At 32.9% G+C, this 60948-nt stretch overlaps 3 protein-coding genes and 2 long non-coding RNA genes across 11 annotated transcripts; 3 read left to right on the forward strand and 2 right to left on the reverse strand.

Moving 5' to 3' along the window:
• The first annotated feature begins 18781 nt into the window (after window positions 1-18781).
• LOC112712190 (uncharacterized) lies at window positions 18782-21053 on the forward strand. Of its 2 annotated transcripts, none has more exons than XR_003157713.3 (4): window positions 18782-18933; window positions 19330-19413; window positions 19615-19718; window positions 20783-21053. It is a non-coding gene; the product is annotated as an uncharacterized lncRNA (long non-coding RNA). The 2 variants fall into 2 exon arrangements; XR_003157712.3 differs by having other exon boundaries at window positions 19330-19408.
• An 806-nt stretch (window positions 21054-21859) lies between these two features.
• LOC112712188 (NADH dehydrogenase [ubiquinone] 1 beta subcomplex subunit 7) lies at window positions 21860-24009 on the reverse strand. Its single transcript, XM_025765006.3, has 2 exons — window positions 23592-24009; window positions 21860-22222 (listed from the first exon to the last, which is right to left on the reverse strand). The coding sequence occupies exon 1, from the start codon at window positions 23905-23907 to the stop codon at window positions 23602-23604; it is 306 nt and encodes a 101-aa protein (XP_025620791.1). The 5' UTR covers window positions 23908-24009; the 3' UTR covers window positions 21860-22222; window positions 23592-23601.
• A 2393-nt stretch (window positions 24010-26402) lies between these two features.
• LOC140175382 (uncharacterized) lies at window positions 26403-34677 on the reverse strand. Of its 6 annotated transcripts, none has more exons than XR_011866111.1 (6): window positions 33984-34677; window positions 33756-33897; window positions 28847-28958; window positions 27713-27808; window positions 27011-27191; window positions 26403-26600 (listed from the first exon to the last, which is right to left on the reverse strand). It is a non-coding gene; the product is annotated as an uncharacterized lncRNA (long non-coding RNA). The 6 variants fall into 6 exon arrangements; XR_011866112.1 differs by having other exon boundaries at window positions 28915-28958; window positions 33753-33897; window positions 33984-34650; XR_011866114.1 differs by having other exon boundaries at window positions 28915-28958; window positions 33984-34594.
• Window positions 34678-35464: 787 nt separating this feature from the next.
• LOC112713099 (B3 domain-containing transcription factor VRN1-like) lies at window positions 35465-37116 on the forward strand. Its single transcript, XM_025765849.3, has 4 exons — window positions 35465-35756; window positions 35830-36256; window positions 36326-36480; window positions 36719-37116. The coding sequence occupies exons 1-4, from the start codon at window positions 35667-35669 to the stop codon at window positions 36965-36967; spliced, it is 921 nt and encodes a 306-aa protein (XP_025621634.1). The 5' UTR covers window positions 35465-35666; the 3' UTR covers window positions 36968-37116.
• Window positions 37117-57971: 20855 nt separating this feature from the next.
• On the forward strand, window positions 57972-59733 carry LOC112709557 (B3 domain-containing transcription factor VRN1-like). Its single transcript, XM_025761445.1, has 4 exons — window positions 57972-58055; window positions 58128-58473; window positions 58546-58685; window positions 59485-59733. The coding sequence occupies exons 1-4, from the start codon at window positions 57972-57974 to the stop codon at window positions 59731-59733; spliced, it is 819 nt and encodes a 272-aa protein (XP_025617230.1).
• Window positions 59734-60948: the final 1215 nt, after the last annotated feature.

Raw genomic sequence — 60948 nt, forward strand, 5'->3', positions numbered from 1 at the left:
AATCTCAGCTAATCAGAAGGAATTGTTCTAAAAGATGCCAGAAAACACTGCAGAGATATACATATAGAATAGAACAACATAAAAGAAGCCTTGTATCTTTTCTCTTTCTCTCTCTGTGGGGGTAGCCTATGCTACTATAGTATAAGAGAAGCACCAAATTAAATAACCATAAAAGGTCCCTATCCCTCCTTTTTCTTTTTAAATATTTTTATCAAAATTTTAAGATTATCAATTATATATTAAATTCATTTTTAATATATATTTTATACAAATAACTAATTTTAATATATACTTAATATGATTGAATTAAATTAAATTTAATTATTCTATCAATTTTTATACATTTATTAAATTTTTAGTTAGATTTTTATATTTTTTTAATTAGACTCGTATATATATCATATCATATTTTTGTATTTAAGTTTCTATTGTGAAAAAAAATGTTGAAATTAATAGTATAAAAACTTAAAATTTGATATAGTATAAAAATTTAATTAACTACTAAAATTATCTATTATATATTTATGTATAAATTATTTTTAATATATATTTTATATTAATAATTAATTTCGATATATACTTAATATGCTTGAATTTAATTTAATTTAATTATTTTATCAGTTTTTATAATTTTATTAAATTTTTAAATAAATTCCTACATCATATCATATTTTTGTATTTAAGTTTTTATTGTGAAAAGAATGTTGGAATTAATAGTATAGGGACTTAAAATTTAATATAGTATAAAATTTTAATTAAACAATATAAATTTAATTTAAAATTCAATAAAAATATAACGATTAACAGAAATAATTAAATTTTAAAATTTTTAATAAACTTATTGTATAATAACTTTAATATGTATGTGCTTTTAAAAAAAATATATTAAAATTAACTATGAAAATTAATTACTTATATGAAATACGTATAATATAAAATATATATTAAAAATAAAATAAATTATATATATAATTATATAGAAATACATAATTTTTTTAGATAGTAAATATTAATTTTGATAGAAAGTGATTATTGTTATTGTTGGGTTTGGGGTGCAGAATGGAAGTCTGGGGTGTGTCAGGGTGATAATGATGGAAATGGCAGAAGGTAAAGGCGAAGAGAATGCTGGAAATTCCTGCACAAATGGAATGATGGGATACGGAACAGTCCAACCAGCATTTAATTTAATACAACAACAATTACCACTCTTCCTCCCTTCTTTCCCATAGGCTGCATGGATTCCACTCTCTCTTCTTCTTCCTTTATCCCATTATATATTATGTCATTCTAAATCAAATTCATAATAGGATGGAATATATATAAATTTATATTCAAAATAACACTTATATATGATTTTGAAAATACTATTAAAATTAAATAATATTATTTTTAGTATTTGAAATATCTTTTTAATTTAAAAATACTACAAAACTACAAAAAAAATAATTTAAAATATGTTATCAAAATTATATAACTTAATTTTGATATACTAACTATATCAGCATAAATTATATCTAATTATATAACATTAACTTTTTTTATATAATTTATTTATTTTGTATCTTAAAAATACATATTAAATTTATAAATTAAATTTTTTATTAAAAATATAAAAAATTTAAGTTTTTAATGTATTTATTTTATATTTATTAAATAAAAAGATTTAAATTTTTTGAACCATGATAAATTTATTGCGTATCTTTAAGACACATATTTGCTCAACTCTTTTTAATATTGACTATATTAATAATTATTTAAAAAAATAAATATAATTAAAGTATAGTATAAAACACATTATCAAGTTATTAAAATTAAATTTATATATATACATACTAAAAAAATAAAAATATAATTAATTTTATGTAAAATTAATAAATAATTTAATAAATTTAATTAAATTATCGTGTAATAACTTTTTATTATTAATTTTAGATAAAGTTGGGCCTGAAATTTCACCATTAAAAGGAGTAAAGAAGAAATGATGAAGAAAGGAAGGGGGGAAGGGGGGGTAAAAACTGTGGAAGAGTGTTTTGAGGAAAAAACAAGAGAAGAGAGGCTTCGAGGCCGCCGGTACCTTTGGCGTGTGCAGGCAAACGGTAATCTTAACCCCCACTGCCTCGGCTTCTGTGCTCTTTGCTAACGTGCGCACCTTCCATTCCCACCCTTCTTCCTTTATTATTCCCTCTTTCAAACTACCTATTATATTCTTTCTTTTTATTTATTTTAAGAAGAATTTTAAGTTTAATAATTTTAATTATAAAAAATATATATATTAATTAAAATTAACCGTTAAAATTATTGAAATATTAATATTTTAAATATACTTATTTTTTTATTTTATTATTTTTATATTCAAAATTTGGAGCACAATTCTCTCTCAAACTATTTGTAAATGATCATTTTTTAGTGATAGGATATTTATATATTCATAACTTTAATCCCAAAAGATATAAATTATGAAATAAAATATACTCTAAAATTACTTATTTAAAATGTATATAAAATAGTTATATTCTAAATTTTAAACGTATTTTATATAAATCAGTAAATCACTACAAAGATAGAAATTTTATTAGATAACATTAACTAAAATAGATATATCAAGCTAAGAAGATAGCATTAAGTAAAATACAATTTATTAGATAATATTATTGTTGTTGGAATTTTTATTAAAATAATACGATACATTTATTTAAACATTTTAAATAAATTTATTCGTATTAAACTAAACTATTTATATTGAAAACTAAACTACGTATTTTTTATAATAATTTTTTAATTAGTAATTTTAATATATATTTTTAGAGCACGTGTTAATTAAATTTTTAAAATTATAAATGTTTACATTTTTATAGTTAATTTATTCTAATAATTTTCTATGTGCAATATATGTATACGCGGTTCGTCTGCTGAGTCTTGTCAACCGCCGAGCTAGCTAGAGGGGGCTGTGTGAATTTTCTGACATATTCATCAAATTTTTAATGGGATTTATGACTTTCTTTGACGAGTTTAATTAGTTAATTAATGTGGGTTCCCAATGAAACGGGCCCTGTAAATCATATTAAAAATTTGTTGTAAAAATAGTACTAGTATATCATAAGAAAAAAATTTCTTACTATTAGCTAGTTAATTTCAAAAAAGAAAAGAAACTTAATATTAATTTTTTTATGCAATTTCTAAGACAAACGACATAAACAAGACCTCTAATATTATTACATCAATATTATTCTAAAACAGATCAATTTATATGCATGTCCTAAAATAAATTTATATAAATTGAATTATCTGAATTTGATTTACTATACATAACATATATGTTATATCAATAATAAATTAAATTAACTTGATTCAATTTATTATATATACTATAATAATAATAAATTAAATTTAGTTGATTCGATTTGCATTAAAAAACATAAATTAAATTTAGTTGATTCGATTTATATAAATTTATTTTAAAATATATATTTATGTTGATCTATTTTAAAATATTAGTATAATATTAAAAATCATTTAATTTGTTTATGTCATTTACCCCAACTTTAGTAATTTTGATCATTCTCATTTATATAATCAAAATTTACTTAGTTATGTATAAGAGTTGAATGATAATAAAAAGTCAACACTCTTTTAAAGATAATATTATTTGATTCGAACAAGTTATGAATATAACCTCAAAAAATAAGTATTGATTTAAAAAAAAAATAAAAAATAAAAAACTCTCAAAATTAGCTAAAATTAACAAAACTATTTGCCGTGAATTTTCCAATTTATATTAATTTAAAGGTGACTGAATATCTTATAAGATGCATGGAAATTTATTAAACTATTCCATTTGCATGGCACTTTTAAATTTGGTTATTTCAGTGTTGGTTTTTTCAAACTCTACCCTCCGTTTGTGTTGCAATATTTCTCAAATTTTATACCTAATTGCCTTCTTGTTTAAGCTAGGAATGCCATAAGTCAATCATTATTTTTACTAATTTAATTTAGAATGCAAAACTAGTAGCTATGAATTGCACGTGTTATTCTTACCACGATTGTATATAATTCGTAACCTGCTACCCCAAAAATAAAATTTGACTAATAACATTAGCCCCCATTTTGTCAAAAGAGATGGTGAATAATATGTGTCCAAAAACAAAACCCCACGTTCTTTCTTATTATATATTCTTTCCCCACAAACACACACTATATATAATATATAATATATTAATTATTTATTAGTTTTCCTTCATTCAAGGAAACCTAACAAAACATGCAAAAATTTCCATAACAAAATCCCTAGAAGAAACATTTTAATCAAGGCATGATATATATGAAATTTCCCACCCTCAAACCCCAAATCCGTGGCTTTTACTTTTAGAGCATTGTTAAGGAGGAGTGTTTAAATATAAACCGATCTAAATTAAATGGTTTATTTATTCAATTTAAATTGAGAATTAATTAAAATTGTATTAATTCGAATTTAATTGGATTTTATTTTTTTACAAATTGTTGTATCGGATCGAATTTTGGATCTATTTTTTATAATCGATCCAATCCAATCTAATAAGCACAATGTGCTATAATATTATTATTTTATTATTATATTTACAATTATACTTATAACATGTTCAATTTTTTATAAATTTTTATATTATTCATGTATTATTATTATTTAATAAATATTTTATGTTCAAAAAATGTTATTTTTTTATTTATTTTAACTACTCTATAATTTTATTTTTATCGTTATGTTATTGTTGGCTTTTTAAGATATTATTGAGACTTGTTATGTCATTATTGATTATTTAAAATTTGATGTTGAGATTCGTTATATATATTTAATTTTTTTAATTTATAAACTGTAAATCCAATCAAATTCAAACTGCTTGAAATTAGATCGGATCAATTTTTTTTTAAAGCATCAAATTAATGCTTAGATCGGATTAGTTTTTGACTCAAAACCAATCCAAATCGTACCGCAAACACTCCTGTTAAGTATAAGTGAATTAATTAAATAATTACGGCAAATCAATCACAGGGTGCATCAACTTTTATTTGTTTGGTTCGGGAATTAGGGAAAAAGACAAAAGAAAAAAAAAGAAAAAAATTATGTTGACTATTTATACCTTTTGCCATCTTGTTTTGACAAAGTGTGAAAAGGAAAAAAAAGACAATTCATGTGCAGACGCAATTACAAGAGACAAAAATACTTTAAATTTTGTTTTGATCGTGCATTATTATTATTATTGTAGAGTAAAAATGACGATTGTTTTGGCACCATTTATTTACTGCCTAGCTACTATAATATATACTTACATTATTACATTACAAAATTAATATATTTTAATAAATAATTTTTTGCTTATTATAATATAATTATTAAGAGATTCGAGCTCCTTTCTGATCTTAATTTTTTTCTTATAAAAAATATTGTAAGTTGTTATATCGCTACATGATAAACGTATGTATTATTTTAATTAATAATTTATAATTAGGATTTAATTAGAATAATCCCATGATGTACAATATTTTAATTAAAAATTATTATCCAATATCATGTAATGCCACATTAATCAATAGTAAAAGTAGGGGTGAGTACGGGTAGCGGATGTTCAATTATCCGTTCGAATTCAAACTGAACTAATTAAATTGGTTCTGAAATCAACGAGTAATTGGATCCAACTCGAACTAAACTGATGGTCTTTGTTAGTAATTGATTCGGGTATCAGTTCTGGGGTACAGAATCCGAACCAACTTGCAAACTCAATCATATATTAATTAAATAAAAAATTAAAAATATATATAACTTTTTTATTAGACAATGATTATTTACTATTAATATGTTTGGATTTAAATGAATTTAGTTTTTTATGTATTTGGTGTTTAACATGTTTGAACTATTTCTATTGATGTTACATGTTTATTGTATTTATTAGATTCTTAAGATAAAAATTTGATTTTTTTTTATGAATTTTAAAGTTATCGGATATTCAATTACCCGAACCAAATTAATGCGTTTTTAATCAGTTTGATTTAATTTGGGTACATGTATAAAAAATCACAAATTTAAATAAAATTGAACCAATTTTAATTTTAATTTTACCATAAACTCGAATCAAATCAACCTGTATTCACTCATAGCTAAAAGCATTTGTTGCTATTATTAATTAATGGTACGTAGTGTTTTAGGTAACGTAAATGTATATAACTATGTATTTATGCACGAACCTTATTGTTTAGCTAGAAACTAGAAACTTGATAGAAAGGTCCCACGGGAAAAGAGAAAGAAAAACACAATATTATATAAAATAAAATATGAAAGAGACACGAAATCAGATCATCACAATATCTAATTATTATTGATAGGAATCCAAAGAGAACTTTACCGAGTTAAGCCTCAGAAATTAATGATATTAACTTCGAAATCGTTCTTGGGATTTTAATTAGGTGAATGTTATGGTATCTAAAATGTGATGTCTATTTATTAAAAAAGTTACAAATTAATATTTAATTTAAAAGATATAAAAATAAATAATTTTAAAAAATTCAAAATTTACTAAAAGAAGTTATACAAAATTTAGGCACCAAATTATAGGTACCATAAAATTGGCCTTTTAATTATACTAATGTTGTTTTTGAGATTAATAAAAGGAGTATTTCCATTAGTTTTTTCGATTTGGATCCTCTAAAATTTGAATTTTTATTTTAGAGAATAAAGTATAATCTTCTATCCTTAAATAGTTTCTTTCTCATATTTATTTTTGACCCCACTTATAAAATAAATGATGAGAGATCACACTCTACTCTTTAAAGTAAAATTCAAATTTTAAAAGATCCAAATCTTAGTTTTTTATTATTTTTTATTAATATATTAACATAACTTGATGATATAGACTGTTAATAATGACATAAATTATTTTATAATTTGGTCATATATAATAATATAATAATAAATTATTCAATAACACGTGATATATTAATATAAATAATTATACTACATGTCACGATATTATTTATAATTATGTCATTATCGTAAATGTATTAAATTAGTTTATAACTTTACATTAAATAAATTATTTATATTCTAAATTTTTAAATTAAATATCGCGTACTAAATTAATTTTTTTATCGATTATTTTCTATTGAGTAAATAATTTCTAAATGTGAGATAACCTTTCATTTCTTAAGTAAATTTTTAGAATTGAGTTAAATATTTGGAATTCTATTAAGAGCACTTAATTATATAATTGGATAGGCAAATGAAATCTACCATCTGCAGGGGTGTTATCATGATTAGGTGATCATGATGAATTATATGATTAGATCCTTCTAAATGGCGATCCAGTTACGTGCGTGAGAATTGCGATGGCCAAAGACAGACCCTAATAATAATTAAAACCAAATAAAACCTTTCCCGTACGTACAAATTTGTTGTAAAATAAAAGATATATAAAATAAAGATGTATAAATAGAAGACTCTATTATTAATATAATTAGTTTAATAATTTTTATATATATATATAATAATATTATATGTTGTATTGTGTATATATACACAAAGATAAGAAAAAGTATTAAAAATAAAGAGAGAGAGAATTACATTTGTTTATTGTTACTATCTTAATATAATAAAGATGGTTAATATTGCTATTAATATTATATGTAAAGAGTAATAGAAAATAGAATTTAAAATACTTATAAAATAAAAGAAGAGAAAGAATTGTAATAGTAATATAAGGAGAAGGGTATTTGATTGCAACATAAAAGGGAATCGATTTCTTATTATTTGGTTGTGTGTAGAAAGAGAAAAGAAAATAAATGCTTTATAGTAAGAAAGAGAGAGAGAGAATATATAGATATATTATTGCTGTGTGTAATATGGACAGAGGCTTAACCTCCTTTTATAGGCATAATAAAGGAAAATTTTCAACCTTCATCAATGTACATTCTTTCTTGGTAAAATGAGAACTGAGTCATCCATATCTATTGTGTTTATCATAACACTCCCCCTTGGATGACCATTTCGGATTATTGCCTCGTTAAAACCTTACTAAAGAAAAACCCAGTGGGAAAACTTTAGTGAAGGAAAAAGAGTACAATATCCTTTAATGATGGGGACTGCCTCATTAAAAACCTTGTCAAGAAAAATCCAATGGGAAAAAACCTGACCAAGGAAAAAAGAGTACAGTCTCCCCCTCTTGCCGACATCATTTAACGTCTCGAAATCGGCGCATCCCAATCTCATGTACCAATCTTTCAAAGGAGGATTTTGGGAGTGACTTTGTAAATAAATCTGACAGATTGTCACTTGAGCGGATCTGTTGGACATCAATTGTCCCTTGATTTTGAAGATCATGAGTGAAGAATAATTTGGGAGAAATATGCTTTGTTCTATCGCCTTTAATGTATCCGCCTTTAAGTTGAGCAATGCATGCTGTATTATCTTCAAACAGGACAGTTGGAGCTATCTTATGATCAATCAGTCCACATGATGACATAATATATTGAATCAGACTCCTCAGCCAAAAACACTCGCGACTAGCTTCATGAATCGCCAGTATTTCAGCATGATTAGAGGATGTTGCAGCAATTGTCTGTTTCGTGGACCTCCAAGATATAGCTGTGCCACCATATGTGAACATGTATCCTGTTTGAGATCTCCCTTTATGTGGATCAGACAAGTATCCGGCATCTGCATAGCCAACTAGTTGTGACTTGGATCCGTAGGGATAAAACAATCCCATATCAACCGTTCCATGAAGATATCGAAAAATTTGTTTGATTCCACTCCAATGTCTTCTGGTTGGAGAGGAACTATACCTTGCTAGTAAATTCACCGCGAATGATATGTCAGGTCGCGTATTATTAGCAAGATACATTAGTGCTCCAATGGCACTAAGATATGGTACTTCGGGACCAAGGATATCTTCATTTTCTTCTTTAGGACGGAATTGATCCTTTTTCACATCCAAAGATCTTATGATCATTGGGGTACTTAATGGATGTGACTTATCCATATAAAATCTCTTCAAGATCTTTTCTGTGTATGTTGTTTGATGAATAAAGATCCCGTCTTTTATATGCTCGAACTGCAGGCCGAGACAAAATTTAGTCTTTCCAAGATCTTTCATCTCAAACTCTTCTTTTAGAGTTTTTATAATTGTTGGAATCTCTTCAGGAGTCCCAATGATATTTAAATCATCAACGTACACAGCAATTATAATAAACCCAGATGTAGTTTTCTTTATGAAAATACATGGGCAGATGTCATCATTCTTGAAATCGTTTTTGGCCAGATACTCAGTAAGACGATTATACCACATTCGTCCAGATTGCTTTAGACCATATAAAGATCTTTGTAATTTGACTGAGTATAGCCCTTGTGAATATTCATTGGATGGTTTAGATATCTTTAATCCTTCAGGGACTTTCATATAGATATCCCGATCTAATGAGCCGTACAAATAGGCTGTTACCACATCCATTAAATGCATATGCAGTTTATGATATGCAGATAAACTGACCAAATAACGCAAAGTTATCGCATCCACTACAGGGGAATACGTTTCTTCATAATCTATACCGGGCCTTTGTGAAAAACCTTGTGCCACAAGTCGGGCTTTATAGCACACAACTTCATTTTTCTCATTTCGTTTTCTCACAAATACCCACTTATATCCAACAGGTTTTACATCTTCAGGTGTACGGATTACAGGTCCAAAGACTTCACGTTTTGCAAGTGAGTCTAATTCAGCCTTCATGGCTGCTTCCCATTTTGGCCAATCATTTCTTTGTCGACATTCTTCAACTGATCTTGGCTCAATATCCTTACTTTCATGCATGATATTTAATGCCACATTATATGCAAATATTTCATTGACAATTGTCTTATTTCGGTCCCATTTTTCTCCTGTAAAGACATAATTTATCGAGATCTCGTCATTTTCACAATTTTCAGGTACCTGAACGTCTTCTGACGTTATATCAGAATTTTGGACAACTGCAGGTGTCTTTACTATGTCTTTTTCAACAGGAATATTATTTACCTCTTTTCTCTTTCGAGGATTTTTGTCTTTGGAACCGACAGGCCTGCCACGCTTCTGGCGTGTATTTGCTTCCGTGGCTATTTGCCCTACTGGGACATCAATTCGAATTGTGGCATTTCCCGCCCTGCCACGCTTCTGGCGTGAATTTGCTTCAGTGGCTACTTGTCCTACTGGGACGTCAATTCGAATTGAGGCATTTTCCGCTGGTATGTAAGATTTGGTTATCCTCTTTGTATCGGAAAATGCATCACGCAATTCATTTGCTATTCTTTGCAAATGTATAATCTTTTGAACTTCTAGTTCACATTGCCCTGATCGAGGATCTAAATGCATTAATGATGATGCATTCCAATTAAGTTCCTTTTCAGGAAGCTTACTCTCTCCCCCTAATGTTAGAAATTTTGATTCATCAAAATGACAATCCGCAAACCGGGCTTTAAACACATCACCAGTTTGTATCTCAAGATAACTCACTATAGAGGGAGAATCATATCCAACATATATCCCAATTTTCTTTGGGGTCCCATTTTGGTGCGATTAGGTGGTGCAATGGGAACATATATTGCACACCCAAATATTCTTAAATGGAAAACATTTGGCTGCTGGCCAAAAGCTAATTGCATAGGAGAGAACTGATGATAACTCGTTGGCCTCAAACGAATAAGTGCTGCGGCATGTAAAATAGCATGCCCCCAAACCGTGGTTGGGAGATTTGTTCTCATAAGTAAGGGTCTAGCAATTAATTGGAGGCGTTTAATAAGTGATTCTGCTAACCCATTTTGTGTGTGAACATAAGCTACTGGATGTTCAACACTTATTCCATTAGCCATACAATAAGCATCAAAAGCTTGGGAAGTAAATTCACCAGCATTATCAAGACGAATTGCTTTAATTGGATTTTCTGGAAATTGTGCTTTTAATCGAATAATTTGAGCCAGTAATCCCGCAAACGCCAGGTTGCGAGAAGATAATAAGCACACATGTGACCATCTCGAAGATGCGTCTATCAGGACCATAAAATATCTAAAAGATCCACATGGTGGATGAATAGGTCCATATATATCACCTTGAATCCTTTCTAGGAATTCAGGGGACTCAAATCCAATCTTTACTGGTGATGGCTTTAAAATTAGCTTTCCCTGAGAACATGCAGCACAACAAAATTCACTAGTTTTAAGAATCTTCTGGTTCTTTAGTGAATGTCCATGAGAGTTTTCAATAATTCTCCTCATCATGGTTGTTCTCGGATGACCCAATCGGTCGTGCCAAGTTATGAATTCATTTGGGCTAGTAAACTTTTGGTTTACAGTGGCATGTGATTAGGGGTGGCAGTGGGGCGGGTAGGGGCGGGTTTTTGCCCTACCCGACCCGCCCCGCCGTCCTGTTATGCATATACTACCCGCCCCCATCACTACCCGCGGGTAGTAAATAACAGAACCCGAACCCGCCCCTGCGGGTACCCGCCCCACCTCGACCCGCCCCTGTAAAACATAAATATTTTAATTTTTACCTATTCATATATAAAATAAGACAAAAATTTAAAATTCATAGATAAATTAAAATACAAACATAAAATTCATACAATGTCATTAACTAAAATAACAATGATCTTCAACCCTTATTCTTGATCACTTTCAACATCTTCATCATCATTAAAAGTTTGCAAATCAAGATTTAAACCTGAAAATTAAAAGAGATAACAATTAACAAATTAATCGATACTATGAAACAAATTAACATAAATGAAGATTAATCAATATATCACCTTTACTTCCCAAAGGTGCCCACAAAATTAGAGAATACATAAGGGTATAAAATTAACATAAATCATATCATAAATGCATAATTACAAAATTAGAATAAACCAAATCATAAATGCACAAAATCATAAGCCTGCACCTAACAAGTTCACCTTTCGGTATTCACAACCCTTGACATTTAATTTATTTTGATTTGAATATTTGATAACACTCTATGCTACTTGTTTAGACTCCTAACCTGCTAAGTTCTAACAAAATTTATTGGATTAAACTTCTAAATGTAAAGAATCCATCCATGCTTGTCCATCAAATCAAAAACAAAAAGAATTCAAATTTTCAGTTAATGGCTTTTGAACTAATTTAAAAATTTCCGTAGCGAAAAGGGCAAAGGTTCCAAAATGATGCATCTCAAAAATTTGAAAAATAAGTAACCATTGATCAGGTCAATTGATTTGGTGCAACTATGAAAGACTCATTATCATGTGGTGAGGCTAGTTGCCTCCACGTTTTTTACATTGTAACATATACCCTGCACTCAGAATTTTTATTTTAAACAAGAAGGTTAATGTTGACTGTAATAATATTTCAGGACCTTTTTGTGAAGATTTTATCCTTCTGGAGATGAATGAAGAAAACGAGAATATAAAACCAAAGACTGATTTAGAACTCTTTCTGAATTATGCTAACCAGTTCGTTTGGAAAAAAATTGATGAGGCTGAAGGAACTCAATGACATCAAAATTAACATCAACATAAAATTAAGTGCATATTTTGTTAACCAAGGAAACAGAACAGTATGTAGTTTGTGATTCTCTCCACAATTAGAACACCATGACAATTGTAAAATCAGAATAAAATCAAACTCCAAAATGCATAAGAATGATAAAGAAGCCAAAACAACTTTTGCCTATAACCAATCAACAAAGAAGCCAAAACAACTTCAATTTTTCAAGCTTTATTCCAACTAACTGCATATTTTGTTAACAAAGAAAACAGAACAGTTTGTGATTCAACCCAAACAAGCTGTTTCAACATTTCAAATCATTCAAAAAGAAAAGATAGGCTGGGAAACTCAGGAAACTCAATTACAAACTTAGTTACAAACTCAGGAAACTACCCAAAAACAAAAGAACTTCTTCTTTTTCTATTCGCATGATACATCCAAAATTAGCCAGAGATTAAACATATGAAATCATTCACACAGAAAAGAAAGGCTGGGATAGGGGCAAGAACTGTACCGAGGAGAATCAAGAGAGGCGTGTTTAGGGACCAGGAGAGGCGCGGACGACTGGACGAGGGTCGATTCCGAAGCAGGGGAGGCACGGGGGTGGCTCGTCTAGTGCGCGACTTGGAGGCCGGAGGGCGGAGGGAGCACAGAGGATTTCGGACTGAGAGGCAGCGCGGAGGAGGAGCGACCAGCATAGGCGGCTTGAAGGAGTCGCGGTCACGCGGAAGAGACGCGCTGCGGAGGAGTGGCAACGAGACGAATCAGACGATTCGATGAGTTGCGAACTTGCGATGGCAGAGACGAGTTGCACGGAGGAGGAGCGACAGGCACAGGCGGCTTGAAGGAGACGCAGAACTGGAGCAGATTCGACGGCAGGCACTGGGTTGAACTGAACCGAGGCGGCGAGGCTATGGTCTTGGAGAGGAGAAGAGCTGAGGATCAGAGGAAGTGAGAACTGAGAAAGGGCCAAAGGGGTTGCTAACCCTAATTGAGTAAGTGAGAGTGACGGCGAGAACTGAGCCACTGAGGTTATGAGAAGTAACTAACCCTAATATTTGCTAAAAAGTTATATATATATATATATATATATATATATATATATATATATATATATATATATATATATATATGCACTCCGGGGCGGGTAGGGGGCGGGTTTAGCCTGAACCCGACCCCGCCCCCGCCCCGCTCATCAACCCGCCACGATTCAAACCCGCCCCGCTCCGGGTCGGGTTCAAACCCGCTCCGCTCCGGGTAGGGGCGGGGCGGGTACCCGCGGGTACGGGTACTGCTGCCATCCCTACATGTGATTCAATTGCACTAATCTTGGTATAATACAACCCAGATGAAAGTGAGGGTAATTTTTCTAATATAACTTTCTTATTTGAATCATGAGTTGTGATATATAAATACTCATGATTTTCCTCATTCATAGTTTCAATATGATATCCATTTCGTCGAATATCTTTAAAGCTCAACAAGTTTCTTCGAGACTTGGTAGACAACAGTGCATTATTTATTATAAATTTTGTTCCTCCAGAAAACAAAATTATAGCTCTTCCGAAGCCTTCTATCACATTGCCTGAGCCAATAATAGTGTTAACATATTCCTCTTTTGGCACAAGATGGGTAAAATATATATCACTTTTGAGAATAGTGTGCGAACTTGCACTATCCGCAAGGCATACATCTTCATTACATATCCTTGTCATTCTTCAAAAACAAATAATAATAAAATGAGTAGTATGCACAGTTAAATTGAATACTTGATCAGAATTATTTTTCTAAGAAACACTGTACATAAGATAATGTCATATACTGAAATTTTATTTTAAAATTTAACACATTTAATAATTTCAAAATTCATAAACATTAATATTTCATTATTTATGTACATCACATTTGAAACTTAAATACATAGAAAATAAAGCTTAACAATAAGTTCTTTACATTATTTATTTACATATATACATCACAATCCTACATATTAAACTATTCCATCATTGATCAAATGACCAATATTTCCTTCAGGATTCTCAAAGAAATCAGATACATCATAATGAGTGGTGGAGTTCTCAGCATCATTTGAAACAAAATTTGTTTCCTTTCCTTTGTCGTTCTTTTTCAAAGATGCTTGGTAAAGATCGACTAGGTGCATTGGGGTACGACAGGTACGTGACCAATGGCCCTTTCCACCACAGCGGAAACACTTCTCCTCTGTTGATTTATTCTGCCCGATATTCCTTTCTTTATCCCACTTCTGGTGAGATCCTCTCTTTTGAACATAATTCTTTTTCCTTCCATAATTTTTCTTGTTATTAAAAGCTTGCCATTTACCTCTTCTGGGGTAATGATTTGCCGCATTTACTCCAGGAAATGGGGCGGCGCCAGCTGGGCGCGCTTCATGATTTTTCAATAACAACTCATTGTTGCGTTTGGCAACAAGAAGGCAAGAAATTAACTCAGAATATTTTTTAAACCCTTTCTCTCGATACTGCTGCTGCAGGAGCACATTCGAGGCATGGAAGGTTGAGAAAGTTTTCTCCAACATATCATGATCAGTTATTTTTTCCCCACACAATTTCATTCGTGAGGTGATTCGAAACATTGCAGAATTATATTCATTTATAGATTTAAAATCTTGTAAACGCAAATGCGTCCATTCATATCGGGCCTGAGGAAGTATTACCGTTTTCTGATGGTTATACCTTTCTTCGAGGTCTTTCCAAAGATCTGCAGGATTTTAATGTAAGATATTCATTTTTCAATCCCTCGTCAAGATGACAACGAAGAAAAATCATGGCTTTGGCTTTATCCTTCTGGGATGCATTATTTTCAGCCTTAATGGTATCTCCAAGATCCATTGAATCAAGATGGATTTCAGCATCTAGTATCCATGATAAATAATTGTTTCCAGATATATCAAGAGCATTGAATTCAAGATGAGAGAGCTTTGACATAATGAAAATATTACCTGAGTCTTCCTAAAGATTTGATCAGAGTCTCGTGCTGATAACGTGTTGTAAAATAAAAGATATATAAAATAAAGATGTATAAATAGAAGACTCTATTATTAATATAATTAGCTCAATAATTTTTATATATATATAATAATATTATATGTTGTATTGTGTATATATATACAAAGATAAGAAAAAGTATTAAAAATAAAGAGAGAGAGAATTGCATTTGTTTATTGTTACTATCTCAATATAATAAAGATGGTTAATATTGCTATTAATATTATATGTAAAGAGTAATAGAAAATATAATTTAAAATACTTATAAAATAAAAGAAGAGAAAGAATTGTAATAGTAATATAAGGAGAAGGGTATTTGATTGCAACATAAAAGGGAATCGATTTCTTATTATTTGGTTGTGTGTAGAAAGAGAAAAGAAAATAAATGTTTTATAGTAAGAAAGAGAGAGAGGGAATATATTAGATATATTATTGCTGTGTGTAATATGGACAGAGGCTTAACCTCCTTTTATAGGCATAATGAAGGAAAATTTTCAACCTTCATTAATGTATATTCTTTCTTGGTAAAATAAGAACTGAGTCATCCAGCCATGACATTAATGGTCATTCATATCTATTGTGTTTATCATAACAAAATTAATTTTGATCAATCCAACTAATTCCCAATCTTCAAGGATTAATTAAATAAAGCCAAAGAATGAAGATAGGGACAATAAGAATGGGGCCAATCCCAATTAATTTATTAATTAATTAATCATATAACATATGGAATTAGACTTGCTTGTTATATAAGGAGAATGTATCAACCAATATTTTACTTTGTCCAACAAAGAGGTATTGAACTATTGATTGACTTCACAGAATTCAAATTCATGCTCATGCATGCATGAGTTCATCATACATGTACCATACCAAGTGTCATTCTCTTATTATATCTTATTAAACAAAATGGATTACACATTGGTCATATACATTATCTACAGCTACTTATTTTGACTCTACGTACTTAGATTATTCAAACTTCAAAGTCACCTCTTTTTTCTGATAAATGCATTCACACTCATGAGAAGCCAATTTTATTATAAAGAAAATCATATTTGAAGTCCAAGTGCCTGATCAAAACTCATGTTAACTTATGATTAATATTTCATGGTACCATTAAAAGCCTCTAAATAAATTGAAGTTGATTGGTTTGTGTTCATCAGTAACTTACCTTGGTAAGTTTTTGAAGAACGAAAACTTTCAAATCAGTCATGATCTACGAACCAAATAAAATAGGAAAAGTATAGATATTATTGGTGAACAATGTGAACAATAGATATTGGATGTTTATTTTACTAGGTATGCGGATGGTTATTTTAATATTAAGATTTAGGTAAATAATTTGGAGGTGTAGTATGTTTTTTATTTTATTGGTGGTTATTTATGTTGCTCAAAAAAATTATCGATTATTTAGCATTACCCAATAAAATAATATCTAAAAAAAATTCTGACGTTCAAATCATTAATTGTGTAAGAGGTATAAAAATTAGAAAAATAATAACATATTACTAATAAATCATATAATTTTAAAGAATAATAAACACATCCACATCTTATCTTATCTTATATATATAAAAGTCATGTGATGTGGTTAATTAGTAAACCTTGTCAACGGAATTTGGAGAGTTTAATGCGTTTGAAATCATCCCACGAGAGTGGGAAGGCGATAATATGTGGAAGTTTTTAAAAGTCTTGCTGGAAAGTGTTGTTAAATTGCAAGAACAAAGACATGATACAATAAATTCAAACTTGTTATAACCTAATTCAGTGTCTAGAGAATGCAAACTTGCAAAGTCAAGATGGTGGGCACCCTTCTTCAATCATTGCACATTCTCTACACACATCACATTGTCAACAATCCTCTTTATTCCCACTATTTATTCACATTTATTTACGTTCAAGCTATATGCTTCTTCTCATATTTTCAAAGACTCATCTAGTTTCGTATCTTACTTTGCTATTAATCTTAAGCTAATTTATACTTTAGACTTAATTATGACTGGTCAAAATTGGATTTAACGTAATTTAGAGTTTAGACATTATAGTTTCTTTTCTTTGTTTGGTGCAAACATTAGTATGTACTTTGTACTGTATAGTTTAATCACTTCCATTCATGTCATATTGTACTTGTTAACTTTAACTTTTGAACTTAAATTACATACGATAAATTCTTAGGCATAAATTAATCTCTCTTACGGAAAACAATTATATTTGAATAATGTAGGGCACTTAAACGTGAGTGGGCTCTCCCTGTCAAGATTAGATTCCAACTGTAGCTCACTATGTTGTGGTGAACTTTAACCTCTTCTTGCTAAGTCACCCTCTGTTACTTAGAATCAATATGTTTGAATGTGTTATTATAAAAATGCTATAGTTTGTAAACAATGAAATTAACTCGGCCCTAATCTAATTAAGTAGTCTCCTTTTGCTCTCTTTTATGGTCAATATCTTTCTTTTTTTTATATATATCAGATTTATGGTCAATATCTTATCAGTGAAAAATATCACTGATAAAGCTTGGCTGAGTAACTGGGCCTTTTGGTGTAAACAGTATGCAGACTAAAAGTACAATATTAGCCTAATGACTATTGGGCCCAATATTCTACATTTGCTCCATTACTACAGAATGCTAGTGCACACCACTCCAGATACGAACAGCCCAATCGAAAGAAAAGGTTGAGGGTTGGTTTGTTACCGGCCCACACACCTGACGAAGGAAAAAAACCCAAAAAAGAACAGGATTCAGTGATTCGATGTTACACTTCAGTTGTTGTAAGTTTTAACTTGTGAACATTGAAACTTTATCGATGTTTGCCTTGCAATATGTGCATCCGGACTCAGGACTTGACTAGACTAAGAGTGAATGGTAACCCTTAACGTGGTGTGTGTTAGTGTGTAATATTTCCTCAAACAAATTATTTTAATCGCTATGCCCATTTGATTTTCTGGGGAGCTTGATTCAAGATGTAAAGATTTCAGGCTTGTATATCAAAATATAATCCAAATTGAAGACCAACAAAACCATGAAACTCTTTAATCAAAACATCTATTAATATATCTATTATCTATCTATTAATATATAATAGGAGAGTAGTAGTTGATTCTTTACTCGACAAGTGGCGCGTTCAGTGATGGACGAGTGTATAAGCTCAATGTTTGACAAGTGGCAAAACAACAAAAATCTATAAAATAATCAAAATTAAAAGTTCTGTAACATAGAAGAGTATTAGGAGGGAGTTTAATGAAGTTCAAATTCAAAACAATTTGGTTCACAGCCGGACAGCAGGTGCTGCAAATGTGATCATTACGACATTGTTGTAACTAGGGGATTTGGACCCCTGAGGTTGACGAATTTTTGGTTTCCCAGAATTTTTGTTTGTGCTGCAAAAGGTTTGCAACTTTTCTAATTATAATTTAGATTATAAGTGTGTAATGAGTTTTTGTGCGATTTTTGGTCTCTCTAGCAAAAAGGAACAACAAGGGGAAGAATGAATTTTTGTGATATGAACATCTTCTGTGGGGTTGAAGCCTGAGATCAGGATCTCTATTATGATTGACATCAAAAAATTTTTTTGAAAAACTTTTATGCTCTTTGGAAGTGTTTTGAGTTTTATTGCTTGATTATGCTAAGTAGTACTACTACTATTCTGAAGTTGAATCATTCCAAATTTAACTGAATTTACCTCTTAAGACTTGAACTGTCAAATGGTAACTTGGAAGTTTGGGTATTTAGATATACTAATATGTACATTGTGCTTATGATTGTTTGATAATATGCATTTACAGGTGGTCTCACGGAAGACAAAGGTTGCGGCCAGGAATCATTGACCAAGAAGCTTTCACAGTTGCCTTCATTTAATAGCAAGTCAGGTTCATTTTTCCCATTGCTACAGGCCTAGGGTCTGAGGCTTTTCCCTTCAAACAACACTTTGATCTGTCTGTAGATTCTTTGGGGAATTTAAACAATGTGGTTTTGCCTTTTTTGTGAGTTGTGCAATGTATTCAAATGCATTGCTAATGGAGTTGGCCATTTTTTTCTAACTGGTGTTTTGACCCGTTCCTCTACTACAGCTAGCATGAATGTATGCCTTCTATATATGTTGCAATGAAAAGCTGCTGCTGCTGCATGATAGGATCCAAAGTGTCATCCTTCAAGAGGTCCTTTAACTTGCAAGGTACTTAATTGGACTTTAATTTTCTTCATTGCAAGAGGTTCTTTAATTCTTTCAAACCCCTATATTTAGGAGTAAAGATGGAAACATGTAACTAACTTCATCCATTCTAATAAATATCTTTCATCAATAAATCCTCAATTATTCTTTATTTATTTATTTTGTCTGTTAAATCTTTGCTGGCTAATTGGTTTATGAAAACCCCATTAAATTCTTCTAAAAAATTGTGCTGCATATATTATCAGTTAGTTACAACATTATCTCATGTTTGATTTTTGTTCTCCTCAGTCTTGCTTTGTGATACTAGAGCAGCAGTATTTTAGGGATAGAAATTTTGCTTAAATTCTATGTAAACCCAGGCAAACTGAAAGAGTTTCATTTCTTAAATAATGTTGTAACTAACTTAAAATATTCTTTTTGTTTTTGCAATAGTTCAGGTTCAAACAATTCACATGCTCAAACATGAGGTAGTGCAGTTCTTTGATCTGGTGTTTCTATTCCTTTTTTCTTTTTCTTTTTCCAAGACAAATAAAGCAGCATATCATTCGTGCACCAAGCTAATAATCCTTTTTGCATTTGTAATAGTAATTTATAGAGAAGTTGTCGGCAGAGCAGCTTTCAAAACTGTGTTTCCATTATTTTTGCTTCCTTCACATATATGTTTCTTTTAGTAGTCGTAATCCACACAATTTTAGAGTAATTCACAATTCATACTATTTTTTATTGACTCCAACAATATGAGTAATTATTAAGTTCACTTACTTATATTGCATTATATATAGGATTGTGATGAGTGTCAAATTAATTTCTCTCATGCAATAAGCTAAGTCTTAACGGCAGCTCAACTTTTTTGACGCTAAAATGTCACAAACATAAATATTCATGGCTTCTGTTTGTGCTACTCTAGACTTAAATATTCATGACCTCCCAACTCTGTTTATATATTTTCTGAAAGTTTATATAATTTTACTTTGGCATGCTCCTAAATATTGGAAAGTTACATCTTTATTTAAGATATAATATACAGAATGTTATCTCAGCTTTCTTATAATTTATTTTTGTCGAAGGCACGAGGAACAGTTGCCACAAGTCTGGTTGAGCAAGGAATCATAGAAGTTGGTGATGATGTTGACATTTTGAGTCTAATGCAGGTATGTTCACACAGGTTTTTCCTGGGTTTTGGCTTTCTTTTGATTCTAATACATTTCTTTTGACCAACTCCAAGTGATCACTTTTGTCTTTATATATCTTTTATTTTCAAATTTAGTGATGTAATGAATTTTTCATAGATGGGCATCAGTATAATCTTTACTATGTAGCGGTGGGTCCTAAAACTGAGTTATTCAGTGCAGGGTGCCCCCTTAAAACAACAGTTAATCAAGAATTTGCAATTATATTATTTAGAGGCAGGAACTATAATCCCAAACACTGGCCTGTAATTTTCTCATGCTGTGGAAACCATATAAACCTATCTATGCTAGATTGATTAAAACAACAATTGAGGGCCTGGGTATCAAGGAAACAAAAGAGATGAGGAAGAGAGGACTTGCCGTGTTAACCAAAACTCGGTATGCTTGCTCCATTCCCAGAAAATTTTACAATTTATACACACAGAAGAATATTGGAATAAATACCGTTCTGAGAAACTTTGTCCTAACGTTATTTTTGTGTTCTTTATTTTGGCCAATATTATAAAGTAATAATCACAAGGTGAAGTTCTGGGCTCACCTATATTTATAATGAAAGTTGCCTCCCAAGTGAGACAAGCTGCTGAACTTCAATTTCTAGTGTTGAAAATTTTAGAAAAACAAGTCTCTTTTTTTTCTTTTCAATGTCCAAACACGTTTAGTAGAAAATAAATATAGTGGTTATTTGTAGATTAATAAGTGGTGTATGTATGAACAAAGGTCTAACTCAGAATATTTTTTTAATTTAATTTTTAGTTTCAATTTTGGGTGTGTGATATGTATCAGTTAATGACTTAATGTAAAAGATTATAACCTTCATATAATGATAGACAAAGATCAATCAGAGAACGGCACAAAAGTATATTATGGTTCATAGAAGATAGATGATAACAAAATGGAGAAAGTAAAACATGCTGCAACAGCAGTGAAGGCAAAAATTCTATCAAATGAGGAAGATGACAAAATCCAAGAACTGGCTTCTTCATTTATAGAAAAGCAGGCAGTCTCTTAGCACATAAGGTAATTACAGGGTTTATCAGTACTTGAGTGATATATAATGAGATCTGGATCCTTTAACAAAAATATTTCAAACATATGTGATGATTGGTCAGGGAATAGAAGTGACAAACCAACCATATCTCCACTCACGAAAAGTTAAGAAAAATTTATTACTTTCAAGTAAAAACATGTGTCCATGATGAGAAATTGCGAGAATTAAAGTATAAACAGTCTTTGGTAGTCTCTGGACAAACAATCCAAGTTAATTTCGACTTCACACAACTGAAAAACATGAAGGAACTCCCACCCAAGCAAAGATTCCTGCCAAAAGCACATCATACGCATTAGAAAGCAATAGGCAGAATCAGTACCAGTACCCCAAGCAAGTGGGAACAGACAAAAAAGAAGTGGAAAGCAAAATAAGCAACTGATATCAAAACTTACAATCTAATTTGAAACAGCTGAGTCATGTTCTAGGTAACAGGATTTCCGTTTCAATTAATCATTCAACATTATGTGTGCATAAAGTCATGAATTCACATTTTGTTCCAACAAGCAATTATCTTAGTATGTTTTTTCCCCAATTGTTCAAACAAAGGCAGTCATCAATATTAAAGTATGTGTTAGAACCTACCGAATCAACCATAATTTACATCTACTCCAGTGGAAAGCCATGAGTACAGGGTCAAAGTAACAAACTCCTACCATCTTCAACAATAAGTTGAAATTGAGTATATACCCAAAATAACCCCTGAAATTTGCATCATGCCACAAATTAACACCTAAAATTTCAATTAACTGAATCCGATCTCCCAAATTCCAATTGTGTCTGGTGTTAATCCCTTAGTTTATCTCTGTTAACAGCAAGTTAAATTGGCACGTTAAGTTGCAACAGTGAACAAATGGAAACAATGTCATTTTGTGGTTGTGCAAATTACATCTCTCCCTACGAAGAGATCATTCACATAAAAAACACTTGACTATTACTCTCCCTCTCCTCCTTAACGCCATTCTAAGCAAACTCTATTGTTGCCACTGTCGCTTAAGTGCCAACTCAGCTGGGTTTAGGGTTTATGGAGATGAACCTGGGGCCAATGCATGTCACAAATCAAAATGTGGAAGTTCAGAATGGGTTAATTGAAATTTCAGGGATCAATTCGAGGCTTGATGTAAATTACAAGTGCCATCTTGGGTATTTAGTCGTTGAAATCAAGCCCAACCAACCATCATTTGCAACTAAAAACACGCATACTCTTCAGTTTTATACAATAATAAAATTAAAATGAAGTCTAGTCAACTTAAAACACATTACACACACAACGTAGGGGGTAAAATATATATATAACTTAACTGGTTTTGTAGTAGGAGGATCAATCTTCACATCCCCATTCTCCATTCATAGAGCCAGAAAGAACTAAAGAAGATAAGATTAACACTACAAGCTACAAGAATGAAACTTTTCTGTCTGTGCAGCTAATGTGAACAAAAATTATGGTCCTACGGTAACAGCAAACCCAATTTAATCCACAAAGAGACACCTACGAAACTAACATTCTCTAATCCTAATCAAGTAAAAGCGTGAACAATCCCATAAATCCGAACGCGAGAATATTGATAAGGAGAGCAATTAATCAATCAATCAGGAATGAGGAATGAATCCGAAAACCCTAGATCAGGGAGAAGCAGAAACCTGGAATGAATCAGGCATTGGCGGTTTTAGGGATGACGGGAAAGGCGGCGCCCTTGGATTGGGAGTGATTAAGGGAGGCTCGTTCCTTGATCTTCTGCATCTGAAGCATGCGCTCCATGAGGAGCTCGTACTGACACTTCTCGTAGGAGTGACGCTCGTTCTCGCACTTCCATGGAAGGTAGAGCTCGGCCTGGCGGCACTTGTTGAGAGGGATGAGGAGGTGCGCACACTGGTCCCTGTATGCAAGGGGAACCTTGGCTTCCACCATCTCCTCCTGCGTCGCTATCATCTTCTTCGATGAACCGGGAACCTCCATCTCTCACTTTCACTGCTTCTCTTTGTAACACACTCTCTGCTCGCTCTCTGCGCTTCCTCCCTTATAGTGTCTTCACTGCCCTCTCAATATTGAACAGCATCTTAATTCTTACCCAATCAATTTTATTTTTTTTATAAATTAAAAACACTCTATCAAAATATTTTTATGTAGAGAAACGACTAAGCAGCAGAAAAATTTATTATCTTTTGTAGTATTTTTATTCACCAATTAAATATATGTTCTATATGTTCAAAGTCTTATAAATACGAGTATAAATTATAACTGATTAAATATAAACTCAAAAACAATAATATTTGTTAAAAAGATATTTCATATTTAGATAAGGAGTTTTGATAATAAAAGAAAACTTTGTATTGAAAATTTTCGCTTATTAAAATAATGATTTCACTCTTTTTTTTTAATAATGTCACTCTAAATATTGTTTTTTACGTTGTATATTACATTTTTTTTGTTGTCCACGGTATATTCTAACTTGATATTAGTCCATCGTAAATCTGAATTTCATTTAAAGGTTTATCGTTAGTTAATAAATTATTGCATGCACAAAGCAAAAACATTGTATATTACATGAATTTGTAAAAGAAAATTACATTATCAAAATTAGAGTGACAATATCCATCATCTTATTTTAAACCATTACAACAATCTTAAATCTACATTTAAATGTTTATTCTAGATTGCCCGTCAATAAATTTTTAGTAGCAAATTTAAGAGTAATGATTTAAATTATATTTTAAAATTTTTAATATTGGACATTTAATCTTTTAAATTTTAAAATGCATAAAAAATCCTTAATATTTATTTTTGTTAGATTTTTTAATTTGATTCATGTAATCGAAATGATTATTTTGGATTTAAAAAAAATAGAGATTATTTTAAAATTTTTTTATTATTTAAAAATTATTTTATACTTCACTCTTTAAATTAAATTAGATGAAAAATATATTGTTAGACAAAAATAAACATTAAAAATTATTTGGTATACTTTGAAACTTCAGAACTAAAGTATTTAATTTTAAAAATTTTAGGAACTAATTTAGATAATTATTTTAATTTAAATAAAAAATTTGCTAATATGTGTGTTAAGAGTTAAAAATATCATAAAAATTTTTTTTGTTAAAAATTCTAAAATAGATCATTTTTTATATTTTAATATATTAAATATATAAAAAATTTAAAAATTTTTCATTATGATAATTTTTAAAACATTTAATTAAGTTATATTTTAAAGACACATTTAAGAATATAATAAAAATATATTTTCAATTATTTTTTGTCGAACATTTTTTTATAGTATTTTTAGCAGAAAAATACTAGGGAGCCATCATGATTTATTATTTTTAGTTATTACTTAGTCATCAACTCAACTTTATCTCATACTTTTAAACATTGATAGTTAATTAATGTCTAAAAATAATAAATTTTGATAGCCTTTTAGCATTTTTTCTAGCATCTCCGGTAAAACACAATTGATAAATTATATTTTTAAATAAAAAATATTAGGGAGCTATTTAAATTTATTATTTTTAACTATTATTTACTCTTCAAAATCAATTCTTTTAATTTAATAATTCAATAACATACTTTATCTCATTATTTTAAATATTAATAATTAATCAATGATAAAAACAATAAATTTTAATAGCAATCTAATATTTATCTTTTTAAATATGTCCTTAAATAACAATATAACTATTAGCTACTTTAAACAAGAATGAATTATCAACCCGGTCCCGTCCATTTCTTAGAAAAACAACGCGACCCCTCACAATAAAAACTATCCCCTTCGATCCATGTCTTCTCACTACAACATTTTTAAGTTGAGGCAACATTTAAAAAGTGTTGTTTAAAAGCTGATAAAAATGTTGCTTTTGATCTATGTCAACACTTTTGGATCTAAGACAACGTTTTTGGGCGGCGTTGCATGTGCGGCCATTGCCTTAGATCAAGGCAAAACTTTTTTGCTTCAAAAGCGTTGCTTTTGAGGACAACACCTGGTAAGTGTTGCCTTTGGTTGAAAAACAACAACACTTCAAAGGTGTATTTGAGACAACACTTTTGCAGTGTTGTATTTTCTTATATTTTGGCCACTACTAAAAAGTGTTGGCTATTTGCAATAAAATACAATCTTTTTACGCATTGCTTATAAGTTTGAATTTGCAATCCTTTAAAGTGTTGCCTATTAATTTTGAATATGTAATCTTTACAAGTGTTGCCTTTTCTTTTGGATATGCAACCTATACAAGTGTTGCTTTTTTTTTTTTGGATATGCAACTATTTAAGTGTTGTCTAATATTCAAAATATGCAACTAATAGGAGAGTTGCCTTTTGAGCAAAAATAAAAGTTACTTTTGTAATAAAAATACAAAAAAATAAAATTTACAATAAAATTTTTTGTTCATACATATGTAATTATTTTAATTAATAAATAAATTTGTGCACAACAAAAAAATTTATAAAAGAGACAAAATAACTAATAATAAAGTAAAAATTAAAATAGATATTAAAAGGATCCATTAGTATTTTAAATACATGTCCATCAATAATTCTCGACAAAATAATAAAATTCTTATATAACAATATATAACAAAATAGTAATTAATATTTGTAAAAAAGATGTCAATCTACTTGCATATTTTATATCCATGCTTGACTTGTCCTATATGCTAAATCTGCAAATAATACACAACAAAAAAATAAGTAACTTATCATTAAAACTAAAAAATTACAATAATAGAAATTTCTTTATGATATTAAATACATAGATATAAAAGTAATAAATAGCTTGCCTTAGATTTCATTCATGCAAGACACAAAATCACTAAATACCAAATACATAAATTACTAAATTAAAACAGAGTTGATGTGTAAGGAGAGAATAGAAAACAGAGAAGAAGCTTCAAGATTCTACTATGTGCAAAAAGAGATCTCAATCTTCTATTCTTGCCACTGACTAAACTAACTTCTATATAAATATGGAGCTAACTAACAAAGAGATATATTACAAATTTAAACTTCATAATAACTCGATATATTCAAGGTTTTTTTGCAGAAGAAAAAAGAACCAGAAGCTAAGCATTACCTCGTCAGTTGCATCTTCCCTTTCAGATGCACCGCTTTTAGCAACTTCACAGCTCTCATCTTTTCCTTTGTTTTCATGTTTTTCATCCTGGTTATTTTTACCAATCCATTCAACGGAAGCGGCAAAGCGGTCACGGTCACCGAGTAGAGCCAAAGTGTCCAAAGAATCAATCTAATAGCACCTATCACAATTATCATCAAAATTATCTTATAATTAATGAATGAATTAATTTTGGTGATTTTACTTAAATAATATAATTTAGTAAAGCCACTAGCAGCAATTAAGTAATGGGGCATATTCCTAATAAATTTAAAAAATTATGAAGAGGCCTACTCCTTGTAAGTTCCCATCATTTCCAATTCTAAATCTTTGGTATTCCTGTAAATTGGAACCTCCATTAAACCAAATCACAGAAGCTGTCACCTAAGGTTTGAAGCTCTATGAACAACAACAGAGTTTTATTAATATCAACAATCTGCCAAAATTCAAATAAAAAATTACTAAAGCATCACATTTTTCACAATTGCAACAATTTAATTGGCTCCACATTTATGTTTTGATCACTAACATGAATTCAAGTACATTGAGAGTTGAAGAACTTGGCAAGAAACTCTCTTGAACTTTGCTGAATCTATCCATCTCTTCCTCCATAAAAAAATAAGTTACTTACATCCTGAAGCATCAAATAAAAAGAATAGCTACCTCTTTGGCATTCTATAAAGTCTGTGCTGTCCAAATCATAGAGCTTAAATGAAACTGCAAGAGAATTGCAAAGTCTGTGCTGTCCAAATTATAGATCTGCATGCAGTAAAATTCTAATGTCAAAAGGACATCCAATTAATTGAAATGACTAGTACTTGGAGATACCATGAAAAACAATAAAATTTATTACTAAGTAGCAACTAGCGAAGACAAAAACACTGATTTCTATATGAAAATTTAAACATAGAAATGCATGTGCTTTTATATCTAAACAAATACTGACCTCTAACTAAATGGGGAGATTACAATGCAGTGATGAGGTACCCAGGTTTTTTAATTACACTTAATTCAAATGGACTTCCCCCCTTAAACTAAATCAATAAGGCACAAACACACATATGATATATAATGAACATAAATACAAAGTTATGCAATGCATGTCTGTATTGTGTATAGTTCATCAAAGTTGTGGAGGCACATGTGCAATGTGTAGCTTAGTTTTATGAACCATTTTTAGGTTAATTTCCATTAACATACATGGCTTACTTCTCGTCCCAATCTGTCCATACATATTATTTAGTAGTAGATGAATCACATGCCCACAAATTAATGTTTTAAATTAAATAATTACAATTACTAATGGCTTAAATTAAAGGAGTATCTATCTATGTATGTGCAATCTCAGGAAGAGCAAAAAACAAATGCAGGCACGGAACATTCTGATCTGTACCAATACCTTATATTTAAATGAGAGACACAATTTAGCTAAAAAAGGAAACAGAACAAGACTTGACCCTACAACTACTCAGCTAATCAAATAATATATAGATTACAAAATACTAAACAACAGCATATATGTAAATTTCAAACTGATCAGTGATCACATTGAGCAGCCTTCAGGTTGAAGTTAAATTATTTTTTATAAGTTAAAGTAGTAAAACAAGTTTTTCATTGAAATAGCTATTGCACACAAAATCCATCAAGCAGCCAAACCATTGTTTACAACTTTACAAGATAAAACCATTGAAATAGCTATTGCACACAAAAACCATCAAATGTTTAAGCACTTGAGGTAGTTGTAGCCAAGACAAAGCTTCCAAGAATTCCCTAAATATTGTAGCTATGAAAGCAAACCTAATTTGCAAAGAGAGAAGCAGAAAAAAAGAAGTGAACGTAATTGGAAGCATGGCGAAAAACTTAGCGCTAACTCAATTGAACTGAAGGAATTCCCAGCCAACTCCAACATCTACAATAACAATGAATCCACTGTTAAATTCTCAACTTGAGATTCCACCAACAATAATTAAATTTCAATCCCTAAAATTGCCATCATTCAGTGATTAAAGCAGCCACAGATAAATATATCATAACAATGAAACATTGTAGCGATTTTACAAGACCAGAATTAATTAAGCAGTAGGCAATGAATAGATAGTGACGCGAGCAGGGACGAACCCAACGGCGAGGCGAGCAGCGACGAACACGACGGAGACGCCAACAGCGACGCCAGCAATGAGGAACACAAGCAATGACGAGAAAATCGAATAGAGAAGAGTAAATCGCGAGCAATGACAAGGAATGCGAAGAGAAAAGAGTAAATCTCATATCAATCAAAATTCAAAGTGGTTACTGCTCGCGATTTTTAGGTTACTAATACACATGAATAAGTTACTCCAACCACTTTTTATTGGCTAATATGTATGTTAAGACTTAAGAGTTAAGGAGACATTGAAGAAGGGATCCAGAAGTGCAAATACAGTCTAGAGGGGAAGCTTATTACTGAGAAAATCATCAACCCAAACTGGGTTCAAAATGCAATGCTCAACATCTGGAAAAAGCCTGAAGGTTTTCAAATGAAGGAGATTCAAAACAAACTATACCAGTTCTTTTTCAAGAAGGAAACAGATATGAAGAGATTCTTAAAAGGAAGCCCATGGATCTTCAGTAACTCATGGCTCATAATGGAACAATGGGAAAGGAACACCAATCCTACAGAGATGGACTTTACAAAAGCTGAAGTGTATGTCCAGATTTGGAACCTGCCAGAACATTGCAAAACAATGAAGCTAGGATGGAAGTTAGCAGCAGTAGCAGGTGAAGTGCTAGAATGCAACCTTTTTGAAGGAAACAACAGTCAGGGAATATTCATCAAAGCCAAGGTGAGGATCAATGTGAACCAGCCAATCAAAAGGGGAGTGAACATTGGCAGTACTATAGACGGAATCACATGGGTAGACTTCAAATATGAAAAACTCCCAACTCTTTGCTATTTCTATGGCTTATTAGGTCACGATGAAAACAACTATAAAAGAGCAGAAGAGAAGGAGGAAGGAAGACTACAGACATCCAGAAAACTCGGAGCATGGATAAGAGCAGAAATAACAGGAGTTAAAGTGGAAGTAGAAGCAAACAAAAAGCAAAAGGAGGAAGAAGGGGCAAGAACAAGCCAGAACCAAAAGGAATCCACCAAACAAAGCCAAAAAAAGTTACTAGAAAAGCTAGAAAAATTAAAAATGCTCGATAAACAACATGTTGTCGAAGAAGGGAAGAGGAATAGCAGCCTAATAGCTACTATAAGGACAGAACAAGAGACAGAAAAAGGCCAGCAAACAAAGAAGTAACCAAAGAGGAAAAGATTCAAAATAAAGATACATCAGCCAAACCAAATGACAATAATACAAAAAGTGAAGCCAAGTCAACTAAATACACTGGGCTAGAGATCAGGGGTAAAAAGAAAGAAACTGAAATGGAGGAAAAAGAAAAAGAAGGGCAAAAAAATGGAAAAGAAGAGCAAGGGAGATAGAAAGCAACAAATAAAAAGAGGATGGGAAGGGAGTTATGGAGGGGAAAAGGAAGTATCAAGGAGACACAACAACTGAAACAGAAGATGGAAACATAAGCAAGAAGCACCAAACAAACTCACCAACGGCAGTGGTTGCAAAGCAACCCTGTCGAGAACAATGAGACTAGTAAGTTGGAACTGCCGTGGGCTTGGGAACCCATGGGCAGTTAGAGCTCTCAACAAGCTCTTGAGACAAAAAGATCCCAACCTGGTTTTCTTAATGGAAACAAGAAAGAAGGCAGATGAGATTGGTAGATTGAGAAGAAGAGGAGGACTAGACAACATTTTTGGCGTAGATTGCAGAGGTGAAGGGAGAAGTAGAGCTGGAGGCTTGGCGGTCTTGTGGGAAAACGATCTTATAGTGGAAATTTCTTCAATGTCAGAAAATCACATTAATATGGTGATTAGTAAAGAAGGGGACAACAACTCATGGAGGGCTACAGGCTTTTATGGATATCCGGAAGGGGCAAACAAAAATAAGTCTTGGGAGATTCTTAAATCACTCGGACAATCAAGGAATAAGCCATGGTTGGTTTTTGGAGATTTCAATCAAGTTTTGGAGCAGAAGGACAAACAAGGAGGGCTGCCGGTGACTTTCTCACAAACAAGAGGATTTAAAGAGGCGCTTCAAACCAGTGAATTATTGGATCTAGGCTTTGTAGGCCATGCCTTCACATGGTCCAACAACCAAGGAGGGGAGCAAAATGTTCAAGAGAGATTGGATAGAGCTGTGGCAAACATAAGCTGAAAAAAAGCGTTCCCTAGAGCTGTGGTACAACACCTTCAAAGATATAGATCAGATCACAGTCCGATCTTCATAGACATGATGGGAGAAACAGAAAGAAAGAACAACAGATCACACAGGTTCAAATTTGAGGAGGTTTGGCTGGAAAAAGAAGAGTGTGAGGAGATAGTTAAGAAGACATGGATACCGGGCAATATGGGGATTACAAGGAAACTCCAAAATTGTAGCAACACTCTGAAAGAGTGGGGACAAGTGTATTTCAGACAGATTCCTAAGGCAATAAAAGAAAAACAAAAAAAAAATTGAAGAAGTGCAGGCAAGCCTACAAACAGAGGAGAACATAGCTAAAGCCAAAGTTTTGCAAGGAGAACTTGATGAACTCCTCAAACAAGAGGAGATTTGGTGGGCGCAAAGATCAAGAGCTACATGGCTAAAAGCAGGAGACCGAAATACTAAGTTCTTCCATCAAAAAGCTACGCAAAGAAGGAGTAGGAACAAGATTCTAAAGATCACCAATGAAGCGGGGATAGTCCATGAGGAGGAAGAAAAAGTAGAAGAGGTGATTACTAATTTTTTTGAAAATCTGTTTGCTGGTGATAGAATTGAAAATGTGGAGGAAGTCACAGAAGTGGTTAGAGGCAAAATAACACAAGAGAGATTGAATATCTTACAAGAAGAGTTCACAAGAGAAGAAGTCAAATCTGCTCTTAGCCAAATGCATCCGACAAAGGCTCCAGGGCCCGATGGCATGCCGGCTCTTTTTTACCAGCGAATGTGGGACATAGTAGGAGAGGATGTAACCGAATGGGCTCTCAATGTTCTCAACAACAGTGGTGACCCCTCAGAAATGAACAAAACCCACATATGCCTAATACCAAAAACTAGAAACCCCACTCATACAAAGAACTACAGGCCAATATCACTTTGCAATGTGATGTTCAAGATAGTTACCAAAGCCATTGCAAATAGAATGAAGTTGATCCTGTCGGACATAGTGGGTGATTTTCAAAGCGCTTTTATTCCTGGAAGACTTATAACGGATAACGGGCTAGCGGCGTTCGAAATTTTCCATTTTATGAAAAAGAAGAAAGATGGAAACAAAGGCTACATGGGGCTGAAATTGGATATGAAAAAAGCATACGATAGGGTCGAATGGGCTTTTCTAATGGAGGTATTGAGATCTATGGGATTTCCGCAAAAATGGATCGACCTTATCTGGAAATGTATCAGCTCAGTATCATTCTGAATCATTCTAAATGGCTGCCCAACAAAGGAATTTAAGCCCGGGAGAGGAATTAGGCAAGGGGATCCACTTTTCCCATACCTTTTTATTTTGTGTGCTGAAGTTTTCTCCGGTCTTCTGAGAAGAGCTCAAGAAAGGAAAGCAATCCAAGGGATTAAGATAGCAAGGACACCTCCTGAGATTACACACCTTTTCTTTGCCGATGACAGCATCTTATTCTTGAGATCATCAGACCAAACTATCCTATCGGTGATGGAGATTTTTAAAAACTACCAGTTAGCTTCTGGACAGAAAATCAATTTGGACAAGTCAGAGATTTTCTTTAGCCGAAACGTACCTCCTACCAGACAGATCCTTATCCAAGATTGGTTGAACATAAAGGCGGTGAAAAATCACTCAAAATATTTGGGAATCCCAACTTTGTTTGGAAGATCCAAGAAAATTTTTTTTGAGTTTGTCCAAGAGAGAACCTGGAAGAAGTTAAAAGGTTGGAAAGAGAAGTCGATCCAAAGTGGGAAAAGAGGTCTTAATCAAGTCAGTGGCACAATCTATTCTATCGTACATTATGGGGTGTTTCCAAATCCCTAAAAGTCTTTGCTGCCGTATAGAGAGGATTATTAGCAATTTTTACTGGGGGAGCAAGGAAGGGGAGAGAAAGATACACTGGGTAGCTTGGGAGAAGATGTGCAAGTCAAAAGAGGATGGAGGGTTAGGTTTCCGAAGTTTCGAGGCTTTTAACCAAGCACTTTTGGCTAAACAAGGATGGCGTTTAATCAAGAATCCAGAATCACTCACAACCAGAATGCTTAAAGCAAAATATTATGCTAGAAAAAAATTCACTGATTCAGACAGGGGATATAATCCTAGTTACACATGGAGAAACATATGGGAAACAAAGTGGGTGCTAGAGCTGGGTGGATTGTGGAAAATTAGTTCAGGAAAAAATACAAAGATTTGGGGAGATCCATGGCTTCCTAACCAAAATGGGTTCAAACTGTGGAGTACAAGAACAGGCTTTGATAAAGAAACCACAGTGGATAGCCTAATCAATCAAGAAGACAGAACATGGAACCAAGAGATAATCAACAATACCTTTCTACCTTTCGAAGCAGAGCAAATCCTAGAACTACCATTAGACATTCATGCAAAGGAAGATAGCTACTATTGGAAGTACAATAAAAAAGGAGATTATGAGGTAAAGAGAGCTTACCACCTCATAAGAAGGCATAACCAGAACGCAGTTCGTACCAGCACCCCAATCCAAGCAGAGCAACATTTTTGAAAAAAAATTTGGAAAATGAGAATCCGCTTGAGAGGCCAAAACTTTGCCTGGAGATTGATGAACCGGTCACTACCTACAAACCCAAATTTACAAAAGAGAGGCATCAGAGGAACTACAGCGTGGCCAAGGTGCTGGGAGAAGGAAGAGACAGATTCTCACCTATTCAGGGACTGCACCTGGACGAGGTGTTTCTGGTTTATCTCCCTATTTACGCTCAGAACGGAAACAGCGACCAACACCTCTCTGCAACAATGGGTTCAATCAATGCTCAATCTTTTTGGGGATGAAAGGGGTGGGCTCTTCCTTTGCTGTCTTCACGCAATTTGGCTCATAGGAACAAGCTAATATTCAATCAGGAACACTCTCGGCCAGAGGCACTGCTGGAGAAAGCGCACCAAGCCTACACGGAAGCAACCAAGGCCGACCTGCATGTCCCCTTGTTGCAAAGAACTCACCCAGAAAGCCAAAGTGCGAATAATTGGAGGACTCCAGAGCAAGGAAGATACAAAGTTAATGTAGATGCTGCCATTATAAATGATAGGAGAGGAGGAGTTGGTGTTGTAATTAAAAACTGAGAAGGGGTGGTTGTGCTTGCTACCATGCTGGAGGTTGCTGCATCATTTTCAGTTAGAGAGGCAGAAGCATGGGCTATTTTTATAGACTTGAGCTTGGCGGCACAAGAATATTTTTTGGAGGTAGAAGTGGAAGGGGATAATATTGAAATAATACAAGCTTTGAAAGCCACACAATCTTTTGCAGGTTCTTTTGGCACTATCATAATAAACTGTAAAGCCCTTTTGAATAGTTTTAGGTTTTACAACTTTACCCATATTAAAGGAAATGGAAATATAGTAGCGCATACACTAGCTTATTTAGCTCTTAGTAAGCCAAATTTTCTGTGGCTAGAAGAAACCCTATAATTATTTGTAATTTGGTCCACCTTGATATTATGGGCCTCCATATATATATATATATATATATATATATATATATATATATATATTTCCTTCAAAAAAAAAAAAAGACTTAAGAGTTAAAAATATCATAAAAAATTTTTAGTAAAAATTATAAAATAGATAATCTTTTTATATTTTAATATATTAAACATATAAAAATTTAAAGATTATATTTTCAATTTTTTGTCGAACATTTTTTTATAGTATTTTTAGTAGAAAAATGCAAGAGAGCCATCATGATTTATTATTTTTAGTTATTATTTAGTCATTAATTTAATTCTTTTAGTTTGATTTTTTTAATTTAATAATTTAATAACATATTTTATCTCATACTTTTAAACATTGATGATTAGTTAATGTTCAAAAATAATAAATTTTAATAATCTTTTAGCATTTTTCTTCTTAGCATTTCCGTTAAAACACAAATTAATAAACTCTATTTTTAAATAAAAAATATTAGAGAACTATTTAAATTTATTATTTTTAATCATTATTTAACTATTAAAATCAATTCTTTTAATCTAATAATTCAATAATATATTTTATCTTATAATTTTAAATATTAATAATTAATTAATGATAAAAACAATAAATTTTAATAACAATCTAATAACAATCCAATAAATTTTACCTTGAGTAATTATTCTTGTAAGAAGTGGCATGCAGCGCTAGCTGCATTCCTTTAGAAGCAAAAGGAAATAGCGTCAGTAACTGAGTTTCCCTGCCATATAGCCCTTGGGAATTCAACCATTTGGAGGTGTAATCATGACACTTGAGCAGTAACTAAGCATCATAAATAAATAAATAGATATAGATATACTAGTCTTAACACCCATTGATTTCTAGTTTGTGTTCTTGGCACTGAAAAGTCTCACCGCCTATCTCCATGTCTTCTTCTTCTCAGTGGCGTGGCAAGGCTATAATCCCTATCCACTTCTCAGCTATTATCTTCAATAAAACTGATCTTCAGACTCTGGTAATAAGCATTATTTATCTTCATTACATATTCTATATTTTGAGCATCTTTAATTTGATTAATTATTACACAGAAAATATCAAGTAAATTTACAAGGACATATGGAGGTGGTTTGTTGAATCCAATGTTTTTGAAGCCTCCAGATGGCACCAAATGGGAAGTGAATTGGACTAGAAAAAATGATGATGAGGTTTGGTTCCAAAAGGGTTGGAACAAATTCACTGAAAACTACTCCTTAGATCATGGCCACTTGATTCTTTTCACCTATCATGGAAATTCACAACTTGATGTTCACATCTTTGACAAATCTGCCTCTGAAATACTCTATCCGGGGTTAAAGTTAAACACTACTCCTACTACTACTGCTTGTGATGATGAAAAGAACATCAAACTTGATCTCATGCACAATGATGATGACTCCATTGAGATTTTGAAGCCTTGTAAACACAAACGCAGCATGCTAGTGTTGGTTCCTCAACCTTGTAATAAAAGAATGAAAGGTATGTATATATATATATAGATAGGATTATTTCATTTTCCATTTCTATTATTTAATTAATTATTAGCAGATGAGAAGAAGAAGGTTGCTGAAAGAAGATCAAGTTGTTCATCATTGAATTGGCCAAAGCAAGAAAGAGCACAGGAAGTAGCTATGAACTTCGTGTCTGATAATCCTTTCTTCACAATGTTCATAACCCATATCCATCTAACACAATACAAAGCGGTACGATTAAACTAACAAATATGAGATACATCTATATATCTAACAAAAATACTATAAATAATATATTTATATAAATTCACATGTTATTTAATTTATTTTTAAAATGTATTTATTGATATAATAATTTTAGTATATACGTATAGTCTTGTATCTAAACATATATATTATATATTATGTATATGATCTTTATCTTGCAAAAAGTTAAAGTATATATATATTATTATTATTGTTGTTGAAGGGCGTGCCAAACATGAAAGAGTATACTGATGAGGATGAGAAGGATGTGGAGCTGAAAATTGGGGAGAAATCGTGGAAAGTCAAACTGAGGCGTGGTAGCAACTCTTCAAATTGTCGGTACTTGGGTGGTGGATGGTCCTTGTTTGCAGATGAGAGTGAATTGCTTCCTGGAGATGTTTGTGTCTTTGAGCTCATCAACATTCATCCTTTGCAGTTTAGGGTTCATATTTTCAAAAAGCAGCAGAGTTAGTTTGATCTCAACTTGGAAGATAACATCACTTTCCATGCATTTTGATGGCCTTACCTTTTGGTTTTGATACATTTTGGAAAGAATATGATGAAAACGTTGTTGGTCCTCTAAACTTTCTCAAATAGTAAATATTGGGCAAAATTACTAAACACTATATTATGTGATATATGTTGGTTTTTGTTAGTCTTTGTTCAACACTAATGCAGTTTTAATATCAAAGAATTCCTCAGCTTTACCAACTTAACTTTGGAATAGTTCCGGTTCCAGATAGTGTTTCATAAAATAAAATATAAAATAATGAATGAATATTTCAGAAAACGATAAAGAGAACTCAATAGCAAGTGAAAAAAGGATACAAATTAATATTAATATGGTTATATTACATCAAGACTCATTTTTTTAAGGATTGAGATAATGAAATATGTATACAATGTCTATAATAGATTTTTTATTAGGTCCAATTGAAATATAAGCTGAAAATTAATCCTAATCTTATTATGGCTGTTTATTTTAACACACCACCATATTTTTGCTATTTTCACTTTTTTCTCAAATTCTCAATCCCTTTTGTTTCGCCCTCTCTCCTCCCCCCACTCAAACTCTCCAAATTCAATGCACAGACCTGTGACGGTGCTAGAACCCTGAGCTCCGCAACCTGCAACCAAGGAAGGTCACAGGTGAACGCAAGCCACCTGTTCGTTGCCCTCAAGCACGGCGCCATCGCTGAACATCCGGCATTCGCTGCAACCCAGCCGCCGGGCGAGAAGCCGCCGATCAGAACGGCTGCCAGGGAGATCTCACCGCCGAAGTGAACATCTTTCGAGTATTCTATGACCAGGGCCCGTTGTTTCTGAGCATAGAAGCAGCCGACCTCGAAGAAATAGCCGCCTATTACTCAACGGTTCACCAGAAAGACAACGAATATCTTGATCGGAAGAATCTTAACCATCCAAGGTAAGTGGGTGAGATTGTTCAGTTTTGATTGGTAATCACGGTTGCATGTTTGATTGTAGATAGATTTTGTTGATGAAATACGTGATTAGCCATGGTGAAATTAAATAGCAGTAGGAGCCATTTTTGTAGTTAGTTTAGGTTGTTGAAGTTCTTCATGATTTTATTTTAGCGCGGAAAAGGTCGAAAAAGTTTGGGTTCGTGTTTATATATGAGTTAAGTTTGAAATTTTTTTGCCTTTTTCCGTGTGGACCATGTGCATGCAACGTGACGTATAATGGCTGACCATCGTTGAAAATTGGTTGATATTTGTTGGATGGTTACTTTAGTAGGATATTGAATGGTTAGTTTTGCGAATTTCTCAATTCTGAACAATTTTTAATTCCTGCTATGTTGTTCTTGCCACTGCAGCCAAGTAGTTACCTAAACTAGTTGTTATTGGTTTGTAATAAATTTAAAATTATCTTCACCTCAGGACTGAACCATTATGATTTTTAAATTCGAACGGCAAAATTGCATTTTGGATAAAAAATGTTCGTGATGAATGATACAAATTGTCTCTACTGATTAGATGGTGGTGGTGTTCAAAGATTAGTTAGTTTTGTTTTAATTGATTTAATTGGGGGTGTTTTATTTTATTTTTAATTTTGTGTTTCTTTACAGATTAGTGAGTGTTCTTGTTTTTTAGATGGAGTGATTATTATTGTTACAAAGAGTAGTATTTTGGAGTTGTTATGTTTTAGCTTCATCTCCAGGCGTTCAAAAATTGGATCCCAATTTGTTAGAGGTAACCCACTTTGATTATTTCGCCCTCTTTGTTCTTTATCTCGCTGATCTCTATCATTTTCTCTCTAATTTCTAAATGAATAAAATGGTGTGCCATATACTAGTCTTATATCTAGAGAATCCAGCAATAGAAAATCATTAATTAGTGTGGATTGTGTGTGTGTGTAAGGAATGATATATCAGCTCATTGATTTTTGTTGTTCATGACTCAGCACCAGCACTATATACCAGTACTACCACTTCTGTGTGTGTTTGTTTGTGTGAGATATATCAGCTCATTGATTTTTGTTGTTCATAATTCAGCACCAGCACTAGCACTATATACCAGTACTACCACTTCTTGAGAGTCATTATTTGATCCTTTGACTAACCGTTGAAAATTTTGTAGTGTATATGTTTAGTGCATAGTTGCTCCTTCGTATTATCTATTTTTATTCTGATGAGCGGATAATTTATACGCTTTTTGGCATTGTTTTTAGTATATTTTAGTTAGTTTTTGTTATATTTTTATTAGTTTCTAGTTAAAATTCACTTTTCTGGGCTTTACTATGAGTTTGTGTGTTTTTCTGTGATTTCAGGTATTTTCTGTTTGAAATTGAGGGACCTGAGCAAAAATCTGATTCAGAGGCTGAAAAGGACTGCAGATGCTGTTGGATTCTGACCTCCCTGCACTCGAAGTGGATTTTCTGGAGCTACAGAAGCCCAATTGGTGCGCTCTCAATTGTGTTGAAAAGTAGACATCCTGGACTTTCCAGCAATGTATAATAGTCCATATTTTACCCGAGATTTGATAGCCCAAACCGGCGTTGCAAATCAGCTTCAGAATTCCCGGCGTTTAACGCCGAAACTGGCAAAAAAATTGGAGTTAAACGCCCAAACTGGCATAAAAGCTGGCGTTTAATTCCAGAAAAAGTCTCTACACATGAAAGTTTCAATGCTCAGCCCAAGCACACGCCAAGTGGACCCCGGAAGTGGATTTTTACGTCATTTACTCATTACTGTATACCCTAGGTTACTAGTTCACTATTAATAGGACCTTTTGATATTGTATCTGGACCTTATGACACTTTACACGTTTCTCATTGTATCTTCTACAGCATGAGTCTCTAAACCCCATGGTTGGGGGTGAGGAGCTCTGCTGTGTCTTGATGGATTAATGCAATTACTACTATTTTTTATTCAATCACGCTTGCTTCTATTCTAAGATATCACTTGTTCCTAAACTTGATGAATATGATGATCCGTGACACTCATCATCATTCTCACCTATGAACGTGTGCCTGACAACCACCTCCGTTCTACCTTAGATTGAGTATATATCTCTTGGATTCTTTAATCAGAATCTTCATGGTATAAGCTAGAACTGATGGCGGCATTCAAGAGAATCCGGAAGGTCTAAACCTTGTCTGTGGTATTCTGAGTAGGATTCAAGGATTGAATAACTGTGACGAGCTTCAAACTCCTGAAGGCTGGGCGTTAGTGACAGACGCAAAAGAATCACTGGATTATATTCCAACCTGATTGAGAACCGACAGATGATTAGCCGTGCTGTGACAGAGCGCGTTGAACATTTTCACTGAGAGGATGGGAGGTAGCCATTGACAACGGTGAAACCCTACATACAGCTTGCCATGGAAGAATCCTTGCGTGCATGAAGAATAAGACAGTAGGAAAGCAGAGATTCAGAAGATATAGCATCTCCAAAACCTCAACTTGTTCTCCATTACTGCAAAACAAGTACTTATTTCATGCTCTTTTACTTTTCACAATCAACCCTGATAATTATTGATATCCTGACTAAGAGTTACAAGATAACCATAGCTTGCTTCAAGCCGACAATCTCCGTGGGATCGACCCTTACTCACGTAAGGTATTACTTGGACGACTCAGTGCACTTGCTAGTTAGTTGTGCGGAATTGCAAAAGTGTGATTGTAATTTCGTGCACCAAGTTTTTGGTGCCGTTGCCGGGGATTGTTCGAGTTTGGACAACTGACGATTTATCTTGTTGCTTAGATTATGACTGTTTTATTTTTGTTGGTTTAGAGTCTTTTATTTGAGTTTAGTTTCATATTTTAAGTTTGGTGTCAATTGCATGTTTTTGTTTTCTTTTATTTTTCGAATTTGCATGTCCTTAGTCATTTCTTGATCCTTAAAAATTCTAAGTTTGGTGTCTTCTTTGTGTTTTCCTTTAAGTTTTCGAAAATTTGTGTCTGATTTTCTAAAAATTTTAAGTTTGGTGTCATTTTGTTATTTTTCTCTTTCCTCATTTCAAAAAAATTAAATATTTTTCAAAATAATTTTCAATCATATCTTTTCAATTGCTAATTCCAAAATCTCTTTTTTAATTAACTAATTGATTTAGTTTCAATTTGTTTTGATCTCATTTTTTTTAGTTTTCGACATTTTATTTTATTTTATTTTAAATTCTTCGGTCACCTTTAATAAAATAAAGTTTACTTTACTTGTGAATCCATATCATATTCCCTTTCTCCATCATGGACCTAAGTGGAATTGAGCAGTCTAGAAGGACTCTGGGGTCATATGCTAACCCCATTACAGCTGCATATGGGAGTAGCATCTGTATACCTCCCATTAAAGCAAGCAGTTTTGAGCTAAATCCTCAACTCATTATCATGGTGCAGCAAAATTGCCAGTATTCCGGTCTTCCACAGGAAGAGCCTACTGAGTTTCTGGCACAATTCTTACAAATTGCTGACACAGTACGTGATAAAGAGGTAGATCAGGATGTCTACAGATTATTACTGTTTCTATTTGCTGTAAAAGATCAAGCTAAGAGGTGGTTGAATAACCAACCCACAGCAAGCATAAAAACATGGAGACAGTTATCAGACAAATTCCTGAATCAATTTTACCCTCCAAAAAGGATGACACAGCTAAGGCTGGACATCCAAGGCTTTAAACAAGAGGATAATGAATCCCTTTATAATGCCTAGGAGAGGTATAGAGGTATGCTAAGAAAATGGCCCTCTGAAATATTTTCAGAGTGGGTACAGTTAGACATCTTCTACTATGGGCTTACAGAAAAAGTTCAGATGTCTCTAGACCACTCAGCTGGTGGATCTATACATATGAGGAAGACGATTGAAGAGGCTCAAGAACTCATAGATATTGTTGCTAGAAATCAACATTTGTACTCTAGCAGTGAGCCCTCTACAAAAGAAGAAGCTATGGCAGTAGCTACTGATCCTAATCCTCAAGAACAGATTGTTGAGCTTAATCAGCAATTACTCCTGATGACAAAACAGTCGGCAGAATTTAAAGAGATGCTCCAAGAAACAAAAATTGCCAACAAGAACATAGAATCACAGTTGAATCAAACAAAACAGCAGTTATCTAAACAGATAACAGAAGAATGCCAAGCAGTTTAACTGAGGAGTGGGAAGACATTGAATAACACTGCTCAAAGTAGCAAAAGGCCAAGAAAGAAACAGTTGACAGAGGATAACCAAACCACTGCTCAAAATCCCTCTGAGGACAGTAAGAGCTCAGAGAGGAATACTCCTGGCGTTCAAACGCCAGAAAGGGGGGAAAGGCTGGCGTTAAACGCCCATTCCTTGCCCAGTTCTGGCGTTCAAACGCCAGAAAAGGGGGAAAGTTGGCATTAAACGCCCATTCCTCACCCAAACCTGGCGTTCAAACGCCAATGAGGAATCAGACACCTGAGAGTGCTGATAGTAACCCCTCTAAAAAGGCTTCTCCAACCACCTCTGTAAGGAATAAACCTGCAGCAACTAAGGTTGAGGAATATAAAGCCAAGATGCCTTATCCTCAGAAACTCCACCAAGCGGAACAGGATAAGCAATTTGCCCGCTTTGCAGACTATCTAAGGACTCTTGAAATAAAGATTCCGTTTGCAGAGGCACTTGAGCAAATACCTTCTTATGCTAAGTTCATGAAAGAGATCTTAAGTCATAAGAAGGATTGGAGAGAAACTGAAAAAATGTTTCTCACTGAAGAATGCAGTGCAGTCATTCTGAAAAGCTTACCATAACAGCTTCAAGATCCAGGAAGCTTTATGATACCATGCACATTAGAAGGTGCTTGCACCAAGACAGCACTGTGTGACCTGGGAGCAAGTATCAATCTAGTACCTACATCTACTATCAAAAAGCTTGGGTTGACTGATGAAGTCAAACCAACCCGGATATGTCTCCAACTTGCTGATGGCTCCATTAAATATCCATCAGGCATAATTGAGGACATGATTGTCAAGGTTGGGCCATTCACCTTTCCAACTGACTTTGTAGTGCTGGAAATGGAGGAGCACAAGAGTGCAACTCTCATTCTAGGAAGACATTTCCTAGCAACTGGACGAACTCTTATTGATGTACAAAAAGGGGAAGTAACCCTGAGAGTCAATGAGGATGAGTTCAAGTTGAATGCTATAAAAGCTATGCAGCATCCAGACACACCAAATGACTGCATGAGCGATGACATTATTGACTCTTTAGTAGAAGAGATCAATATGACTGAAAGTCTAGAATCAGAGCTAGCGGACATCTTCAAGGATGTTCAGCCTGATCAGGAAGAACCAGAGGAAACAAAAGAATTTTTAAAAATTCCTCAGGAAGAGGATAAGCCTCCCAAACCTGAGCTCAAACCACTACCACCATCCCTGAAGTATGCATTTCTGGGAGAGGGTGACACTTTTCCAGTGATCATAAGCTCTGCTTTAAATCCACAAGAAGAGGAAGCACTGATTCAGGTGCTAAGGACACACAAGACAGCTCTTGGGTGGTCCATAAGTGATCTTAAGGGCATTAGCCCAGCAAGATGCATGCACAAGATCCTATTGGAGGATAATGCCAAACCAGTAGGGGTGGCAAAGTGGGCTGGCCCGCCCCGCCCCGCCTAGGCCCGCCTCATAAACGGGGCGGACCGGCCCACCCCGCCAACTAAAATGGGTTCAAAATGCTAGCCCGCCCCGCTTTATGGCGGATTGGTGGGTTGGCGAGCTAGCCCTTTTGACTCTTTTTTCTTTTTTTTTTTGAAAAATAAAATTCATTAAAATTAACCAAAAAATAATAATTAAAAAATAAAATACAAATAAAAAATAGTCAAATTTTAATATAATTTGTTTACTATTTTTTTAATTTTTAACTTCAATAAAATTGTTCAAAATAATATTTGTCAATAAAATCATCTTTATTTTAAAAAATAAGTCACATAATTTGAGCATATATACGAAATTGTAAAATAAAATAAATAAAGTTAATAACTAAAAGAAGAATAAAAACAAAAAATGAAAAAAAAGTGTTTAAAAATTCTATAATTATTAATTTTATAATAGTAACCACTATTTTATTTAATAAAAAAAAGAAAAATATAAAGCTTCGGCCCGACGGACCGGCTCGCCCCGCCCCGCCAAAACCCGCCAATTTGGCGGTGCGGGTTTGGCGGGTTTTCTTAATTTGGCGGGTTTGAAATCCTAGCCCGACCCACCTTTTTAGCGGGTTTTGCGGATCGGCCCGGCGGGCTCGACCCGTTTTGCCACCCCTACAAACCAGTGATTCAACCACAAAGGCGGCTAAATCCAGCCATGACGGAGGTGGTGCAGAAAGAGGTCACTAAATTACTAGAGGCTGGGATTATTTATCCCATTTCTGATAGCCCCTGGGTGAGCCCTGTCTAAGTTGTCCCCAAGAAGGGAGGCATGACAGTAGTTCATAATGAAAAAAATAAACTGGTTCCTACAAGAACAGTTACAGAGTGGCGTATGTGTATTGACTACAGAAGGCTCAATACAGCCACCAGAAAGGATCATTTTCCTTTACCATTCATAGACCAAATGCTAGAAAGACTAGCTGGTCATGATTATTACTGCTTTTTGGATGGCTATTCAGGTTACAACCAAATTGCAGTAGATCCTCAGGACCAAGAGAAAACAGCATTCACTTGCCCTTCTTGCGTGTTTGCCTACAGGAGAATGCCTTTTGGTCTGTGTAATGCTCCTGTAACTTTTCATAGATGCATGCTATCCATCTTCTCTGATATGGTGGAGGAATTCCTGGAAGTCTTCATGGATGACTTCTCAGTATATTGAGACTCATTCAGCTCCTATCTTAACCATCTAGCACTTGTCCTGAAAAGGTGCCAAGAGACTAACCTGGTTTTAAACTGGGAGAAATGTCACTTTATGGTGACTGAAGGAATTGTCCTTGGGCACAAAATTTCAAGTAAGGGAATAGAGGTGGATAAAGCAAAGGTAGAGGTAACTGAAAAATTACCACCACTTGCCAATGTTAAGGCAATCAGAAGCTTTCTGGGGCATGCAGGATTCTACAGAAGGTTTATAAAGGATTTTTCAAAAATTGCAAAACCTCTGAGCAACCTGCTAGCTACTGACACACCATTTGTGTTTGACACACAGTGTCTGTAGGCATTTGAGACCCTGAAAGCCAAGCTGGTCACAGCACCAGTCATCTCTGCACCAGACTGGACATTGCCATTCGAACTAATGTGTGATGCCAGTGACCATGCCATTGGTGCAATGTTGGGACAGAGGCATAACAAGCTTCTGCATGTCATTTATTATGCCAGCCGTGTTCTAAATGATGCACAGAAGAATTACACAACCACAGAAAAAGAGTTACTTGCAGTGGTCTATGCCATTGACAAGTTTAGATCCTATTTAGTAGGGTCAAAAGTGATTGTGTACACTGACCATGCTGCTCTTAAATACTTACTCACAAAGCAGGATTCAAAACCCAGGCTCATAAGGTGGGTGCTGCTTCTGCAAGAGTTTGATATAGAAATAAGAGACAGAAAAGGGACAGAGAACCAAGTAGCCGATCATCTGTCCTGAATAGAACCAGTAGATGGGTCGTCCCTCCCTTCTACTGAGATCTCTGAGACTTTCCCAGATGAGCAACTCTTTGCCATTCACGAAGCTCCATGGTTTGCAGATATTGCAAATTATAAAGCTGTGAGGTTCATACCCCAGGAGTACAGCAGGGTGCAAAGAAAGAAATTAATTTCAGTTGCCAAGTACTACCTATGGGATGAGCCATATCTCTTTAAGAGATGTGCAGACGGAATGATCCGCAGATGTGTACCCAGAGAGGAAGCACAAAGGATCCTATGGCACTGCCATGGATCACAGTATGTGGGACATTTCGGAAGTGAGCGAACAGCCACTAAGGTCCTCCAATGTGGCTTCTACTGGCCTACTCTCTATAGAGATGCCCGAGAGTTTGTGCGTAACTGTGACAGTTGCCAAAGAGCTGGTAACTTGCCTCATGGATATGCCATGCCTCAACAAGGGATCTTAGAGATTGAATTGTTTGATGTATGGGGTATTGACTTCATGGGTCCGTTCCCACCATCATACTCAAATACTTACATTCTAGTGGCAGTGGACTATGTATCTAAATGGGTAGAAGAAATTGCTACACCCACTAATGATACTAAGACTGTACTGAAATTCCTTCAGAAACACATCTTCAGCAGATTTGGTGTTCCCAGAGTCTTAATCAGTGATGGAGGCACTCATTTCTGCAACAAACAATTGTACTCTGCTATGGTCTGATATGGAATTAGCCACAAAGTAGCAACTCTGTATCATCCACAGACAAATGGGCAAGTTGAAGTCTCTAACATAGAGCTAAAAAGAATCCTAGAACAGACTGTAATTGCCCATAGAAAGGATTGGGCAAAGAGCTTGGATGATGCTCTGTGGGCATACAGAACAGCATTCAAGACTCCTATAGGAACCTCTCCATACCAACTTGTGTATGGCAAGGCCTGTCATCTGCCCGTGGAACTGGAACATAAAGCCTACTGGGCAACCAGATTCCTAAACCTGGATGCTAAGTTAGCTGGTGAAAAAAGATTACTCCAGCTAAATGAGCTAGATGAATTTAGACTCAGTGCCTTTGAAAATGCAAAAATTTATAAGGAAAAGGCAAAGAAGTGGCATGACAAGAAGCTGTCATCCAGAGTCTTTGAGCCAGGACAAAAAGTTCTGCTCTTCAACTCTAGGCTCAGACTGTTTTCAGGAAAACTTAAATCCCGGTGGAGGGGTCCGTATGTGATTACAGGAGTGTCACCATATGGATATGTTGAGTTTCAGGATACTGATTCTAATAAAAAGTTCATTGTTAATGGACAGAGGATCAAGCATTATCTTGAAAGCAATTTTGAGCAAGAATGCTCAAAACTGAGGCTTGAATGATTCTCAGTGAAGGTCCAGCTAAAGACAATAAAGAAGCGCTTGCTGGGAGGCAACCCAGTCATTAGCAGGTTATCTGTTTTGTTTAATCAAAGTTTGATACATATTCTCAAAGGGCAATAATCAAAATTGAAGGAATTCACAGAGTTACAGAAGGATTCAGTACAAAAAGCAGAGAAAAGGAGCTTGCTGGCGAAAAAATGCCAGTAAGGGGTACTTTGGGCGTTAAACGCCAGAATGGGCACCATTCTGGGCGTTTAACGCCAGGTGTGCAGCATCCTGGGTGTTTAGCAAAACACCCAGTGATGAAGGGGTTTCTGGCGTTTAATGCCAGCCAGGGTACCTGGCTGGGCGTTAAACGCCCAAATTGACCAACATTTGGGCGTTAAACGCCAGAATGGATACCATTCTGGGCGTTTAACGCCAGAAAGGTGTGGGATAGAGATTTTGCTTTCAACTTCAAATTTTTTTCAAACTTTCCTGTTTTGATCCATAATTTTCTACATAAACACATTTCAAACTTTCATCATTCACCTTCAAATTTTCAAAATTAAAATCATTCTTCAAATATCTTTCAAATCCTTTCCAAATCTTCTTTAAAAAAACTCAAATATCTCTCAAATTCTTTCCATATCTTCTCAAATCTCCTTCAAAATTTTTGAAATCTCTTCCCCTTCCTTAAAAATTTATGTTTGGCCACACCCCCTTCCCCACCATTCGAATTTGCTCTCCTCCTCTCTCTCCTCTTTCCTTTCTTTTGCTTGAGGACAAGCAAACCTCTAAGTTTGGTGTGTTTTTCCGTGATCACTAAGTTAAGGCTCATCAAGAGCATGGCTCCCAAAGAAAAACAAATCAATTCAAGAGGCAAGAAAGAGAATGCTCCAAAAGACCTTTGGAGTCAAGAGAAGTTTTTAACCAAAGAACATGCAGACCATTACCACAAAATAATGGGTCTAAGGTCAGTGATCCCGGAAGTTAAATTTGATCTGAAAGAAGATGAATATCCGGAGATCCAAGAGCAAATTCGAAACACAGGATGGGAAGTTCTAACCAACCCTGAGACAAAGGTTGGGAGAAATATGGTTCAGGAATTTTACTCAAATCTGTGGCTAACAGATAAGCAGAGAATGACTGGAACCGCTTTTCATACCTACAGAACCATGGTCAGAGGGAGAATTATTTACTTCCATCTGGACAAAATAAGATAGGTCTTCAAATTACCTCAACTACAAGATGATCCTGAATCCTTTAATAGGAGAATGGTGAGAGTAGATAAGGGGTTGGATCAAGTTCTAAAGGACATATGCCTCCCTGGAACCAAGTGGATGACCAATTCAAAAGGTGTCCCAAACCAACTCAAGAGGGAAGATCTCAAACTTGTTGCAAGAGGCTGGTTGGACTTCATAGGGCGTTCTATCTTGCCCACTAGTAACCGTTCTGAGGTTACTATCAAGAGAGCAGTAATGATTCATTGTATTATGCTGGGAAAAGAAGTGGAGATTCATCATCTGATTGCTTGTGAGATTTACACAATTGCAAACAAGAACTCCACTGAAGCCAAACTGGCTTACCCAAGCTTAATCTCTTTGTTATGTAAAGATGCTGGGGTGAGGATGGGAGTAGATGAATTCATCCCAATTGAGCACCCAATCACCAAGAGGTCAATGGAAGGACAAATGCAAGATAACTCTATCAAAAGGAGGGCGCAGGAGTTCTTCCCTGAACTTCCTGAAATTGACTACTGGACTCGTCTAGAAGCATCTGTTGCCAAGCTGCAAGAAGCTATGGAACAAATTAAGGAAGAACAGCAGAATCAAAACTGCATGCTCTGCAAATTGCTGAAGGAACAAGAGAAGCAGGGGCGTGAGCTACAGGAGTTGAAGCGCCAAAAGCTCTCCCTTGAAGGATCAAATACCCCACAAGTTGAGGGAGCATCCACTTCTCAAGATCAAGGTTATTGAGTTCTAACTCTGTGATAATTTCTATCATTAAGAGTCTATTTTAGAGTAATTTAAAATTCTGTTTTCTATTACTATTAGTCTTACCTTATATCTATTTTTAAGTCTTGTTCTTAATTCATGATTAATAAAATTTAAGGTTAATTTCTTAAAGTTATGAATGTCCTATGAATGCATCACCTCTCTTAAATGAAAAATGCTTTAATCATAAAAGAACAAGAAGTACAGGATTTCGAATTCATCTTTGAAACTAGTTGAATTAGTTTGATATGGTGACAATACTTTTTGTTTTCTGAATGAATGCTTGAACAGTGCATATGTCTTTTGAATTTGTTGTTTTAAGAATGTTAAAATTGTTGGCTCTTGAAAGAATGATAGAAAAGGAGAAATCTTATTGAGGATCTGAAAAATCATCAAATTGATTCTTGAAGCAAGAAAAAGCAGTGAATACAAAAAAAAGAGAAAAAGAAAAATATATAAAGTTGTGATCCAAGGCAAAAAGAGTGTGCTTAAGAACCCTGGACACCTCTGATTGGGGACTCTAGCAAAGCGGAGTCACAATCTAAAAAGGTTCACCCAGTCATGTGTCTGTGGCATGTATGTATCCGGTGGTAATACTGGAAGACAGAGTGCTTTGGGCCACGGCCAAGACTCATAAAGTAGCTATGTTCAAGAATCATCATACTTAACTAGGAGAATCAATAACACTATCTGAGTTCTGAGTTCCTATAGGTGCCAATCATTCTAAACTTCAAAGGATAAAGTGAGATGCCAAAACTGTTCAAAAGCAAAAAAGCTACTAGTCCCGCTCATCTAATTGAAGCTAAGTTTCTTTGATATTTTGGAGTCTATAGTATATTCTCTTCTTTTTATTCTATTCTGATTTTCAGTTGCTTGGGGACAAGCAACAATTTAAGTTTGGTGCTGTGATGAGCGGATAATTTATACGCTTTTTGGCATTGTTTTTAGTATGTTTTTAGTATATTTTAGTTAGTTTTTGTTATATTTTTATTAGTTTCTAGTTAAAATTCACTTTTCTGGGCTTTACTATGAGTTTGTGTATTTTTCTGTGATTTCAGGTATTTTCTGGCTGAAATTGAGGGACCTGAGCAAAAATCTGATTCAGAGGCTGAAAAGGACTGCAGATGTTGTTGGATTCTGACCTTTCTGCACTCGAAGTAGATTTTCTGAAGCTACAGAAACCCAATTGGCGCGCTCTCAATTGCGTTGGAAAGTAGACATCCTGGGCTTTCCAGCAATCTATAATAGTCCATACTTTTCCTGAGATTTGATGGCCCAAACCGGCGTTGCAAATCAGCTTTAGAATTCCCGGCGTTTAACGCCGGAACTGGCACAAAAATTGGAGTTAAACGCCCAAACTGGCATAAAAGCTGACGTTTAACTCCAGAAAAAGTCTCTACACATGAAAGCTTCAATGCTCAGCCCAAGCACACGCCAAGTGGACCCCAGAAGTGGATTTTTACGTCATTTACTCATTTCTGTATACCCTAGGTTACTAGTTCACTATTAATAGGACCTTTTGATATTGTATATGGACCTTATGACACTTTACACATTTCTCATTGTATCTTCTACAGCATGAGTCTCTAAACCCCATGGTTGGGGGTGAGGAGCTCTGCTGTGTCTTGATGGATTAATGCAATTACTACTGTTTTTCATTCAATCACGCTTGCTTCTATTCTAAGATATCACTTGTTCCTAAACTTGATGAATATGATGATCCGTGACACTCATCATCATTCTCACCTATGAACGTGTGCCTGACAACCACCTCCGTTCTACCTTAGATTGAGTAGATATCTCTTGGATTCTTTAATCAGAATCTTCGTGGTATAAGCTAGAACTGATGGCGGCATTCAAGAGAATCCGGAAGGTCTAAACCTTGTCTGTGGTATTCTGAGTAGGATTCAAGGATTGAATGACTGTAACGAGCTTCAAACTCCTGAAGGCTGGGCGTTAGTGACAGACGCAAAAGAATCACTGGATCTATTCCAACCTGATTGAGAACCGACAGATGATTAGCCGTGCTGTGACAGAGCGCGTTGAACATTTTCACTGAGAGGATGGGAGGTAGCCATTGACAATAGTGAAACCCTACATACAGCTTGCCATGGAAGAAGCCTTGCGTGCATGAAGAAGAAGACAGTAGGAAAATAGAGATTCAGAAGATATAGCATCTCCAAAACCTCAACCTGTTCTCCATTACTGCAAAACAAGTACTTATTTCATGTTCTTTTACTTTTCACAATCAACCCTGATAATTATTGATATCCTGACTAAGAGTTACAAGATAACCATAGCTTGCTTCAAGCCGACAATTTCCGTGGGATCGACCCTTACTCACGTAAGGTATTACTTGGACGACCCAGTGCACTTGCTGGTTAGTTGTGCGGAATTGCAAAAGTGTAATTGCAATTTCGTGCACCATATTCCTATGATCATTTTGTCTGTTGGAGCTCTTATTTATTTATTTATTTATTTTTTCATCTTCATTGGTCCTGTTTATTAGAATAGTGTACGCAATATATGTATAAGGCCTGCACATCATTTTCAAGATTTGTTTCTGCTTGTCTTTTTTTAGAAGAAACAATTATTTGTATCTATAAATTTTACTAATACTGATAAAAAATATTCATAAAAAATTAACATTATAGGATTTTAGAATTTTTTGTTAGCTTGATTTTAGCAATTTGGAATGCCATTTTCAAAATTTTAGTTTTCTTACACCATTAACATAAAATAAAATTAAAGTGGCTCACCTTGTTACTCGCTTTAGATGAACATTCATGTGTGATCTTATTACATGTCGACTTTGGTAGAATTTTTTCTAATGGAATTATATCAATTGTGGACCTTTATTCTTAGAAAACAGGTTGAACATGCAGAGGGATTACCGAAGGGGGCAATGCAGAAAGGGAGGAAGAAGTTGCTTACTTAGGATTAGTTACAGTGAATTGAACTACCATATTATACTGAGTTTACTTACTGCTGATATGCTTAAGGATTTGTTTTGTCACATTAGAAAGACCTGATTCTAGGACATATTTTGTTTTTCTACAGTACAATGATTTATTGGTTATGTTACCTAAAAATAATCTATGTTTTTTTATATGCTAGAATCCCGGATTTATCAAGGTTGTTTGGTAAAGTTGTCATATTTGTGCATGTTGAAATAGGTGATCACTAACCATCCACCAATATAGCTAAACTGAACATCATATCCCATACTATAATGAACATCCAGTTTAACTAGGTCAAAATCAAGTGCTACACACACGAATACTAACGGCTAACCATCCATGCTTAGAGTAAAACTGAACATCTGATCACCTATGGAAATAAATATCCACTTTAGTTCATTAAAAATATGTGAAAACAATGTTTATAATGAACAGCTATGTACCGAAAAACTATACAGTGAAGCATGTAGAAATCAGGTACAATTTTATTAAACTATCTCGTAAATTACAGAATAACCATCAAATATAGTCGTTATGCATTACGTATACACGAAATAAAAATAGTAAAATGGTTCGTTCTAACAAATGAAAAAATGGTTCTTGCAATTAATAACATGTGGACCTTTGCAACAGCTGCTTTAGAACCTTGAAACTAATATGAATCATTTAAACACAGAAATGAGAAAATATACACTATCACAACCTTGTCCAACTAATCCTACTTTTTGTTGAAGGAACTTAACAAAGATATGAAACCACCGGCTTGTTCGGGAACATTCAGGCCAGCAACATCACCATGGTTTATATCTTGAAATGCGTGCGGACGAACCACCTGCCCAAAAAAAAAAGAAAAAGTCCAACAGTTATGTTCTAGAATAGTAATATACCAAATAAACATACAAAGTTGAGATTAAGCCAAACATCTACCGGAGATGAACAGCTACAAATCAAGCCAAGAGAATTATTTTTTTTCATTTCATGTATTATTTAATTAATTTCCGTCCTTTAGTTGTTTTTTTTTTCATTCAATGAAAATCATGTAGAATTATTTATTCTATTTTGGCTATTATTTAAGGGCTTCTTTAGTGGCTTCTTTTTTCACTCTATGAACAAAATTCTTTTCATGTATATTTATATACACACACTCTTTTATTCAGATGCAAGAAGAATATAAGCACATCATACATTATAAACCACTCAAATAACTTCATAATTGGTTAATTTATGCAAATGTAGGATACACATAACCATATAATCCCATAAGCATGAAAAATATTAAAATAATATACAGAAAGCATATGAGCATATAAGCATTCCATTACATGATTAACATACTCATATAAGCATTCCATGATTAACATGTTGCAAATACAAGTAGCATTCACTTCAATTCAGTAAACAAATTTAGCCACTGCATCACTCTATAGTTATCTATTTTACATACTTGCATAATCATCATGTAGGATAATATACGCACACCATAGATAAAAATGCATTCATATAAGTATACCAAAAAATTAAATTATGCTAACACATCATCCATATAAGCACATAAGTCCATAATAGGATGATTAGCAAATAAAGATTCCATTTAACGTGAAGACAGCATACATTCATATAGAAAAACACGTACGATTATATGCTTCTTGGATATAATCATATAAGCATGAAATGATTAATCAATTTCAGCTAATCCTCAATGCATGTAATGATACCATTAAATATAAAACATAACATAAATTTAGTTGCATCTCAACTCATCAATTACAATTGCATGTTTTAATAAACATACAATTAAATAATTCATTTACATTGTGACTAAAAATAAAAATTAAACACAAAATATGAAGGATTACTATGTGTTTATAACACGCAGTGGAAGAAAAGAAAGTAATCCTAAAGATCTATTTTGTACTTAAACTTTATTCCAATAATAAATATATATTAGATCAAATCTAAATACCTGAGTATGCTAGTAAAAATATTTTTCTCCTTCGATGGTACGAAGGCGCTATGCGTATCCACACCGAGACCAACATTTGCTGTCAACTCTTTGACCAATGGATCTGATCTAAATTGAGAAATCTCTTGCAACTCTTTGCACGCCATAAAATTCTTCTCTAAGAATTAGGCTCACATACATTTATGTGTATAGCGGTAAAGGAATAAAACTCTTCTGTTTTATTCTCTCGTGACTTTCCTGTACTCTTGACGTACATATATATATATATATATATATATATATATATATATATATATATATATATATATATATAGTATGAGATTTGTTACTGATTTTAAATTTGATTCTCAATTCAAATTTAAATCATATCTTGAAATTCCAAATCTGAATCATTCAAATTTTATGAATCATATCATAACTCAATTTGAAAACAGAATCAGTTAGAATCTCATTTAAATTCAGAAATAGAATAACTAATTATTCTCAAATCTCATTTAATGTTCTCAATTATCATACTATTATTATATTCTTGGTGCTAGCAAAGAATATAATAATATTCCATTTGAATTAATATAATTATTTATTTGATCAAATCAAAATAATAATTAAATAATTATATAGCAAAGGTTAGAACACTCGTTAGTATGTGACCTCATAGGTTCAATACTAAGTGGGTAGTAAATTAGTCGTACTAAATTTACTAATCAAGGTTGACGTCTAGCAACACTCCTCAACGACCCGATAGTATGAAGTAATATATTTTTACTAAGAACATCAGAAGAACAAAGTATAATTCCTTCCATCTTTTCAGCTCTTGGTTAACCCTTAGAGTATGGTTTAATTGTCAAACTCTAACTTGTTACCATTATTATAATGAACTGTAAATGACCTAAGAAACCCATTTCTTCATCCATTCAATCTCCTTGGCCAAAGTTTATTCATCTCATTCATTATAATCATAGAGCTCAAACTCTTTACCGAGAGTTGACGGATTCCTTATTGACTGATCATTAATTCTACAAGTATTTAAATCATACCAAATATCCATTCAACTAGCACCCTAGGGTATTAGGTGTCCGGAATCAAAGTATAATAAATACATTATTAATTATTATGATAGTCGCAGGTCAAAGGAAACTCTATTACTATGTTCATCTTGAGAATATCCTATTGACAAATATGTGGTAATTATAACCATTAGGAATTCTCAGAGTGAGCCAGTTCAATGGTTATATCCCTATATACACCATCTATATATATAATTTAATAAATGAGATCTATTAATCTTCATCCAATGAAGACCATTATATATATATTGATCTTTCCAGATTATTAATGTCCTTTTTAATAATCCTATGATCAAGAACAATTTAGATTAAATTATAAAAGATTTATCTCTCAATATTATGATCACTATCACAATGATAAATCTCTAAATTTAATCAAGGACCTTATTATATTAATATTTTAATATAATAATAATAACAAATTATTTGACACATGATTGATTGGATTGTGGTCATACTACTTATTTCGAACAAAATAAACATCCATGGCAGAATTTGAGAATACTAATTGCTCACCTTGTTCGACTTGTGACCGTGGCCTGCGACATCGCCGGCTAAGTTTTCTTGTTCGTATGATAAATTTTCTAAAACGTCAGAGGCTACACAAACTAACGGTTTAACTATATCGACCTCCATTAATTAATTTCAGCTAGGTGATGTGCATAAAGGAAGACCCTCGCTTGAAACACGTTCTTCTTATGATTTTGCCATTATGAAGGAGTCAAAACCGGCTGCGTTCTGTGCGGACGAGAGGACGGAGCTGGTTGATTAATTGTTATTGGTGGTAAACTGTTCGATCGTAGATGAAGGAGGAAGCCAATCAAGATGACACAGTGCTAGACAGTGAACTGTTCTGGGAGGTGGAAAGATACGCATGGGACAGCCGTGTGATCGAGGAGATGACGCGGGGGCATTTTCGTTTTAACCTGATTAATTGATTTGAATCTATAATTAAGAGTAATTATAAATGCTTTTAAATTTTAAATTAAAAATAATACAAAATTAATTAATAATTTATAATTTATTATTAATTTCAATTAAACTCCATTATATGCATCGTAAAATAAATCTATTATTTTCTCATACTTTTCCCTTTTTTAAATATACTACATTCCACTAAAAAGGATATACAATTTGTGACTGCCGTTGAACAATGATATTTTCAAAAGTAATGATTATTATGCAAAAGGATAAAATGTAAGCATACAAAAATATAACTTTGTGTAGAAATGATAAAATCTTTAATAATATTGAATAAACAAAAATTCAATAAATTTTAATAACTTGTTTAATTCATGTATATTATATGTTAATTGATTAATACTAGTACGATTTAATTAACAATCTATAAGCCACATATGTTAAAATTAGCATCAATGAAAATTTTTGAAATTTTAATTTAAATAAATGTATAACAAATATATTTAAATTTTATTTTATTTTTTATAAGATAAAAACTCAAATATAACTAATTTAATGTGAAGTTCATAATTGATAATCGTTAAATAATTTAAATTTCTCCCTTCATTTTAATTAAATATTCTAAAGAAAGACATAATTTAAGACAGATTAATACTGGAGAGTTTTTATGAGAGAGAGAAAATAAGTAATAATATTAAGATTAAAGATGCAGCTAATACGAGTTCTAAGTTTATATGTTAAAATTACTAACTAAAATATTTTTTATAAAAAAATATAAATTTAATTTTCAAAATATTTATAAAAATAATAAGTTAATTTTTTATTAGTTATAATCTTAAAAAAAATTCTAAAGTAAAAATATACATAAAATAATAAATTAATCATTATTAAATTAATGATTTTATTATGCGTAAAATTTTAAATCTTAATTTAAAATATTTAAGGTTTCAAAACATTTGTTTTATATTTATTATTTAAAATTTTTCTCTAATAATAAACTTATCATCTGATGTGTCCATTTAACATGTTTCAACACTACATTCATCGACACACGCGTGTGTTGTCTAGTGCTTTAATAAAAAATAAAAAATTTAATTCTGGACACGTTTAGACACACCTAAATACCATCACGTATCAGCGTATACAACTTTATTCTTAACTTGTATTATTCAAATAAATTTAAAAATAGTATATATTATTATTTATTAAAATAAAAAATATTTTAAATATTTTATATAATTAAAATAAGATATTAAAAATAATTAAAAATTAATTTATATTTTTATATCATTAAAATATCAAAATATCATTACAATTTATCTAAAAAATTACTTTACATTTTATATATATGTGTCACTGTGTCTTATAAAATTTTAAAATTTATATATTGATGTATCCCGTGCTGTGTTGTGTCCCCTGTCTATGTGTCCGTACTTTATAATTAGATAATAATTTAATTAAACCTACTAAATTATTTAACGAATTTTAACTATCATTTTCATATAAAAATATAAAATTAATTGTATGGAGTGGTTCTAGAACATAGCTCATATCCTTCCTATTCTCACCAATAGTTAATACTATGGTGTTTACTAATTCATCAAAGTACTCTTTATTGATTACCTAGACACAACCCAAAACAATACTAGTTGAGTCTCTAATTTTATTTTATCAATTTTATTATTTTAGAAGAACTTGATTAATAACTAATGAAAATAAATTATCGTAATTATTAAAAAAAATTAAAAATATAAAATATATTTTTTAATTTTTTATTATTCTATCTCATATTTTTTTATCTCACTTATAAAATTAATAATAAAAAATATATTTTATTCCTTTAATTATTAAAAAAAATTAAAAAAATTTATTTCCATAGCATCTCCCGTACACCAACCCAAATTGAGCTAAACCTTAATATTATATTCGCTTTATCAGCTTAATATCTATTCTTTGTTATTGGTTATATTTCCCAGGCTGCAAGCATTGGCCTAATCAAATCAAATCAAATAATGATGACACTCGATTTTGGAGTAGAAAACAGGTAGTCTAATTAGGATCATAAATGAAATCATTAATAAGAGCTTCTTCACCTTCTCTCACTTCCAACTTCATTATTGTTGTTCTTGTAAAAGTTGTAACACTTGTAAACTTCAAACTACTGCTGTACTCTACTTGAGTTTCCATGTCTTCTCATCTTCACCAAGGGAATGCTGTCATGTCTATTCTCTTCTTCAAGATTATACTCAAAACTAACCTTAAAAGTCTTGTAAGTCTATTTGATTTTCTTGCATATGCATATTTTTGTGATATCCTAAATACTTTATTGTACTCTTGACAGAAAATACCCGACAAATTTGCACTGAAATATGGAAGTGGTTTGTCCAATCCAGTGTCCTTAAAGCCTCCAGATGGAACAAGGTGGAATGTGTGTTTGAGAAAAAAGAATGATCAAGTTTGGTTTGAAAAAGGTTGGAAAGAATTCACTCAAAAGTACTCTCTGAATCATGGATGCTTGGTTCTGTTTAAATACGAAGGAACTACTTCCCAATTTGATGTCATTATCATTGATGACGGTGCTTTAGAAATAGACTATTCTTCCTACAATGGAAATGATAACGATGATGTTTCAGTTCAGATTGTAAAGGAAATCCATCCATGCAAGAAGAACAAAAAAACCATGAGAGGTTAAGAAACAAAGAAATCTAAGAGTTTTGTATGCAATCCTCAACTTAACTTATTTCATTTGCATTGAACAGATGAGAAGGATGTGACTACTTCTTTGTCATTGAATTGGCCAAGGGAACCAAGAGCACGACAAGAAGCTAACAAATTCGTATCTAACAACCCTTTTTTTACTGTGCTCATAAAGCCTCCTCATATCACAGAATACCGACTGGTAATGTTAAAAACCATCTAAATTTATTCTTAGTCCTAAACTATATTACATCCAATGTATATTATATTTGTCCTAAACTTATAGATTCACCAACTTTTAACAAGCCTTTATTGAGTTCTAATATAAAAAAGTTTGGATACGTTCAACCTTGATGTATCTGTACTCTTTAATAGGTTGGATTGATTTAATTTTTAACAATTTAACTCATGAAAAGTTATAACGTTATTTGCTGTAATTTTTAAAATTATTTAAGTATTTACGAAAAAATTAAAAACTTAACTTTTTTTATAATAAAAAGTTTTTTTTATTATTTTTTAAAATAAATATTTTTATAATTAAAAAATTAAATAAAAAATAATTTATTTATAAATTATTTTTAATATAAGTATTTAGTCGATTATTCTATTGTTTTTTAATATGTGCATACATTTCAACAATAAATACTTTTAATCAATTTTAATGTTATTTTTTATTATAATTTTTTATTTATATATTTTATTATATTTGATGATGTATCCTAAACATATGGGATCTTATATTTTTATAAAAATATTGTATCGCTGTATCGCGGTATCCGTGTGGTATCGTCTTTGCTGTATCTTTGTTTTCTAAGTTCTAATGATAGATAAAAGTTTATAATCTATCTTACATCAAACAGTATTTTTTTTACTTATATTTTAAAAATATTTAAAAATGACAATTGAAAATGCTTATTTAAAATAAAAATTACCAAATAAAAATTTAATAAAATTATAAGTATTGACAGAATTTTAAAATTTTATCTATATTCATGATGCAGTGCATACCAGGTTTGGAAGGTTATGTGGATAATGGAGTGAAGAATGTGAAGCTTGAGTATGGGGATAGATCGTGGCCTGTGAAGATGCTTAATTGTAACAAAACCTATTCAAATCGCTTCCTTTCTGCTGGGTGGAACTTGTTTGCACAAGAGAATGAGTTGAAGCCTGGAGATGTTTGTGTCTTTGAACTTGTTAATATGCAAGATTTGGTCTTTAAGGTTCATGTTTTTGCTGCCCATCATGTTTAATTAGTAGAACTTTCCTTTTGAGATACATGGAGGAAGAATCCATAGATGATGAATGTAGCTTACTGCAATAGCCATTTGTATTTTGAACTCTTTGTACGTGATATATTTTGTGTTGAATGAAAGATGGCTGGGTTTTGAACTCTTTGAGTGTGATATTTTATGGTTGGGTTGATGTGCACATACATCTTTGTTATATAATTTTATATATTAAAAATAATTGATAAAAAGATCATCATAGAAAAAAGATATACAAAAATTGATATAAATATCATTTGTCTTACATAATTAGTCTAATGATTGAAAGTCTTAACTTAAATTTTTTTAATTATAGTTTTAATATTTAAATGAATAAATTAGAAAAATAACTAAGAGATAAAGAAAACGAGATAAATTTTCAATAATTTTTTTTATATTATATTAGAGTTAATATTCAAAATAGTCATCGAAAGATATTTCAATCTCCATTTTCGTTTCCGAAAGAATAAATTAATCGAATTCATCTCCAAAAGATAACCAACTTAATCACATTCGTCTTTTCGGTATTTTTTTTACTAGCGGTGCTAACAAAGAATGACGTGGCAGTTACATTTTTTTTTTGTTAAAACCTAAAACTAAGCAAGTCCAAACCCAAAAAAACGAACCCTAACCACTATCCGACCCGATTCCCTACTAAAACTCCCTCATTGATGGTCTTCTCCTGTCCCTTCATGGTGGAACACTGCGCGAATCCTCCATGGCAACGGCTCTGCCACCACTGTTCGTTGCCTCCACCCATACCTCTATTCCTGCTACCGACGCCTCTGCTCATGCTGCTGTTGCTGACGTCTCTGTTGCATTCGCTGATTCCGTTTTTGCTGCTGCCACCGATGCTGCCGGTGTGACCTCCAAAGTTGGCCCCATCTTTGCTTCACTTCTGCTGTCGCACTCACACAATAGCTATGCTTCGAGCTCCTCCATCCGAAGAAGGAAGAACGATGAGGCAAGTGTCTTGTGAAATACCTCAGATGGAGATGACACCATTGTCCTGGCTAGAGACGACGAATTCGAATTGAAGCTATCCAAGGAAGTGGTGTGAGCCAATTCGAGAAGCCAGATTTATTATCACTACTTGTCTTGTTCTCTTTTGGTTCTTCATCCATATATCCACTTTCCATTGATAAATCAAGAGAAGAGAGTGACAACTTCCCAATTGATGAAACAAAATTCTTGTTGTTG

The sequence above is a fragment of the Arachis hypogaea genome, chromosome 9, assembly GCF_003086295.3.
Source record: "Arachis hypogaea cultivar Tifrunner chromosome 9, arahy.Tifrunner.gnm2.J5K5, whole genome shotgun sequence".
NCBI lineage: Eukaryota > Viridiplantae > Streptophyta > Magnoliopsida > Fabales > Fabaceae > Arachis > Arachis hypogaea.

Excerpts from the sequence above, each read along its gene's own strand:
- LOC112712188 (XM_025765006.3), bottom strand. The coding sequence starts at position 23,907 with ATGGAGGTTCCCGGTTCATCGAAGAAGATGATAGCGACGCAGGAGGAG.
- LOC112709557 (XM_025761445.1), top strand. The coding sequence starts at position 57,972 with ATGTCTTCTCATCTTCACCAAGGGAATGCTGTCATGTCTATTCTCTTC. Across the intron at positions 58,056-58,127 it reads AAACTAACCTTAAAAGTCTT|AAAATACCCGACAAATTTGC; the intron begins GTAAGTCTATTT and ends TACTCTTGACAG. Across the intron at positions 58,686-59,484 it reads ATATCACAGAATACCGACTG|TGCATACCAGGTTTGGAAGG; the intron begins GTAATGTTAAAA and ends TTCATGATGCAG.
- LOC112713099 (XM_025765849.3), top strand. The coding sequence starts at position 35,667 with ATGTCTTCTTCTTCTCAGTGGCGTGGCAAGGCTATAATCCCTATCCAC. Across the intron at positions 35,757-35,829 it reads AAACTGATCTTCAGACTCTG|AAAATATCAAGTAAATTTAC; the intron begins GTAATAAGCATT and ends ATTATTACACAG. Across the intron at positions 36,257-36,325 it reads TTGTAATAAAAGAATGAAAG|ATGAGAAGAAGAAGGTTGCT; the intron begins GTATGTATATAT and ends AATTATTAGCAG.